The sequence below is a fragment of the Chenopodium album genome, chromosome 25 (genome assembly GCF_948465745.1).
Source record: "Chenopodium album chromosome 25, dcCheAlbu1.1, whole genome shotgun sequence".
NCBI classification, from domain to species: Eukaryota; Viridiplantae; Streptophyta; class Magnoliopsida; order Caryophyllales; family Amaranthaceae; genus Chenopodium; species Chenopodium album.
The window spans coordinates 21,010,536-21,082,624 of NC_137858.1; the positions used below are offsets into that span (position 1 = coordinate 21,010,536).

At 39.2% G+C, this 72,089-nt stretch overlaps 2 protein-coding genes and 1 non-coding gene across 3 annotated transcripts; 2 read left to right on the forward strand and 1 right to left on the reverse strand.

The window, feature by feature from the left end:
• Positions 1–20,579: 20,579 nt before the first annotated feature.
• Positions 20,580–21,045, reverse strand: LOC145613864 (uncharacterized). The gene is made up of 2 exons (XM_081668905.1): positions 20,689–21,045; positions 20,580–20,591 (listed from the first exon to the last, which is right to left on the reverse strand). The coding sequence occupies exons 1-2, from the start codon at positions 21,043–21,045 to the stop codon at positions 20,580–20,582; spliced, it is 369 nt and encodes a 122-aa protein (XP_081525031.1).
• Positions 21,046–32,552: 11,507 nt separating this feature from the next.
• Positions 32,553–43,651, forward strand: LOC145615106 (protein DCL, chloroplastic-like). The gene is made up of 3 exons (XM_081670181.1): positions 32,553–32,889; positions 38,647–38,761; positions 43,069–43,651. The coding sequence occupies exons 1-3, from the start codon at positions 32,585–32,587 to the stop codon at positions 43,282–43,284; spliced, it is 636 nt and encodes a 211-aa protein (XP_081526307.1). The 5' UTR covers positions 32,553–32,584; the 3' UTR covers positions 43,285–43,651.
• A 24,229-nt stretch (positions 43,652–67,880) lies between these two features.
• On the forward strand, positions 67,881–67,986 carry LOC145615787 (small nucleolar RNA R71). The gene has a single exon (XR_014107377.1). It is a non-coding gene; the product is annotated as a small nucleolar RNA R71 (small nucleolar RNA).
• The last annotated feature ends 4,103 nt before the right edge of the window (positions 67,987–72,089 follow it).

The window sequence follows — 72,089 nt, forward strand, 5'->3', positions numbered from 1 at the left end:
GAGGAATGTAGTGCATTGTTACAAAATAAATCTCCTCCTAAATTAAAGGATCCTAGTAGTTTCTCTATCCCTTGTCATATTGGTAATGTCTTCATAGATAAAGCATTGTGTGATTTGGGTGCTTCTGTTAGTGTCATGCCATCGTCTATCTGTTCTAAATTGAATATGGGTGAATTAAAAATTACTAATATTACTTTGCAAATGGCAGATCGTTCTGTTAAATATCCCTTAGGTATTTTAGAGGACGTCCCTGTTAGAGTTGGAAAAGACTACATTTACATGCCCTTATGGCACTTTTGCATATCGTAGAATGCCTTTTGGTTTATGTAATGCACCTGCTACTTTTCAACGTTGCATGATGAGCATATTTTCTGATTTCATAGAGTCTATTATGTAAGTCTTTATGGATGATTTTAGTGTCTATGGTTCTTCATTTGATGCATGTCTAATTAATTTGGCTAAAATCTTGAAAAGATGTGAAGAATGCAACTTGGTCTTAAATTGGGAGAAGTGTCACTTTATGGTGACAGAGGGAGTAGTCCTTGGTCATATTGTATCTGATAAGGGCATACAGGTAGACAAAGCTAAGATTTCAGTGATTGAGCAACTACCTCCCCCAGTTAATGTTAAGGGAGTTAGGAGTTTCTTAGGTCATGCGGGGTTTTATCGCCGTTTTATCAAAGATTTTTCTAAGATTGCTAAACCACTAACTCAGCTTTTGCTTAAGGATGCCCCTTTTGTTTTTACTGACGAGTGTCTTGAGGCTTTCAACAGGATTAAGCAGGCTTTGATATCGGCACCCATCATATGTGCACCCGATTGGAATCTTCCATTCGAAATTATGTGTGATGCAAGTGAGTTTGCTCTAGGAGCCGTGCTTGGACAGAGGAAGGACAAAGTTTTACATGCTATTTACTATGCAAGTAAAACTTTGGATGAGGCTCAAGTCAACTATGCAACCACGGAGAAGGAGTTTCTTGCTGTTATTTATGCTTTAGAAAAATTTAGATCATATCTAGTTGGTTCTAAGTTATTGTTTTACTGACCATGCAGCTCTAAAGTACTTGATAGCCAAAGCTGAATCAAAGCCTAGGCTACTCCGGTGGGTTCTCTTGCTCCAGGATTTCAACATTGAAATAAGGGACAAAAAGGGTGCAGAGAACTTAGTGGCAGATCACTTGTCACGAATCAGGTATGATGAGGGTAAGGATTTTCTTCCTATAGATGATTCATTCCCTGATGACAACCTGTATGCAGTTGTAGAGCAACACCCCTGGTATGCTGATTTTGCTAATTATTTAGTGGGTGGTACTCTACCTCTTGACTTGTCCTACCAACAAAAAAAGAAATTCCTTTCTGATGTTAAACATTATTTTTGGGATGATCCTTTTTTGTTTCGTGAGTGTGCAGATGGATTATTTCGCAGGTGTGTTCCCGAATGGGAGGTACATGGTATTCTCACTAGCTGTCACACTTCACTTTATGGTGGACATCATGGTCCCTCTAAAACGGTGGCCAAGATAAATGAGTCAGGATTCTATTGGCCCACCATGTTCAAGGATGCTAACATTTTTGTGCAGGCTTGTGACTCTTGCCAGAGGACTGGCAACATCTCGCGGCGGCATGAGATGCCTCAAACTGGGATTTTGGAAGTTGAAATTTTTTATGTTTGGGGTGTTGATTACATGGGACCGTTCCCTTCTTCTAGGGGGAACCGTTATATTCTAGTCGTCGTAGACTATGTATCCAAGTGGGTGGAAGCCATTGCCACTCCTACCAATGATGCCAAGGTGGTCCATAGGCTCTTTAAGAAAACCATCTTTCCTAGATTTGGAGTACCTAGAGCTATAATTAGTGACGGAGGATCCCACTTTCATGAGCGGAAGTTAGATACCCTCCTAAAGAAGTATGGTGTCTACCATAGGATAGGGTTAGCCTACCATCCCCAAACTAGTGGCCAAGTCGAAGTGTCTAATCGCGAGATCAAGGTCATCTTAGAGAAGGTGGTAGCAAAATCTAGGAAAGATTGGAGTGATAAGTTGGATGACACCCTTTGGGCATATAGAACCGCATTTAAGACCCCTATAGGTACCACTCCCTATAGACTTGTGTATGGTAAAGCATGTCATCTTCCGGTGGAGTTAGAGTACAAGGCATTTGGGCTATTAAGGAGCTCAATTTGGATGCTAAGCTAGCGGGAGAAAAGAGGCTTCTACAACTTAACTAGCTTGATGAGTTTAGGTTGATGGCCTATGATAGTGCGCGAGTTTACAAGAAGAAGACTAAGAGATGACACGACAAGATGATCCTTCCGAGAGAATTCAAAGAGGGTGATAAGGTGTTGTTGTTCAACTCTAGACTTAAACTTTTCCCAGGAAAGTTGAAGTCAAGGTGGTCGGGTCCTTTCACTGTAAAAAGGGCCAACAAGTTCGGTTCTGTAGAGTTATTCGATGAACATGGTAACGAGTTCAATGTAAATGGTCAGAGACTCAAGTTATATCATGAAGGGGCTACAATTGGTGCAGTTGAATTACTACACCTAACTAGTTCCAGTTCACCTTGAAAACACTATGGTAAGAAGGTCGTGCGGGACCTAGATAAACCAGCGCTTTGCGGGAGGCAACCCGTATTTTACTTGCTTTTATTTTTGTTTTTCTTCTTTTTCTTATGAGAGGAGAGATGAGGGAATTTAACGAATTTAGTGAGTTTTTGGTACAGATTAGAGGAAAAGAGTTAGCCAAAATTTGAAGAAAGACAGGTCGTCTAACTCTGCTCTCGGGCCCGACCGGGCGAAGTATCGCCCGACCGGGCGCGAGAGTTGGGGTTGGAAAAGCTTGAAATTGGCCCGACCGGGCGAAGGTACGCCCGACCGGGCGCGAGACTTGACGTGTACGGACATTTTTTTGGTCCGACCGGGAGAAGGAACGCCCGACCGGGCGCGAGAGCCAACTCAGATTTTGAAGAAAAATCGCCCGATCGGGCGCGAGAAGAGACTAGGGGAAGCGAAGATCGCCCGATCGGACGGAATTGGCGCCCGATCGGGCGCGAGAAAAAAATATCACGGAAGCTCAAGATCGCCCGACCGGGCGAACATCCGCCCGACCGGGCGCGACCAACATGATTTTTTCCGTTTTTTTCTTTCTTTCTTCTTCTTCTTTCCTTCATTTTCTTACCTTTCCTCCATTCTTTCTCTCTCTAAAAACCTTAAACTCTCTAACTTCTCTCTAAGATCTCTCCTCCATTTCTAACCCAAATCCAAAACTTTTTACATATTTCTAATCCTCTCTTCATCCTCTACAGTTCTACACCAATTTTTTACATTTTCCACAAAATTCATTTTTCGACCACTACTCTAATGGCGGCAAAAAGAGCCCGAAGCCTACTCGGAGGAAGCTCCAGTGGTTCTTCTCAGCAATATGACCCAGCACTCCAACTTCCCCAATGGCCGACGATAAGGATTGCGACGCCGGAGCAACGGGAGAAGCTTGAGGTGCTCTACGGACAAGAGGTAATTCCCTCACGGTGGTTACACCGTCCTACTCTAGAAGCTTTAGGAATTTATGGTTTTGTTAGAAGATTTTTGAATGATATTGGTATGAGAAAATTTGTTGATATGCATTACTCTACATACCGTGAATTAACATGTGACTTCTTGTCTTCTTTAATTGTACAAAATCATAAAAGTGGTCCGAAATTAATTTTTAGGCTTAATAATAGAAATATCACTCTTTCTTTTGTGGAATTTTGTAAATTATTTGAATTAGAACCTGATTTGGATCGACAGTGGAATGCCGAATTTAAAATGGAAGTTGTTTATTTTTCTTTGACTGGTATTTCTTTTGTAACTGCACAACATGCTAGTGCTAGGCCGATCCATCACCCCGTCCCCAAAATGTGGCAAAGATTTGCCGGTGTCTGTTTCCTAGGTAGGAACGAACCCCATAACTGTCAGACCAATGAATTAGCTGTAATTGGCCATTATATGTTTAGGTTCGGGAAATTGAACATAGCTAGATATATTATCCACCACCTAGGTAGACACACCACGGCCAGTAACACGGCCACTACCCCCATCCGTCTTGGTGGCATTATCACTAGGATAGCCATCAAGAAGGTCGGTTTTGCAGAGAGTGGACCCCACCGCATGACTAACATGGGACCCGACACCTACATTACCTCTAGGTACCTCGAAGAGCTGGGGTGGTTGAGGGTAGATGGGAGCCAGGTCACCCATTGGTGCATTAGGACAGGGACTGAGCAACCCTTTCCTATTTTTCCTTTGCCCAACCCGACCTGACCGCTTTTCCCCCAGGGCAAGAGTCCTACACTTATGCCCTGTTAGTTGCCCATGCTAGGGGCGAGGATCCACAGCAGGCCCAGCCACATCCAGTAGTTGAGCCTATTCCACAGACACCTTCACCACCCCGACAGTCCTATTCCGTCCCTCATGGTGACTCTGACCCAGTTTGGGATTTGCAGAGTATAGGTTAGGCCATAGGTCGCATAGAGCATAACCAGGCTGATATGAGATGGATGCTTGGGTCCGTCAACCATAGGCTAGGCTACCTAGAGAGGAACCAGGGTAGGGGGCTCTACTCCATGTATGATGATTATGCTCGTCGGGGCAACATTCCCGACGATGCTATTTACCCAGACTGGTTCCAGCCACCACCTCGGGGATACGATAGGGATCCCACTGCCCATGGTATTTACACAGACTATTCTTCGTTCCATGGGTACGGCCAGGACATGCCTTTTGGAGGACCCGGGGGGCGAGTTACCATGCTAACTATTTTGGTGGTAGCTCTATTGGTGCAGATGGTGCAGGTTCCAGCGGTGGAGCAGGTGGGTCCACACGGATGGACCAGGATGAGGATGAGTAGCCAGCTTAGGGACAAGCAAAGGTTTGGCTTGGGGGAGTTTGATGTGTTCATTTTATATATATATTTACCCCCATCCCTTGGTCGTAATTAGTAGTGTTTTTGGCTCCTTCGAGCCACTTTTATTACTAATTTGTGTTTTCCATTGTTTTTGTAGTTTTGCTTGAGTTTTGTAGGAATTTGCGTACTTGGAGCATTTTTCCGGGTTTTCGAGGAGCATCTACAAGTGTTGGAAGACCGCGACCACTTTCGATAGCCCAAGACCGATTGGAGGTAGCAAATCGGTGACTAAGGGCTCAGTTTTGGAGATACGAGGCAATTGGACCGAGTTAGGAGGCCCAAGGAATAAGCCTCGAGGCCCAAGATGATCCGCCCGGACCACCATGGGGCCGCCCGAAGGCGCGCCCGGCTGGGCGGGGCGAGCAGTAGCGAGAAGAAGCCCGCGCCCGGAGCACGCGCCCGGCCGGGCGCGAGAAAGCTTAAGAGGATAAAAAGGCGGGCCCGGTCGGGCGGCCCCTTGCCCGACCGGGCGCGTGTGTTTTAGGGGAGATTTATCTCCGATTAATTATGTTCAGTTTAGGACTCTTGCTTAGTATTAATGTAATTTTATTAGGCAAGATTACTTACTTCTTTTCACTTCTCTTTACTCTAGTTTTAATTCCTTCTCTCTCTACTTAGACTTTCTCTCTCTAGATTTATTTTCTCTTGTTCCTAAACTCCATTGTAATTCCGCCGTCTTGGTACGATTTCTCTCTTATTAATCTTAGTATTTTTATTCATTCAATTTCTTATGTCTTGCTTAATTGCTTTGTTTAGTTTATATTTAATTATGCGTGAGTAGTTCTCTTTCTAGGGTTTAGGGGGATCTAATAAATAATATGAAGGGGTAATTTTATGATTATTAATTGTTAATGCTTAATTGATTTCCTATTGATTGTTTAAATGCTATGCAATTAGATTTGGCCAGGTTTAATTGTATGAGTTTAGCAATATTGATTCGAGATTCGAGAGATGAGAATTGATGTTTAGGCTTAGTTTCAATAGGCAGATTAATTTATAAATGGTTAGGTCGAGATTCGAGAGATGAGATTTAATACTGGTAAATTAACTCTGTGATTGTAATACGTAGCGAAAGCCCTTTATGATCTGATTTATTAATGCATTGATGATTGATTATTATGTTTTACCCTGGAATATTGTTTATTAGTGAACCTATGCCCTAGGCTTTATTATTATTGATTTCTTCCTTATTTATTCTCCTTACTCATAATCTTCGTAGTATAGTTTATAATCACAACCAAATTAGTTACTTTAATCATTTAGATTATAATAATTAATTAGGAGTAGAAAGACTTGTTTCCCTGAGGATTCGACCCTACTTCCCTATCTGCATAAGCTAGTGGACTTAGGTAATTACTTTTGATTAGGCGATACGACTTTAGCTTGTCACCTTGCACTTATACGTACTTAGCGTTTTTGCTAATCTGTTTTCCTTTTTGTTTTACTTCGCCCTTTTTACCATTTTGATAAGCAGTCTTGATTTCAGGTGTGGAGTTGTTCATGCGCATACTAGAGTCGGGATTGGGAACACATAGTTAAGAATTAATTTTATTTATGTATGGAGTTTTTATTGGATTATTTTGAAACAGTTATTATGGATATTTATATTATTAATAAAAGTTAGTTATTTTTCCGCTGAAATTTGAGTAATAAATTAAGCCTTACGTTTTCACGTGGCAGTAATACGCCCAAGTCTATCTCTACGGTATTTGTACACGTATAAATATAGTATTTACGTAGAGGGAGATTTGGGGGTGTTACCTCTTGTGTTAATTAAAGGCTAGAATTGGAATAATTAATTAAGTCAAGGCGAATCTTGCTTATTTTTGTTCTTTTCACGAATTTGTTTAAAAAGAATAACGACTTTCGTTGCAATGTAATTTTTAAGTGATTAACGTGTGTAAATAAAATCAACTAACGTAGTTTTTTGGAACCACGTTGCATATATTGTTTGGTGATGAAATTGTGAAAAAGGAAGAGCTAGTAGAGGCCGCACTAGGGCTAGAATAGCGATTCCTCCCTAAAAGGAACGTTATTTTAATACCCTCGCTACCAAACTCATTTCTAGTATAAGTAGACCAATTTGGGCATGGGGTAACTTATGATTCATGCTAAATATCCCTTGAACCCTACTTGGGAGAAAGGCATGAACGAGATTTATGGGTTATCCTAAAACTCATTGGCGACTCCTTATTAGTTTCTTATAAAAAAACATAATGATAGGATCAACTATAATTTAAGTGTCTCCCAAACAGTCAGGATTTCAAATCCTAAAATACCCTAAATAGTGTAAAGTCCTAGGGCATAAAGGAGAAGGATCCCCTACGATGGGCACACCCTCCTCATAGTGGCAACTCCACTGGAGACTTAGAGGTTACAAGATTAGTTCCTATCTATGGTCCAAGGTTTCCAACACCAGGTTACCTATGGGTTGTAACAAGAGTTAACTTGGATAATCTCTAGTTAGAGAGCAAGACTTAAACGCATAAATCTTCCTTTTTCACAAGAGTAAAAGCCAAACAAGCAACATTACATCATGCCCCAAGGGAAGTGAAAGTGTTGGTGGTGTCTTAAAAGAACTCCACCAAAGCTCGAACCACGTGGTGGCTCGACTTAAAAGATTACATGGCCTGAGTGGCCTAGAACAGGGGAATCAGTCCACAAGACTCCCATAGCAGGCGCAACTCGTCGTGGTCGCGGAAGTAAGTGTCGTACAACGAGCCGATGGTCTCGTTGCCAAAGCCATGGCTACGAGTCCTCCCACTGCGAATCCCGCGACGAACACGCTCTAAGATGTGGAACTCGGGAGCGAAGTACAACATGCGTCCATCCCACTCCAAGAAGTCTCCTAGAGTAGTAGAGGGCCCCTCGTCTGCGTCAACAGGCTCATCCTCCCGGTGAGTCTCCCTAGACTGTGAGTCTGAGCCTCGTTGTCTAGCCATGCTATATTATGCAGAATAACAATAAATTAAGGTTTTATAGTATCTAAGGTTCGCCTAGCCGCATGATACTATGTTCGCAAAAATAAAGTACGTAGTACTAAAACAGAGCACAAATTCAATTCGAGCATCAATAGCATTTTCAAGCAATCAAACGATTTCTTGCAACACTATGACAAATATTGTGACAAATTGTACAAGAAGAGCTAGCAACAACATGAACAACAAGCCACATTGTTCTCAAGAGATTTAACAACGGCAAATTACTCGTTTCTTCACCAAATTGAGTCAAACAAGTATCAAAATACTCCCAAAGCAATATATAAGCATGATCAAGCAATTTCATGGCATAAAATTCAACAAACGAAGCGAATTGAGCAAAACAAGTTTCCGAAAAATTCGTGAACAAATATGCGCAAATTCAGCAAAAAACGAGGTGAGTTTGTAGAAAACTTACATAGATCGAGAAACTAGATGACGTAAGCTTCGCTTTGCAACAAGTTTGAGAGAATTTGGATGAGAAATGAGCAAGAACGAACAATTTGAAGTTCCAAAAAATTGCGAGCAAACAGCAGTAGCAAACGACGCGCGTGAAGAAGGAAACGAGTTTTATTCAAAAACCCGATCGCAGTGCCAGACCACAAAATTGTTGCCTGGCGACAAGCCTGTCGTCTGGTAACAAGGCAAATCTGCGGCGACAATGACTTCCAGCATGCGCTGGTGCAGCGACAAAATACATGGCTCCCATATATGGTTATGCGGACCTCATGCAGCAGTTTGGGTTCCTTGGTACGCCAGTTAGCCCCTATAAGCAATTTGACATGATTAAGTAGTCGGCACGATTCCGATGGATCCGCCTGCTATTGTATATACCGGATCCTCATCCGTCTCGGTACTAACAGTAGGCTGGGGAGTCTTCTTCTTGGACTGCCCCGGATTCGCTTTGAAAGTCACTTTGGACTTCACATAGGACTTTAGCTGTCCTTTGTCGGCCAGACGGTCAAACTCCCGCTTGAGACTAAAACAGTCGTTTGTGTCATGGCCGACATCCTCATGGAAGTGGCAATGTTTGTTTTTGTTCCGATTATCAGCGAAACCTTTCATAGGAGTCGACTTCTCAAGAGTTAGCCGATCCTTGATCTCCAAGAGGATGGAGCAGCAGTCCTTGTGGAACTCGTACCTTGGAACGTACGGTTTCCACTCTTTTTTCTTTTTCTAGGCCGGCTGATCGGAGTTATTTACGGTGCAGATCTGTTTTTTCTTTTTGCTCTCTTCTGGCTTTGGAGCCGGTTGAGCAGGCCGACTCTCCTTCTGTCGGTCGGACTTCTTTGAGTCCGACTGCTTGCTGGAGGAGCAGAGCTCGGTCGCCTGTATAAAGGCTTCCGCAGTGCCTCCTGCAGAGTGAAGATTTGCTTGCGGACGAGTTCATACTTGAAGGTAGAACCGTCCTTCAGACCCTTGAAGAAGTCTGTAAAGGCGACCTCATCAGAAAGCCCATGGATCTGGATTCTCACCAGATTGAACCGCCTGACGTAGGAACGCAACCCTTCTCTATCCCCCTGTTGTACATTGCCAAGATCAAGGCTTGTCTTTTTGGCAAGGATGTTCATAGAGAAGTTAGAAGCAAACAAGAACGCAAGCGTCTTGAAGCTATTGATGTAACCAGCCGGCATATTGCCAAACCACTGCTGGGCTATGCCCTTCATGGTGGCTGTAAAGCAACAGCACCATGCGGCATCATCCAACTCCTGTAAATACATGAGGTTGGTGTATGCTAGCAGGTGGTCTTCAAGGTTGGAGGTCCCATCATAGGTCTCAACCAACACATTTTTAACCTTGGCCGGCTGTTCGGCTTCGGTTATTTCCCTGGACAACGCAGAGGGTTGATCTCCAAGGTGTTGCAGTCTAAGCTGCCAATCCATGGGCTGATAGCCGCATGCCGCCTGTCCTCCAAAGAAGGCGGGCTGAATGTATGGTAAAGCAGGCGACTGGTACAATGGCGGAGCCATGTACTGAGCCGACTGTATCACATGAGGGCCAGGCTGAACCCGAGGGCTGCTTGCTGGGGTCTCATGTACAGATTGGGAATACCTCACAGAGGTATTCTAAAAGCTATCATGGTAGGTCGATGTAGAGGCCGACTCTAATAGTTGGGTTCTCTTCTGCTCGATGTAATGTCGAGCATCAGAGATGTTTTCTTGGTACCATTCGGCTGTAAATGCCGAATGGCTTTTCTTGTACCTGTTTCTGGGAAACGGAGTCTGGAGAGGTCAAATTGAGGCCGAGCCTTCTCCTTAGGGGTAGGATGAGGAGTCGGCTGACGGTCCCTGACCGACTTCTGTGTGCCAGACTGGGTTGGCTTCTTGGCCAACTGCTCCTTTCTAGTAGTAGACGACTTCTTGTTGGTTAGTTGCTTGATTTCACCCCTGAGACTACTCACGAGTTTCACGAGTTCATCTCAGGTGATTGGGTTGATCTTGCCGCCTGGGTAGAATCAACCGGATGCCCTGAGGACTTTCTTGGCTGTCCAGCAGTTTTGCTCGAACCCGCCTGGTCATGGGGACGCTCCCGCTTTTTCTTACCGCGGATGCGTCTAGAGATGAGGGACCCATCACGGCCCATGTAGGTTTCGACGTCTGCGTCGTCCCCTGAATCATGGTTCGTCTGGACCAATACATCCTCCGGAGGCCGATTGGTCTCAGGAGTCGGTACCGGTTCCTGTGAAGCCATCTTAGAGGTACTCTCCCCATAGACGGCGCCAAATGTTTCGGGGTTTTTATCCCTCGGGAAAGTTACAACACTAAGACTGGATTCAATAAGAGGCGCATGTACCTGAAAAAAATGGAGCACCGAATGGTCGGTGGTCCGCCTCCGAAGATTAAGTTAGTACGGATTCGGAGAGAAAACGTGCGGAAAGAAAAGGTTATCTGCTTGGATTCCAAGCTCAGGTGTACTGTTTCTTGAGATTGACACTTTAGACAATGATTGGTATTCAATCAAGGTTATGTCATAAAAGTTGTAAGAATCAGATTTCGTCCCCATAAATGAGGGGAATGTTCCCTATTGACAAGGTCCTAGGAATGTGTGCCCTTCCTAGGGTTTTGTGCCCTAGGGAAGGGCACGGCGTTTTTGCAGGGCCCTTGAGATTTGGTCCTTGAAAGCCGCCATTCCCAGGGGGCCTTTATCTGCTTGCCAAGTGTCATCATCGGGAAGGTCCAAGGTGGCGCCCCTTCTAGTGACACGTGGCGGGCTCTGATTGGGCCAGATGTTTAGGGTAAAAATACCCAAATTAAGACTCATAATTGAGTACAACCAAAACCAACATGCACACCCGATGTGCCTTACGTTCTCCGGAGAGGTAGTGATTCCTCACTTTGGCGTATCCCATCACTACCTTCGGTCGGTTGGTAAGTGGTGTTTTGGAAAGGCAAGTTTTACTCAATATTTTTGGGATCTAGGATTTCTATGTTGGTTGATTTAAGTGAACTTAATAAATCATCGCAACATAATGAAATCCTAAACATGCATCATACATATCATTCATATATATATGCACAAGCATAAATATATATAGAAAGCATAAGTAAATGATGCATTTAGCAACTAGCATGACCCCTTGAGTCTTCAAGTCTTCAAGGGTCTTCTCTTGCAACTTCATGGCTTCGTCTTCCAAGAACCTCTGTCTTCAAGACTTAACCAAAACTATGCAACCACTAGTATCTACGATTAGGACTAATTTAAATATTAAGGTACAAAAGTACTCAACAGTTTGTAGGCCGTATTTAGATTTACAAAAATACATCACGGAATGTAGTCCGTATTTTCTATCCAAATTAGGCCCCACTAGTTGCCATTTCATAAAACTTGTGAGAGAATACACATTCCATTCATCCATTCACTATTTGTTAATGGCCCATGCATTTTACAACGATAAACAAGTAACAATTCCTAGATTTTGGCTCGACATTTGAGATTCGGTTCCGAAGCTCTAAGCTCGGGATCCGACGTCTTTGTTCATAACACTCTGGTGACTCATTAATTCCTTTCGGATTAATTTGTTGTTTCGGATTGTTAGTTGTTTGGGTGTGACCCGAAGGGTTCAGTCAAGATTAAGCTGTAATATTAATTATACATTAATATTACTGATCGAAAGCGGCCTCTACCTAAGCATTTCGATCACTTGACCTCACTAAATAATTAGCTTTCTAATAGTTTCGAACCCTCTGTCGGAATATTACACTTGTTATAAGGACACCATCCTTTCAAAATTCACTAGTCTTGGGCAAAGTTCTAATAAAAATAAAGATTAAAAATAATCAAAAACGAGCTTCTAATCTTATTAGCAAGCATAACCAGAAACTAAAGCCATTTAAAACCTTGAAAATTATAGTTACGAAAATTAAATGAGCAAGGCTCCGATACCGCTGTTGGGTTTTGAGATGACTGACATCCCGCGGAGGTAAAACTCATCCCCAAGACCCGCTCATAATTAAGGTAACTAATACATGCATAATTAACCACACAAATAATAGAGAGATAAACCAATTATACCTTTGTTGCGTGCTTCGCTCACCCGAGCTCTTACTTGAACGAACACGGACTCAAGAACGGAAAAAGGCCCCAAACGTGACCCCTCCAACGAAGTCCACCCGCGCGCCCAAACTTGCTCAAAATTACCGGATAGGGTGATTCTAACACTACTAAGCAATAGGATCTCTTTATAAGGTTTTCTCAATATGAGATATCTTTTATAGAGTTCTTTCTCTTGCAACAACTCCCAAGTGATGCCTTCGGTAATTATAAGAGTGGCATCTCAATCCCCATTCATTTCTCATCAATGTGGGACTTTGAGAAATTATTGCATTTAATTTAATTCCAAAAATAAATTAAATAACTGATCAGAAGCAACCTTCAGCTAGGCATTCCGATCACTTGACCTCATTAAATAATTAGCTTTCTAATTATTCTGAATCCTCTATCGGAATAATACACTTGTTCGAAGGACACCATTCCTATCAATTGTGTTGTAATAAAATTCCTATCTATTTTGTAATATTAGAGGTTTGCATGTTGTCTAATTTGATTGGATTAGTTAACCATGATGCTAAACTTGATTGCATGATTGAATTAGTTGACATGACCACTTGATATCGATTTCATCATAATTGGTTGAGAATTTGATTATGTTTCTTCTTATGGTTTAACACTAAAGAAATCTAGGTTAGAGAACATGAGGATGATTAATTGAATGCTCCTAATTGCTCCTACTATTTGTCTTCACATTGCTTGGATTGCTTAGTTCCCAAATTTGCTTGATTATCATTATGAATGCATGTTGATCCCTATCCCCTAGTGTTTCATTTGTTTGGTTTTTGGTTTTGGTAGTTGATTAGTGTTACCTCTTCTCCTCTTGACTTCGACCTAACTTACGCAATTGATTAGAAATACTTGAACATAACCGTTCCTAGTGGTTTGACCCTTGACTTACCTCTATAGATGTTTTTCCAGGTGTGGATCCAAGGGTTCTGCTGGGTGAGCTAGGTCCCGTCAACTACGTACATAAGGCAGCACACGTAAACTGCCCTCGGGGGTGGCTCGAGGAACCCCCCTCCGAAGGTTAAGTTAGAGAGTGTTTAGAGAGAGAAAGTGTACTTAGAAAGATGTAGAGAGTGTAATAACTTTAGTGTCTAACCTCTTTTCCGTTGTACTTTACCCTCTATTTATAGGCGTACTATCTCCTTCGTGGAGAGTTTAGCCTGGTCAGCCCTGCGGGCTGACTCTGCCGGGCTGATGAGCCCTCCTTTAGTGGCTTATTCGGCGGTGAGTGCGCACCCTAGGGGCTGGGCGGTAGTTCAGCGGGAGCTATCCTATACAACTAACCCCTCAAGAGGTGGTATGAGGTCACTCATGCCGACTCTTTGCCTGTAAGAACGTTCTTCTCAACTGAGCCCAGCTGGAAGGAATAGCTCAGCAGGAGCTATCCCCTACAACTAGCCCCTCAAGAGATGGCGTGAGGTTCTTTCATGTCAGATGTTCTGAGCGTGTAGCCTTATCGGCCCTGACTCAACGGGTCGTTTGACTGAAATAACCTGCACACTCCTAGCCCCTCAAGTCTCTAGGGTGTTGAGGCGCCCTGGAGACTTGGGAGGTCAGGTATTGCTATTACTGAGTCCGTTGCCCTATTGCTTGTATGGTGACATTAGTTCCTGACTTAGGAAGTGACGAGCTCGCATAGAGGAATTTCGATCACTCCCGCTGAAGTCTGAGAAATGACGAGCTTGCAGAGAGGATTTTCGATCACTCCCGCTGAAGTCTGAGATGACAAGCTTGCAGAGAGGATTTTCGATCACTCCTGCTGAAGTCTGAGAAATGACGAGCTTGCAGAGAGGATTTTCGATCACTCCCGCTGAAGTCTGAGACATGACGAGCTTGCAGAGAGGATTTTCGATCACTCCCGCTGAAGTCTGAGAAATGACGAGCTTGCAGAGAGAATTTTCGATCACTCCCACTGAAGTGCTCTCTTCTCAAGAATTTTTTTTTTGACCGGGAATCACATTTGCATGAGTGGGACACGTGTTGGCAATCCGGGCTGTTAGTTTTATTTTACTGAAGAGACATGGCGGTTTGGCTTTGCCTTGTGTCTAACTGCCCATTTACTCCATATTAATTTCACTGTCCCCCTCTTTCACTTATTTCTTTTACGCCTCTAATTTTTTCATCTTCCCTCTTCGTTATTTTGGCATTTTGAAATTTTCGCTCTTTGCTCTTCCTCTGTCAAGCGTCTCCGATCCTCCATTGTTGTGGTAAGTTCTTGCTTCTTCGTCTTTATTTTTGTCCTAATTTTCGCTTTACTTGCGTTTTCTCCTTTAATTCTTGCTGTTTTGTTAACTTTTTCCTTCTTTGTTCTTCTTAATTGCAGATTCGAACTTTTGTCTTGCTTGGGCTTTTATCTCTGCCATTGTTGTTGTACTCTGTTGTCTCTACAACTTTTTTTCTTAAAGGTACTTACTTTGTACCTTTTGTTGTTTGTATTTTTCCAATTTTGCTTCTTTTTACTTTTTCTTCGCAAGATTGTGCCTTTTGATTCTTCCCGATTGTCGCTATTCCCATTTCTTCTCTTTTGTTGTTGTATTTGCGTTCTTGGCTTTTTTCTACTTATTCTTTCATTATTTCTAAACTGATTCTTTGATTTTCTCGTGCCCCATTGCTTTTTCCTTCCTTTGCGGGCCTGTATTCCCTTGTAGATTTCATAATGTCTGACGCCTCTGATAGTCAGAATATGAGTGAGCCTCAAATGGCCACAGGATCGGATTCCTCTTCTTCCCGATCTTCTCATTCAGGTGAGCGCCCTGCGCACACTTCTTCTATGTCTCCTACTCCTTTACAAATTGTTATGCCTCCTGACCTTCCCCCCACTGCGAGCGGGATGAGTACTGATGTGACTCTTGCTGCTGCGTCTGGGTCGGGCAGTAGTCGTCTCGCTGAGGGTAGTGCATTTCGCCCATTCCAGCGTAGACCCCGTCCTGATTTCTTTGATCCTTACTGTGAGCGAGTGCTTACGCTGGATGGGATTCCCTATTCCCATCTTACTCGCCTGAGGTTGCGCGCAATGCACCATAAAATGTTGGCTGATGCTGTTAAGGCCAATCCCCCTGATGTGTCTCTTGTAAGCCCCATTCCCCATGTTCAGCCTTTAAACAGTTTTGCTTGGCTTGATGACATGGCTGACATGCATCGGTTTGATTATTATGTAGTGCGCGGTGGGAATACTAGGACTCCATCACCTTCTCCTTCCCCAGCAGTTCAATCAAGTAGAATGGCTGAGTCTCCTGATGACCGCTCATACTTCGACTTTCAGCCCACTTATGTTGTTGAGCCCGTAGAGGAGGGCAAGACTGAATTCTTCCTTGGTGACAAGTGTTATGGGCCTAAGAACTTTGTTCTAGATTGCAGTTGGCGTAAGGACACTGAGAGACTGGACCTGACTGCTGTTGGGCAGAAGTTTTACGGTTTTGGGGAGGGCTACGAGCTGGTTCTACCTGCTAACGGTGCAAAGTTATCAGCCCTTCCTGCAGGTCATATTGCTATGTTTGCCTCGCAGCTAGACTTGGGCTTGAGGTTCCCCTTGGACCCTACCTTAGAGAAGCTGCTATGTGCTTTTAACATCTGCATATCTCTGGTGCACTCTGCCTCCCTTCACACCCTGATTTGTCTACTGTGGTTTCTGAGGTTTCGAAGGTACCCTGAGTCCCTGCATTTGTTCAAGTCTCTTATGAGCCTGAAAAGGATCAGCTTCTGGGACTGAGCCAGGGTGGTACTATGTTGCTCCCAAAGAGAGTAGAGTCTTGTCCTACCCAAAACTTGGGCGTTTCAGGAACTGGACTGTAGGGCTGAGCAAAACTATCCGAAAATCCGAAAATCCGAAAATCCGATCCGCATCCGATCCGAAAATTTAGGATAACCGATCCGAAAAGATTTTCGGATCGGATATCCGATCCGAATATTTCGGATATCGGATCGGATATCGGATATCGAAAATTTCGATTTCGGATATCCGAATATCCGAAAAAAATCAAAACCTACTAATATCCATCAGGTTTTAGAAATTCCCCATTTCCCCAAAGGCCCAAGTACCAAACCCTAATAATCTAATTATTTCTCTCTCCTCTTTCATTCAGCCGTTTCCTCCTTCTCCCCCCCCCCCCTCTCTCTCTCTCTCTCCTCCTTACTCTCCCAAAATTCAGATGTCCTCTTTCCTCTTCATGAGTTCATGGCTGCTTCACTATACTAGTTCACTCTCTCCTTAAACATTATTTCCTCAAAATCCCTCAACAATTCAGACCTCTCGCCTTTCAATTTCAACCTCTTAGATCTACAAACCATCGTGTCTTCGTCGTTGGTCGTCCTCACAAGTCACAACTAGAAGCTTGCCTTTCACAAGTCTCAACTCTCGTCGTCTTCGTCATCATCACTCAAGATCTACATTTTTTTTCATTTAATTTGGTTTTTTTATTTGTCTTGTATAATAGACATAATTACAAAGGTTTTTTTTTAATTTTTATTCCATTTTAACAGAGAATTAATTTTGCTTTTTTGTTATTTGGGTTTCTGTTTTTTCTGCTTTCTATTGGTATGTGTTATTGTTAATCTTTGATTTTAGATTTTGAAATTTGTGGATTGTTATATTTTAAAATTTGTAGAATTATTAAACTCAAATTATATGAAGAATTATAGCTTGTAATTATGAGTTTGAGTTTGCAGTCATGAATTGCCTTTAAAAACAAATTAATTTTGACAATAAATTATTATTTTAAGATAATTATTCGTGTAAAAAAACCAAATCATTAAAAGGTTCGGATATAGGATATCCGAACTATCCGATCCGAAGTTTTCGGATATCCGGATCTTCGGATATCCGATGATTTCGGATCGGATACGGATATCAAATATTTGCATTTTCGGATACGGATATCCGATCCGAAATCCAACTTCAGATCGGATATCCGATCCGTGCTCACCCCTAATGGACTGGCAAGTTCTTCTGGGTGAGGGTGCCTTCCAATTTTGCTGCTCCGCGCAACTTCAGAGAGATTCGCACCAACATGGCTGGGGTAGTAGTTTCTCCCTCTTAACCTGCTCGTGAGACAAAAGCTTTTGAGGCTATGTAGGGAGCGGGGACAGGTGACTCCAAGTTTCCTAAGGTCTGGCTGCCCAACTCAATTTACATCGTGGGTAATGAGCAGCTTTCTGCCATGCGTTTGTGTCGTACACATGAGTCTGGTAAGCTCTTTCTGCTTTCTGCCTTTTTTCTATTTTTTGTCTTTTCTTCTTTTTTTTTTAATTTTTTTTTATTTTGCTCTTGCCTCCCTGCCTTATTTGACTTTTTGTCATTTTGTGTTTTAAGGCTATGACAAGTTGGACAAACGCATGCTCGGGCTAATCGATAATTGGAAGGACCCTTTGACTGCCACTCCTGAGAACCCTCCTTAGCTCTTTGATACGTTGGAGCTGTTTGCGGGTTCCCTGAAGGGCGAGGTGCGTTTGGCTCCTGCTGAGCTACGGGCTGTTGTTGGCACCGTGGCTACTGGTGAGCGTGCTGGGTCCAGCCGCGCTGAGCCTGAGCCTTCGTCTTCTACTGTTGGGAGTAGGCGTGATACTCGCCCTGCACCTCGAAAGATGGCTTCAGATTCTGAGGCGTTAGTGGCGCCTACTGCTTCCCTTGAGAAGCAGTCTGTCGCGGCTTCCGGCCGGGTGGCACCTCAAATTTCTGCTGCCAAAAGGCAACATGAACAAGCTTCTGAAGAACTAAAGGCTACTGCCGATGATTTTGCTGACAGTGTTCTCCAGTTTCCCTCTAAGGGGATTGAGACCACTGCTGCGGGTGAAAAACATATTTCCTCTGCTGAGCATGTTCTGCTCTTTCCTACTTCTACTGATGATACTACTGCTGCGAAGGACACTACAGTTCCTTCTGTTGCAGCTACTGATTTTCAGCTCCCTGATGAATCTGCCATGGAGCTTCCAAGGATCCCACCGCGTCCCTACGGGCTGAGGGGGCGACTCCGAAGCGCCACTCGGGGTGGGCTCTCTCGGGCTGCGGGCTCTCTCCAGCAGGATCGTCGAGTGATTGACCTGGAGGACGATCCTATGTCTTTTGCCCTTGCTGGGGATGAGCCAGAGGCGAAAAAGGCTCGCACTTCTCCTGGCCCAGACCCTCTTGCTTCCACGTCTGCCAACACTGGGCTTCCAGGTGGGAACGTTGGTGGGGGAGACACTCAGAACTCCAGTGAACTTAACCACTGCATTCACCAGTTCTTGGGTGATGCCTTTGAGAATCCTCTTTCTGCGTCCTCACTCTCTGCTGGAGGGACTTTTCGCCCTACTGGGGCCATTGAGTTTGCTGAGGTCCCTATTGACATTCATCTTCGCCCAATACTCTGTCCTTCTAGAGCTGAGAACGCTCCCTTTCGGCCTTTGATGAATGTGAGGGCTGATGAGTCTTTATTTGTAGACAACCCTCAAAAGGGTGGTACTCTAGGATACCGCTTGACTCAGGGGGTTCGTCTCCCTGCGGATTCTACGCGCAGCTCAGTCAGCCTTCCAACAGCTACTGCTTGCCATGATTTGTAGAAGGTTAGTCTCTACTTTTGGCTTTTCTTTTTCCCGTTTCGCCTTTTCTCTGCTTGTTTTGTTGCTACTGTCTTGCTTTACTTATTATTATATTTTATTTTTTTTTATTGTTAACTTCTTTTGTTAACTCCCACTTTGGCTGACTATTTTTTTCTGCTTTTCTTGCAGCTTGTTATGTCTTTGGGGGATTTGTCCAATGCCTTGCTGTCAGTGGAGAAGGAATATCCCCGACCAGGCCGTGCTGAACTTGGAGGTGCCTCTCTGCCCTGACGTTGCTGCAGCTATTGGAGTGGAGTCTCTGACTAATGATCAATAAAGGTTATGGCAGCTGTCACCCTCCTACTTTAGTGGTTCCTCTGAGTTTCCCTCACCCAGATCTGTTGTAACTAGGTAGTTTTTGTTACTATCTTTGGGGTGTATAGCTGCCAAAGATTATGTTTCTCTGTGTATTTTCAGAATACTTTTTCTTTTGTTGTTGGGTCTGTCCAGCTTAACTTGAATTTGTGATCCTCTAGCTTTACCCGTTGAGTGTTTCCTTGTCCTGGTGGATGAGGGCTCAGCTTTATTTGTTCTGTGACTGACCTGCTGAATGTTTACTCTGCCTTGGTGGGAAGGGGTTCAGTCTTATAATGTATGTTCTTTATGATCTCCTCTTGCTGCTTTTCTTGCTGTCTATTTCATTGTTTGCATGCTTGCTCTTTATTACGTTTGGTGGGGCCTCGTAGGTTGGGCCTTCCTGTTTTTTTAATTTAGCTGCCTAGCGCTTTTCTGCTTCTTTTGCGCTCTGCTGTGCTTTAGTAGGGACTTTGTTATATTTTGTCCTTCCTACTTTATCTGTTTCAAGTGTTTGTGCGTTGTGCACTTCACTTGGCTTTGATCAAAGGCTTCGTCTGCGTGCTGGTTGATATATTTGATTGAGCGTTGTTTGACTTATCCTTGCTGGGGCTTGTTTGTGTCGATCAGCTTTTTGCTTATTTTGTCTGTGTCATCAGCTTGCTTTGCTGTGACTTATTTGTGCCGTTCAGCTTATTTATGCTGCGACTTATTTATGTCATTCAGCTTGTTTATGCTGCGACTTATTTATGTCATTCAGCTTGTTTATTGCCTGCTTACTTCTTTTTGTAAGGGCTTACTGCTTGACTGTCTTCTCCTTTCCTCTCCCCCTCAAAGAGATGGGCTGAATGGGACTAAGAGAGCCTTAGTGTTGCCCATGTAGCTCATCTTCTTCTTTTCCTCTCTTCTCCCCTGCTCAAGCTGAACGTGTCAGGCTCCCCCCTCAGGCGTCCCCGAGGTGGTGCCCTGTTTTGCTTTTTGCAGGTGAGGTGAGGATTAAAGGAGGGATGCTTTTACTTTGCCATTTTGCGCTAAAGTGCTTCTTGCCTCTAACACTTTGTTATTATTCTTGTTTGATTTATGCATGTTAGTATATAATGCTTGGGCATACCATATTAAACAAATTTATGCAATATACTCCTCATGCAGAGGCTTGTATTTCATTTGAATAAAAATGGCTCAAATGCCGTAGTTAACATAACATGGACTGAATAAAGGTTTATCGAACTTGAAACAGCTATATTTCAGGCTATTTAAACAAAATATTTCTTTAACACATCAGCATTGAAACTGTTTCTTAAGACCTGACCTTCTTGATCTACAAGGAGGAACGCTCCTGGTCCAACCTGCTCGTGAATGATGAAAGGGCCTTCCCAGTTTGCTGACAGCTTCCCGTGCTGATTTCCTCTTCCAACTGCTGCTGTCCTCCTGAGGACTAAGTCTCCTGGCAGGAGCTCCCTGTGCTTAACCCTTTTGTTGAAAGCTTTTGAGATCCTGCTCTTTTGGGCTGCCAGCTTAAGGGCTTCTTTTAGCCTTATTTCTGGCAGGAAGTCTAGCTCTTCCAGCATGCGCTTTTCATTTCCTTGCTGCTCATAGTGTTGTATCCTCAGGCTGGGGATTTGCACTTCCACAGGGACAACTGTATCAGCCCCGTAGGCCAGGGTGAAAGGGCTTTTACTGGTTGACTCCTTCTCAGTGGTCATGTTTGCCCACAAGACCTCTGGGATTAAGTCTGCCCACAGGCCCTTGTACTCCTCTAGCTTCTTCTGTAGGGCTGTCAAGATCAGCTTGTTTGCTGCTTCTACATGGCCATTGCTCTGCGGGTTGCATACTTGGTGCCCATATCCCCCAGGTAGTCCTTTATGGTGTCACAGTCAAATTGACACCCATGATCAAAGACTATGCACTGTGGCACCCCGAATCTAGTGATGATACTATTCCATATAAATGTTCTGACCTGGGTTGCCTTTATGTACTTGGTGGGCTCAGCTTCTATCCACTTTGTAAAGTAATCTATTGCAACAATGAGATACTTCCTGCCCGCTGACCCAGCGGTGAAAGATCCCAATATGTCCATTCCCCACTGAGCGAACGGGATCAAGCTGAGGATTGGAGTCAGATCGTTTGCTGGCTGATTTATGACTAGTGAATATTTTTGACACTGGTCGCATTTTTTAACATATGCTAGTGCGTCTTGCGTGAGAGTTGGCCAATATATGCCCCTTTTCTAACTCTCAATGCTTTCCCGCCAATATGGTTGGCACATATTCCGGAGTGGGCTTCTTCCATAATGCCCTCCTGCTCCCATTCTAGAATACACCTCAGCAGTGGCTTTGAGAATCCTTTCTTGTTGAGCTCTCCATTCATCACTACATACCAATTTGCGTCTTTCTTCACCTTTTTAGCTTGTACTTCATCATCGGGCAGCGAGCCATGAAGTTTGTACGCCAAGATGTCTGAGAACCAGGCTCTCTGACTCCCAACGCAGTTTACCTGCTCCTTTTCAGCAATGCTGCTTTCCTCTAACACTTCGACCATCACTGTTCTTGTGAGGCTTTGTAAGGTGGAGCTGGCCAACTTAGATAAGACGTCAGCCTGAGAGTTTCCTGCTCTGGGGACCAAGTCTATCTGGAAATGGACTAGCTAGGCTGTCAGTTTTTTCACATTGGTTACATATTTCATCATAGTGGCTTCCCTTATCTCATAGGCCCCCTGTAGTTGGCTGGCAACGAGCTGAATATCAGTCTGCAGGTGTACTTTGCGGGCTCCGACTGCGAGGCTCATACGTAGGCCTGCCAGCGTCGCCTCGTACTCTGCTTTATTATTAGACGCTTTGAACTGGAGATGGCATACTCAAATACGTTTCCTTCTGGAGACGTCATTATGACTCCTGCCCCACTCCCCGTTTGGGCTGAGGATCCATCCACTTCCACCTTCCAGACCCCAATGTCATCTTCTTTCTCCTCATAGGAGGCTTCCACTATGAAGTCTGCTAAAGCTTGTGCCTTGATGGCTGCTCTAGGCTTGACCTCGAATTCATACTCAGAAAGCTCGATTACCCACTTTAAGAGTCTACCCGATGCATCCATCTTTTGTAATGCTTTCTCCAGCGGGTGGTTTGTAAGGACCTCTATTATATGCGCGTCAAAATATGGTTTTAGCTTTCTTGTTGTTGTGACCACTGCGAAGGCTAGCTTCTCTACCAGGGGGTACCTTTGCTCTACCTCGGTCAGCACGTGGCTCACGAAATATATCGGCCTTTGTTGCTTCTGTCTTTCTACCAGCAGAACGGCTGCGATTGTCTGTATTGACGCTGAGATGTACAACTGCAGTTTTTCCCTCAGCTCCGGGCCTGATCATTGTTGGGAGCTTAGTCAGATGTTCCTTAATACCCTCAAAGGCTTCTTTCTCCTTAGTCCCCCACTTGAATTCTCTGTTTCCTTTCAATAGCTGATAGAATGGCAAGGCTTTGTCTACTGACTTGCTGATGAATCTGGTCAGTGCGGCCATTCTGCTTGTCAACCGCATGATATCTTTGATGCTCTTAGGCTCGGGCAGACTGAGGACTACTTCGACCTTTTCTAGGTTGGCATCTATCCCTCTCTCGCTGATCAGAAAACCCAAGAACTTTCCCGAGCTCACTCTAAAGACACATTTCTTCGGGTTGAGCTTGATTTTATACTTGTTCAGGGTGGCAAATGTTTCCTCCAGATCCATGATATGTCCAGCCTGCGTGACGCTCTTAACAATTGAGTTGTCAACGTATACTTCCACATTTCTTCCCTTCTAGTGAAGGAACACTCTATCCACTGCCTTCTGAAAAGTTACTCCAGCGTTCTTCAGCCCGAAGGGGATAGCTATGTAATTATACACTCCCCCTTCAGTAATGAATGCAGTTTTTTGCCTGTCTGGCTCGCGCAGGCTGATCTGATGGTACCTTGAGAAGGTGTCCATGAAGCTTAGCAGGGCGTGCCCACTGGTTGAGTCTACCAGTTAATCTATCCGTGGTAGTGGGTAACAGTCCTTCGGGCAGGCCTTATTAAGATCCGTGAAATCAACACACATTCTCCATTGGCCATTTGCCTTCTTCACCATGACCACGTTGGCTAACCATTCTGGATAGTCACAGGGTTCAATAAATCCTGCTTCCAAGAGTTTTTCCACCTCTTCCTGGATTGCCTGGTTTTTCTCCGTGGAGAAGCTTCGCTTTTTCTGCCTGACTAGACTAATATCCTCCTTCACATTCAGCCTATGCACCATGATTGCTAAGTCAATTCCGGGCATCTCATCTGCGGAAAATGCAAAAATGTCTTTATTCTTTCTCAACAGCTCTATGAGGTGCACCCCTACTCCTGGATCGATGTCTTTCCCAATTTTCACCGTCCTCGAGGGATCACCTTCTGTGAGCTCGACTGTGACATGCTCCTCGCTGGGAAGTGGTCTGGCCATTTCTTCTTTTGCAGGCTCGAAGATTTTCATTGCCAACTTCTGTTTATCTTTTTCCCTGTGATACTCTTCACGCTTCCTTTTCCTCGACTTCCTCTCAGGTTGCTCAAGGAGCCTTCTCTCGGAATCGGGCTGCTGTCTGGTTTTGGCAGGCTGCTTTAAGGCAGTTATGTAACATTGTTGGGTTGTCTTCTAGCTTCCCCTGAGCTTTGCTGACCTTCACTCATTAGTTATGTAAGCCATGGCCAGGTGGTAGGTGGATACCACCCCTCCTATCTTGTGGATGAGCAGTCTTCCCATGATTACATTGTAGGGTGAAGGGGAGTTTATCACGAGAAATTCTGCTCGGACATCACGCCTTCTTAACCTCTCTCCTACCCGGACTAAGAGTTCGATTATGCCTTCTGGGGTAAGCCCAAGCCATTAAACCCGGTGACCTCGTAGATTACTCTCTTCAGGTCTTTTCTGTCCAACTTCAGCTCATTGAACGCACTGATGTATAGGATGTTGGCTGAGCTGCCTCCGTCTATCAGTATTCTATCCACCTCCCAGTTTGCAATTCCCATTGTCACCACTAGCGGGTCATCATAAGGGTAAATTATGCCTTCTGGTCATACTCATCAAACGTAGCTCGTGGCTGAGGGGGAAGAGGTGGCCATCTACGCTTATCATTGTCGTTTATTTGATGTATCATTGCCTGCAGGTCAACCTACGCTCTATTAATTGTGCCTCCATGTACTGGACCCCCGCTGATCACGTACACCCTGCCCTCTAACTTGCCATCTCTATCCTTGTTTCCGGCTGGGCCCCTATGACCTCCTCTGCCGTCAGCTCGACCCGCTCTATCCTCCTCCCTTCTTCTGGAAGGGTCATCACGCTGCTTAAATTGACTCCAGTATCCTCTCCTGACTAAGTCCTTTATGTTGTCCTTCAAGTGCGTGCATTCTTCAGTGGTGTGGCCATAGTCCCTATGAAAGTCACACCACTTACTAGTATCACGACTCCTGTTTACCATCCTTGGAGGCCTCTGCCACTTATCATCAGCCTTATTCACGCTGAATATGTGAGATCTGGAATGGGTTAGTGCCCTTAGTGGGGTATACTGATCAAACTTCCCAAGCATTGGCCCTCTCCTTGGATCGGGCCTTCTCAGTCCCACCAAGGGACATCAGCTCGGTTGTCATCTTGGTTCTGTCCACCAAGGTTATGAAATGCTCCATGAACATCCTCTTCAGCTGGTTGTACGAGTATACAGAACATTTGGGGATGGCGCCGTACCATTCCGCTGCCAGCCCCTCCAGAGTTGGTGGGAAAGCCTTACACCAGACTGAGTCTGTCATGGTGTAGAGTACCATATTATTCTCGAAAGCTGATATGTGGCTTTTGGGTGTTGTGGTTCCATTGTACTTACAGCTTGGCATCTTCACCTTCTCCATGGGTTCCTCCAGAATCTCCCGGCAAAATGGGGAATCATCTGGAACAACCTCGATTTGCGCTCGTTTGTCTCTCTCCGGGCTGGGTCCTCACTCTGCGGCCGGTGACCTACTGCGAGGGACCCGCTTCTCTGGGCTGATTCAAGTGGGGGTTATTTCCTCCACGCTCCATTCTCGATTCAGGTTGCGAGCTTCCAGCTCCAATACCTTTTTCCTCAACTGAATGAGCTCTTTCTGCTCGGGGGTGAGAGTTGAGACTTCCGGCTTTTTCGCTACGGGCTCCGCAGCTGCTGTTGTCGGTGATGGGCTTGCCCCCTTACCCATATTAGTAAGGACCGCTGTCATTGCAGCCAGCTGCTCCTTGCTGCACTTAGAGAGGTTCTGGAGAATGGCTGGCATATTTACGGGCTGCGGGTTCTGGGTTACAGGTGCTGAAACAATAAGCTCATTGTTCGCGCCTGTTAACGGCATTCCGTACTTGAAAATAGAGCTGGATCCTAGCGGATCTACTGGTTTCGCCGTTGTTTTAGCAGTAGCTGATGTCGATCCAATGGGGTTGGATTTCTGTGAGATGGTCGATTTGGGGTTTCTGGTGGATCCTTTTGGATCGCTGGTTACTGGGGGTGTTTTTTGTGGTGTTTGGTTGGTCTCATTAGTTTTGGACGTGGGTGTTTGTACAGTTTCTTCTCCGGCCATGGTGGTTAGTTAACTAGTCCCTAGCTCAGTTGGTGAACCTCAGGTTAGATGATCCTATCCCCTCCTTCTAGCGCCAATTGTTCCAGGTGTGGATCCAAGGGTTCTGCTGGGTGAGCTGGGTCCCGTCAACTACCTACACAAGGCAGCACACGTAAACTGCCCTCGGGGGTGGCTCGAGGAACCCCCCTCCGAAGCTTAAGTTAGAGAGTGTTTAGAGAGAGAAAGTGTACTTAGAAAGATGTAGAGAGTGTAATAACTCTAGTGTCTAACCTCTTTTCCGTTGTACTTTACCTTCTATTTATAGGCGTACTATAACCTTCGTGGAGAGTTTAGCCTGGTCAACCCTGCGGGCTGACTCTGCCGGGCTGATGAGCCCTCCTTTAGTTGCTTATTCTGCGGTGAGTGCGCACCCTGGGGGCTGGGCGATAGTTCAGCGGGAGCTATCCTATACAGATGTATTTAAGTTTGTTAAGTGATAATAAATTTGTTTGGCTCTAGGGAGGATAAGTCAAGACAACGACCTAGTTTTCCCCATGTCACGTAATTATTATGCATGCGATCTGATTTTGGGCTTTGTTTCCGTGCAGTATTGGACATCGCAAAACCCAATAGGGTCTGGCGGGATGGTATGGTGAGGGTTAGGATTGGGATCGAGGGTCAGAGTAGGGAGATGGGATTTTGCGAACTCGCGAAGGTTGGGGGATTAGAGATGAGGAGGTGGCGGTTTAGTGCGCGAGGAAAGGGGGCTAGGAGGGCCCGGTGGCGCTGGGAGGTGGCTAGATAGGGGGCTGCTGGTGGTGCTTCCATGCTGAAAGGAGGTTAAATGGAGAAGGGGGGATCTGGGGTGGCCGACGAAAGATACCGAGCAGGTGGGGGTGCTGAACGCCTGAACGGGGAAGGGGGTTGGAGGGGGGTGGGGAGTTTTTACTTTTTTATTATAAATTAATATCATTTTCTTAAAAGAAGTATGTTAAAATAAAAATTAAACAATTCTAACCAATTATAATGTGACACTTGACCTTTACCCTATGAAATTGGTTATCAGATTTTTTATCCTATTTATGAAAGATTAGTGTCAAAGGTTGTTTTATTAGGAAATAATCAAAAGGTCGTTTTATTTTTGGAACACTAGACAAGGGTCATATTATTAGTGACATTTTTTCCTATATTATAAGAAAAACGCATAAAAGACAAGTTTATACTACCTCCCTTTCAAATTAGCTGCAACTTTAAGCTCGATCAGATTTTAAGACAAAATTTCATAATGGCCGATTAATAAATTAAAGAATAGTAAATTAAGAGTAGGAGAAAGAATGTGAAGGTAATTAATAACTAAGGCACCACCACCAACAATACTTACCCCACCAATGCCGCCCAACATACAACAGCCACCCAAAACCACTCACGTCACATCCTGAAACCACCCAGTCTCAACTTGAACCACGACCCTGAAACCACCCAGAGAGTAAGATTTAGGAAGGAGAGTGAAAGTGCTCTAAGAAGAACAAGACCCTGATGAACAATGTTAATTTGGTGGGTATCATTAATTTAAGGTTATTTTAGATTTTAACACCACACAAAAACTTGAAAATGGATTTTAACACCCCCATAAAAAAAATTGATTTTAACACCAGATAAAATAACAAAAAATGGGTATTACCATCACTTGATTCCTAAACGGAATCAGTTAAGTGGGGCCATAATGCCACGTGTCCCTTTATTATTGGCCAAAAAAATAAAAAATAAAATTAAAAAAAAAAAAAAAACCTAAAACTACCCAGCCACCTTAGCCCCACTACCGCGCCACCACTACCCAACCACCGACCCACCCCTGCCCTTCCCGAAACCACCACCGCCGACGCCTTCGCACACCCAACCCAGCTGAACCCTCCCCCTCCCTTTCCCGCAAAGAACTGCCGCACCCCCCAAAACCACCAAACCCAAAACCTCGTTCCCCAATACGGTCGCGATTCCGACCACAAATGGCCGAAATCGGCCGGTTTTGGGGATGAGTTGCCTTAACCGGCCGATTTCGGCCATTTTTGGCCGGAATCGTGGTTATTTTGAGGGATTCGTGGTCGTTGAGGGTTGTGGTTTGGTTGTTTATGGGGCCGATTGCGGTTAGGGGAAAGGGAAGGGGGAGTTCAGGTGGGTTGAGGGAGGGAGGGGGGAAGATGCGTCGCCGATGGTGGTTTTAGGGAGGGCAAGGGTGGGTCGGTGGATGGGCGGTGGTGGGGCTAGGGTGACTGAGGTAGTTTTAGGTATTTTAATTTTGTTTTCTTTTTTTTTTTTAATTTTAATTTTATTTTTTTTAAAACAAATAAAAAGGTGACACGTGTCACTGTTGACCCCGCTTAACGGAATTTTTGGTTGGAATCCGTTAAGTGGTGGTAATACCCATTTTTTGTTATTTTGTCTGGTGTTAAAATCAGGTTTTTTTTTTTTTTTTTTTTATTTATGGGGGTGTTAAAAACTATTTTCAGGTTTTTGTGTGGTGTTAAAATCTAAAATATCCTTAATTTAATGATATCAATACTATATACTAAAAGACACACCAGCAATGACACGTGTCATCTTCTGGTGTGCCTTTAGTTATTATTTTTTCATTTTTTTAAAAAAAATATTTTAATTAAGGAAACAAATCATTTACAAAAATCACATTATATTTTTTTGTACATATTCCCTATTGACATGTAATAATTATTGAATTTAAAATAAAAGATTTATTCACAAATCTTTTTTAAAAAAAATTGGGCAATATATACCAAAAATAAATATTTTTAAATAATTAGTGACCTATTTTACAATAAAAAAAATTGTTTGGATTTTTTGCCTACTTTTTTTTAGTTGTGTATTGGAAGCTACAATAAAAATTGCAAATATCAAATTAACATATCACATACTTTTATTGTTTCTTGACTAATTTATAATTATAATAGTTCTCAATCAATAATATACGACTATATGTAAAGATCATCGTGCATGGCACGGGATCTAACCTAGTTAGATTAATGTTTTAAGGTGGTAAGATTATGTTATGTAATTTAGGTTATAATTTTTAAGTAAGGGTAAAGTCCTAATTTTATTTGAATAAATTACCATAAAAAGAAAGAAATAGAAAGTTGCAACTAATGTGTAGCAACCCTAAATGACAAAATTTGCAACTAACCTATAACGAAGGTAGTTTGATAAACTCCCTTCGTGTTTTGATAAGTGTTACACTAAGTATTATATTTCTTTTTTTTTGGCAAAAAACTACATATTATTATTATTATTATTATTAATATTATTATTAATATTATATCTTTTGTCTTTCATAAACCCCGCCCAAACCCACTACTACTTTATTTATTTATTTATTTTATTATTTCTTTCCTCTTACATTCATTACTTTTTAAAAAATTATAACCCCACTAATTTTCTTTTACTTTAGTTTAATACTCCAACTACTTCACTTACCTCTTATATAATTTAAGTCAATTAAATTATCTAAAATAATGTGCCATTCAGAATGTAATACTTATTAAAACACGGAGGAAGTAATTTCTACTCCCTCCGTGTTTTAATAAGTATTCTGCTTACATAAGTGTTACATTTCCTTTTTTTTTTTTGGCAAAAAACTACATTAATATATTATATCTCTCTCCTCTCATGGTCCCCACCCAAACTAACTAGTACTTTTTTTTTTTAATTATATCTTTTATCTCACATTCATTAATTTTTACTTCCTCCGTCCCCTTTTGATAGTCCCTTATGGGCATTTTTCACGGGAATTAATAAACATAGTTAAAGTACATTGAAAAAGTAAATTGACATTGGGTATCCAAAAAAGTAGAGAGAGAAAGTAATAAAAGTACATGGGAAAACATAATTTACATGGGAAACTTAAATTTGCACAAATATTGTTGCAAATTGGAGGGAATTTAGGTAAATAATTAATATTAATGGTTGTTGGAAAAAGCTAATGGGGTGAACATTTTGGGACTAAAATTTGCCCATAAGGGACTATCAAAAGGGGACGGAGGGAGTAATAAACTATTAATCACACTATGTTTCTTTTGAGTTAAGAGTACAATTAGGTACTCAATTCTTGCTTTTTACACCTTTTAGGTACTCAATTTTTTTACTTTGCTTTTGGGTACTCAAAGTGTTTTTCAGGTGAACTAACTCACCTTTAACTCATCACTAACCATACCTAATTAAAAAATTAATATTTTTAAATTAAAAAAAATAATAATAAATGCATTAAATTGACAAAGAAACTAGCCGTTATTTTCTGTATTTATAAGGCCATGAACCTGGCAGAATCACCATTGTTGCTCAACAAAATTCATCCAAAACCATTTGTCCCTGATTCAATTTCAAAAAAAAAAAAAAACCAAAAACAGGATGTAATAATCTGTAGCAGTATACCCAGCAACAAAATTCATCAAGTCTGGTACTTCGCAACAAAATTCATCAACAAAATTATCTGCAATGTTTTCCCAGATTTTGAAGAAAAATTAAAAAAAAAAAAATCACGGAAACAGAAGCTGCTGCCGCTGCTTCCCCTGCTGCTGCTTCCCTTGCTGGTGGTACTTCGAGTCTGCCCCAGCTGCTGCTTCTTCAGTCCATCCACAATACTCCTCCTCCTGTAAATACACAACAAAAACACACACAACACAATCAATCACACATACACAAGTTCACCAAAACCTCCCCTGTTTTAGTGCGAAAAACATAAAAACTAATCCAACCCTTGTGCAATGTAAACAAGATAAAATCAACAACAACACAAGCTTAATCCAACAACAAACAACAACAAAGCAACAAATTTAACATCAAAAACACAACCATTCGCCATCGTCAATCAGTTCAAAAAAAACCCCAAAATTTCGAAAACCCTAAGTCGAAACAAACATCAACAATTGGGCAAAAAATCCAAAATTTATATCAAAATAACAATTAAAACTAAGAGAAATTGAGCTTACCTCAAAAAAATGGCGGCTAAAGGTGTAGTTTTCCTAAGAATCGAGCCCAAAGTGCGCGTCCTTCTTCGACAGTGACGCAACTTCGTTTTCCCGATTTGGAAAGAATAAAGGGGGAATAACAGGGGGAATAAAGGAAAAAGAAAGGGAAAGAAATGGGTGTAACCCGCGTTTTTTTATTCGGGTGGGGCCCACATGCTCTTAACCAAAGGTACTCAATTATTTAACCCAAGGTACTGAATTCTTTGGATGATTTAATTTTTTTGGCCGGAATTATTAACTCAGTACCCAAAAGCAAAGTAAAAATAATTGAGTACCTAAACGGTGAAAAAAGGAAGAATTGAGTACCTACTTTTATGCTTAACTCATGTTTCTTTTACAGTTTTACAATATTCCAACTACCCCACTTCTAATTTTATTCAAATCAATTAAAACTATGTGCCGATCAAACTCTAACACTTTAAAAAACACGAGCAGGCCCCAGTTAATCTCCGAGATAAACTGGGCTTGTTTATCTAGGGGTGTTCTTGTCTTTTCGTGCACAAAAGAAAGGGTAAATGCGTAAAGAGCTCGTGATGCACAAACTTGCAAAATAACTCCAATAGAACGACGTTAAGGAGGAAGCCCTTAACCATAGTTAGTGGAAGTTAGTGGTCCTACCCGTCATTGTCTTCGAAATCAGTGAAAGCCATTGAATTCAAATGTTGTTCACCATCTTCATCGTCGTCGCTGTAGCTTGACTTGTTGGGCTCGTCGTCGTTGTTGATTATCGGCAGCGGCGCAGTATTGTAATTCGGAGTACTTCGTAGTGGAGTATAGTCAATGCTGATAGGTTTCAGTTACCACCACTTTGCTTTACAAACCCACTTTTATGAGTTTTTGATTAATTTAATCCACCATCTTCATCTTCTCCTCCTTACACTAACACCAACACCAACATTAACGGCGGCTCCGCCGTCAAACGAAAACCCTATGAAAAATACAGAAATTTAGGGTAGGATTAACCCCAAAGGGTAATTGATATTTCCCTCCCCATTGAAGATGAGCTTTCGATCTAGCCATTGACGTTTACCAGAATGCATTCTCAGATGTTTATATAATTTCCAAATTTTACTCTACACTTCAATTCTGATGTTTTTTTTTTTTTTATTTTTTTTTACCTTTTTTTATTTGAAACCTTAACTCACCATGAGTTAAATCCAAACGGCAACAAAGATAACGTCGTCAATTTCACTTTTGCTTGCCAAATAAACAAATGTCGGAAACCTGGGTTGAATAACATTTTTTTACTGTCTTGTCCCGAACTCCAATGCACTTTTATTACAATAATGCCATGGGATAAACCATTCACGTTTATCTTGGAGATTAACTTGAATTTTCTCAAAAAATACGGGTAAATTCAGGTTGATCTCTGAGATAAATGATGTGAATAAATCTCCTCTCACAATTTATTCATTTTCTTTTATTTTTTAAATGATAAAAGTAAAATAATAAAGTGACACAGATTTCAACACTTAAAGTTGTGAGAGGAGATAAATTAGATTGTTGATCTCTGAGATCAACTGGGGCTCCCTCGAAAAATGCGGAATATTTTGACAAAAGTGTTTTTTTTTTCCCCTTATAACCCGTTTACTTGAAAGCTTGACTTGAACCACTCTAGTGGGGAAATGCACCGCCCATAATACCACTCCTAAATTCCCATGGCTGTACCTCCAATTCTCAGAGGCTTGTCTCTCCTCCGTCTTCACCTCCGCCACAGACTCGCCACCAGGATACTGACTCCTCTTCCTCGCCCGTTCTTCTCAAGAACCTTTTCTGGTGCAACACCGTCCCCGTCAGACACATCGTCGTCGACTAGTGAACTATCAAAAGTACAAAACCCTCTTAGTTCCTCTAACAGGATCAATGACCCTGATAATGTTGAATGGAAAGATATGGAAACAGAGATTCTAAGGGATATTGAACCTGTTGTTCTTCTCCTCAAAGATATTCTCCATTCTGATAGGTAATTAGGTATCTCTCTCGATCTATTTACTGTTTTTTTTTTCTTTTTATTTCAGGCTTTTCTTTCCAATTTACAGTAATCGAATTCTCTGTTTGGATTTCTGTATATTATATATATATATATATATATATATGTGTGTGTGTGTGTGTGTGTGTGTGTGTGTGTGTGTGTGTGTGTGTGTGTGTGTGTGTGTGTGTGTGTGTGTGTGTGTGTGTGTGTGTGTGTGTGTGTGTGTGTGTGTGTGTGTGTGTGTGTGTGTGTGTGTGTGTGTGTGTGTGTGTGTGTGTGTGTGTGTGTGTGTGTGTGTGTGTGTGTGTGTGTGTGTGTGTGTGTGTGTGTGTGTGTGTGTGTGTGTGTGTGTGTGTGTGTGTGTGTGTGTGTGTGTGTGTGTGTGTGTGTGTGTGTGTGTGTGTGTGTGTGTGTGTGTGTGTGTGTGTGTGTGTGTGTGTGTGTGTGTGTGTGTGTGTGTGTGTGTGTGTGTGTGTGTGTGTGTGTGTGTGTGTGTGTGTGTGTGTGTGTGTGTGTGTGTGTGTGTGTGTGTGTGTGTGTGTGTGTGTGTGTGTGTGTGTGTGTGTGTGTGTGTGTGTGTGTGTGTGTGTGTGTGTGTGTGTGTGTGTGTGTGTGAATTACGTAATTTTGTGTGTGTGTGTGTGTAAATTACGTAATTTTTTCACTAGGGTACTCCTAATTAAATATCCCATTGTGTAATTGTTGTTGAAGAGAATTAGAAAATTTGGGGTGGGGCTGGAGCGTGGCGAGTCAGGGCGGGGTGGGGATTCATAGTACTGAGGTTGGATGCCTTTGAATTGGAAGATGGGGATGAGGGAATTGATTAAATGGTTATTTAAAAATTAACTAAGGGAATCAAGGTTTTTAGGGCTTAGACTGAAATATCATTAGAAGCAAAATCATAGATACAGGGTGGGATTACGCTTCTTCACATTCGTTTGGCAACATCCCAAGGTTGGAAATTGGCTATCTCGTGTGCTACTTTATTCCCACTGCACTTTACAAACGACCAGGACTCACTAGCAAAGCAAGAAACTAACTCTAAAATATCACCAAGGATTTGATGAAAGGAGCTAGCACCCTTCAACATTTCACGCAAGGCCTCCACGACTTGCAAGCAATCACTCAACAACTTTGTTGGTCCTACCTTCCGCTTGCGCCACCTTCAAAGTTCAAACCCCAACTACCTTTGCCTCCACCACTTTGGTCTCCCACACCTCAGAAAATTAAATGACAGCACAGCAGGACACCTTCCCTCACTCGTTAGTCGTCACTACACACCTCACCATATGGTTCAAGGGTGTTATTTAATTTTCTTTCCCTACTATGGTTCATGTGAACCTGAAACAGCCTAGGAAATGATCTATGACTTACGGATTTTGCTACGAATATGATCTCAGTTGTTATTATGTGAGTTGAACTAATTTTCTGTACATAAATGAGTTATGGGTATGAAAGTTTCAAAGCTGAATACATGGACCACAAATCTTTTTGCGAGAAGATTGATTTTGCTGTCCTTATTGATTAAGTTTGTGGAGATCCAAAGTGGTTTTGGTTTAAACCCTTGTTTTTTTCCAGAATCTTTATGAAATAAGTCATGCCTAGAAGTAATTGTACAAATTAAAATAGCAGTATATATAATGTTCAAAAGGTTAGAAAAAAGCAGAAAGAAATGATTTGATATCTAAAGTGAAATTGTTTTCAATTTTAAGATATGTCGTAAGTGTCATAATATCTTTGTCGTGCTAAATGGCCTGATGCATTGATTTTAAATTAAGTAATGTTCTAGTGGAAGTATATGGACAAGAAGAAAGGTTGATAAATGAAGATAATAATAAAAAAAAAAAAATGCTGGCATTAGGTCATGAGCTTATATGTCAAAAACTCAAAAAGTAATTACAAATTGGTAGCTAATTAATAAACTATTTTGTTTTTAGAAGCTAATATTGATAACAAAGAAAATTTCTCACTATGATACAAATGTTTCATATAAGGTTTGATGATCAACCTCTCTAAGTAGTTGTTTGGTTGACATAAAAATACATAGAAAAATGAATTTTCTAAAAGTTGGAGGCATTTGGTTTGGGTTAAGGGCAAGAGTAAACTTGAATCCCTATGGTGTCGTTTTTTAGCTATGTTAGGTCAAATTTATCATTCTTTTACTATCTTTTCTTTTTCACTTCCCCTCAAAGTCCTCTACACCCCTTAGGTATCTCCACTTCTTTTCTTCATTTCATTATCCCTGTCTTCCCTGAAGTATAGAACTCCTTGAGCCATAGAATCCATAGAAGCCATTGGTCCTCACCACCGCTGGCCATCTTTGGTCATTGGAGAGTGTCTTTAACTACCTGCAATTGTCACTAGTGACCATCTTTGAGTGGCGTTTTAATGGCCTTCTTTGTCCTTCTCTATATTTTTTTCTTCTCCCCTGTTTTTTTTTTAACAGATCTATATGCACTTCTCATTCTTTATAGTTAACCAGCAACCTTTTCTTTTATTTTGTTTGGAAATTAATCTGTTTCCTCTCTTATTCACCCATTTCTATAAATCTTTGTTTGTTCGTTTATTATTTTTCATTCTAGAAATCCCTGTGTTCAGGTTATTAAATTTACAGTGTGTATTTTAATTTTATGGCCCTTTATTCCCAGAAAATTTGTATTCTAATTCTTTTTCTGTTTTTTTGCTCGACTTTATCAGAAAATGAGTTTATTTGTTTTTGTTATTCTTGTTAACTACTCCCTTCATTTTTAAATATTTGCTCTTTCCTTTTCCGGCCGTTTTTAAATACTTGCGGCACTTCCTTATTTGGAACACTTTTACAATATTTAATTCATTTCTCTCACCTATTGGTCCCCACATAAATCATATTTTATTAATTTCATATTCTTTGTTTTCCAATTTCTCAACTACTTTTGCTTTTTACAATTTTTTATTTTCCCACTAACCCCACCACCTCCATATTTTATTACTTTCTCCTAAAACTCTGCTCATGGAGAAATGGAGCAAGTATATATAGACTTAATATATAGTCATATTAATTTATTTAAGCTTGTATATATAGACTTAATTTTATTTTTCGTACCTTCTATAATTCTATTATCTTGCCATTCTTGCATTTTTGCCCAATAGATCGTTGTAATTTATTGAGAAGGATAACAGTTGGGACTACAAAGTTATAGTTTGATTCTCTAACTAGAACCAAATAGTTACAAAGCAAATTTAATAGGTATTCATTCTATTTCTAGAGGAAAAACATATAGGTAGGGTGATTCGTTGTGATTCCTTTCCTTTCCGTCTTGGTTTTGCACTAAAATAGGAAGTTTTACGTCCCACAAATTGGAGGCGGTCTTTTAGTCAGCATCACCTAGGTAAGGAAAAGTAAACAACTATAGTATGTGTACTTATTTCAATAACTTAACTATTTCATATTTTTTTGGTTATTTTTCTGGCCTTTGTTTTAAGTTATGTAGATGTGCTATATATAGTACTTGGATGAATTTTGCTATCCTTGTTACTATAAAAGTGTTACATAAAATAATTGCCATTATATTTTTTATTTTTTAAAATTCATGTTGATCTTATGAACAAAAATGAATGAATTATAGACGAAGACTAACAAGTTTGTGAGCCAAATTGAGTCAAACACACGTTCACTTAGAATTTTGTTATAGCTTTGCTTATCTACTTATCTCGCAAACAAGGTTTGACTAAGTTGTTAACGAGTGTATGTGTATCATCTAATTCAAATCCCTATGATAAGGCTTCTCTCCTACCCTTCGTCGTGCCTATGAGGCATTTGACATGATGAGGCATATAACTCATTTTTTTTTTAGGCTTTAACGTGACAACTAATGACTGTAGTTGATAAAACATTTTTTTTTATTATTATTTTTTTAAGGATTTTTTGACTTTTACCACCAAAAAAAATCAAAAAAATGTTTTTTACCACCAAAACTTCTAAAACTTTTATTTTACCACCAAATAAAAAATTAAAAGTTGTTTTTTACCACCTGTCGTCAAAAACCTAACGGAATTTTTTAAATTCTTCGATTTTCGTGTCAAACACATGCTCTTTAGGGGTTTTGGGGGGCACTTTGGTTCTTCGGGTCCAATTTGAGGTCAGAATTGACAAAAAATGATCGGAAATGCCTCATTTTGCGTGTTTAAAAAAACCTCGATTTGCGTGAACACGCAAAACGAGGTATTTCCGATCATTTTTTGTAAATTTTGACCTCAAATTGGATCCGTAGAACCAAAGTGCCCCCCTAAACCCATGAAAAACATATTTTGCGCACGAAATTCGAAGGAAATTTTTTTAAGCCGTTAGATTTAACGGTTTTCTTGCCGTTTGGTGGTAAAAAACAATTTTTAGAAATTTTTTTGGTGGTAAAATAAAAGTTTTAGAAGTTTTGGTGGTAAAAAACAATTTTTTAATTTTTTTTGGTGGTAAAAGTCAAAATTTCCTTTTTTTAATAGTAGTATTTTATTGTATTTAGTGTTTTTATTTATTTATTTTTTATTTTTTTTATTTTTTTATAATCTTTTGTATATATTCTTAAATTTTTTTTTTTTTTTTTTTTTTTTTTTTTTTTTTTTTTTTAAATAAAATTTTATTCTACTTATTTTATCTTACCTTATTTCATTAGTCATCTTTTATTAAATATTGTAACAATATATGATGCTGTACTACTCCAATATCAATTTACCTAAGAATAAAGTTACTTTAGCTGTTGAATTGGAAATTATTTACCATGTAAAAATAAAAATAAAAATTACTACTTTCTTCATTCCTTTAATATTGCAACAATTTCAATATTAGTATGTTTTACAAATATTGCAACTTATTCTATTTTGCACATGCTTTCATTTGATTTATCTGTTCGTTATATGAGTCCATGTCTTTATTTTTCTCTATCTCTCTCCTCAGCTAAAATCCATGTCTATCTCCCTTATTTCAATCTTTGGGGAATAGAGGAGTATATAGTTTGTACTTGGGTTATGCAAGAGTTATGGATGTTATTTATGAGTTATTAGTGATTTTGTTTTGATTTCTAATGATTATCTTGGGGCCTGGGCAATACTCCATGTTGTGTGAACAATTGTAAATCAATCCTAACTCTAATACATGGGCCCACTTAAATCATTTAATAATACTCATATCTGTAAACAATTCTAACTAATTAATTTTAGATTATATTGAGATATTGTCCCTTCATTTCGACCTGAAAGTTTGGCTTTCTTACTATAGACTCTTGTCTCTATGAATAGATTGAAAAGTGAGTGGGTGTAACAAAAACGTAATTTTGAAAAAGAGAGACGAGGTAAATAGGTGGGTGGGTGTAAAGAAATGTGGATAAAGTAGAAGAGAGTGAAAAAAAGTGTGAATAGAGTGGGATAAGTGGGGGTAATACTGAAAAATGAGTTTTCCAAATAAGAAATAAATTAGAAGTGAGTTAAAATTTTGAGTCGACTCAAAATGAAAAGTGAGTGAAACTTTCTTGAATGGAGGGAGTATGAATGGTAATTGTAAGCTTTTTTTCTCCATTTTGATGAATTTCGATTGAATTATTTTTAGTAGTTTTTTTTATTACAACCAAATATGTAGGCTGAGGGATGGGGTTTTAGAATCTTCTTTTCTAATTACTTTACTGTGCTCTAATTATATAGATTAATTTTGCCTTCTGAAAAAAGCCTTTTCTCATTTGTTGCCAGAGTATAATAACCCTAGTTGAGGCTTTGCATTGGCAGGTACATGGATGGGGAACGTCTTACTCCTGATGATGAAAGTGTTATTAGAGAGAGGCTGCTTGCCTATCATCCTTCTCTTGAAGAAAAAATTGGATGTGGACTTGATTCAATTATGGTAAGACTCAATCTCCTAACCATTTTTTTTATAAATAAGAATTTTCCGCTTGGTTCCTAAAATTATATTTTGACCATAATTTACTGGTTTCTAGATATGGTATTAAATATTATGGCCACAACAACAAAATCCAATCATTTTGCCCTTGTAAGTAGGATAATTAAGGATTTGTTGAGTAAAGCCTTGTAATTGTTCGTTCATAGTTTGAGCAATTATTGGAAACACTAACTATTCTATCGTTGTATGTGCTATATTCGATTCATTTCTCCTGACTTAATTTCTTCCACATGTAGGTTTGATTCCCACCCCTTCTTTTCCTTTTTAAATTTTTTGTTTCTCCAGTAAAAAAAAAATAAAAAGGAATTTTTGCAACAAATGAATATTTTATGTTTCACAAATAATACCTCTTTGTTGCAAATAATATGATACGATTGTAATATTATAAACACAATTATATTATATACCTATAAACAACCCATGCGTTTTTAAATATTTAATAGAACCCTAATTCATCTATCTATTTGTTATTTAATCATCTTCTCTGCTTACACTCACCTATCATATGTCTTAAAAAATGACCCTAACTTTTATAAACCAAAGATTATTAAATTGAGGATGACTAGTAGAATATCATTTGAATTGTGTTGTTTCTTTCGTTGCTGGGAATAATCCCACCTTTGGGGCGTCACTTGTGACCATTTTGAGCGGATTGAGTATAAAGGTCGGATTAGGTTGGATTATTTTTCACGGACGCCCCAATGGCGGGATTATTTTTCACGGACACCTCAATGGCGGGATTATTCCCAGCATTTTTTCCTTTTTTTTTTTTATTTTTATTTTTATGGTACAATATTAAGAATCATTGACCTCCTATAGAGGTTTATCAATCATTTGACAAGTGAGAATAATGATCTAAATCGGAGATATATAAACTAAAACAAGCCCATGGGAGTTTTCCGTATGAAAGTTATCACTTTAAGAAATTGGAAGAGAATTAAAACCATTGAGGCAAAATTAAACCGTCTCCCTTTCAAATTTGCAATAAAATGGCTAACTAACTTACAATTGTCAACCACTGATGCCAAATTTCTAAGGATAGATCATGATGAAGAAAAGGAAAAGTAAGTAGAGAAGAGGGATACAAAAGAAGAAAGAGATGAAATACTGTGGAAAGAGGGGAGAGAGAGAAAAAGAACTAGGCTTCTTTTAGATATTTTACTTTTTCTTTTTCTTTTTTTTTTTGAAATTTTTTTTTAATTTTATTTTTATAAATAAATAAAAAATCAATCCATTAATATACTAATTTGATGATTCAATCATTTGTAAATGCTGAAAATGATTTCAATATAGTAAAAATTAACTTTCTGGAATGTGAGCTGTGAGCCCACTCCAATATCATCAATGTTAATTTCATAATTACTTAAATAAGTTGGTGACAATCTAACGAATGGTACAAGTTAGTGTCAATAAATGCAAAAATACCCTAAGTGGGTGTCAACGAGTATGATTTTGCCCTATTGAAATGAGTTAAAGGTGAGAAAATGCAATAGAATCTTGTAAATTACCCTAATAACCCAAGTGGGTAAGCAACTAAAGAGTTTCCTGTTAAGGGGTATATTAGGTATCTGCATTGTGAAAAGTGATAACACTGCAATATTTGTGTATGTTCCTTAGGCAATAAGGAAATGGAAAATTTGCCAAGCATAATCCCTACTATACTCAGGCCGCCAAAATAATCTCTACTTTTGATTATTTTTTAATAATCTCAAATTTCTATTTCATCTGCCCAAAACACCGTAAACAAGTAATTCTTTTTTTAGGTTTGATGTGCACGTGTCACCACGTGATTGGTAAAACATTGAATACTTATTAATATTATTAGGAAAAATCGCCAAGTATAATCCTAACTTTATTTGGACCGCCCAAAATAATCCTTACTTTTGATTATTTTCTAATAATCCCAACTTTCTATTTCATCCGCCCAAAACAGTCTAAGTGACCATTAACTTGAAAGAGGTAAATATTGTTTTTTTTAGGTTTAATGTACACGTGTCACCACGTGATTGGTCAAAAATTTAATAATTATTAATATTAGTATTTTTATTATTTTTATCATCTAATTATTTAAAAATTTTAAAAAACCACCACCATCCCCAGCATCGCCCCAGGCCCTCCCCTCAAAACCCCCCCTTTTCTCCCCCACGAATTAACCTTAAAAAACCGATACCTTATGGTTAATCACCAATTCACCTTAGCATTATCGATTGAATAATTGGTGGGATCAAGATTGCTTTGATGATGTTCTTGATGATTATCATGTTGATGATTTTGATCTCTTTGATTTCTATGACACCTTTGAACTTCATCCTCCAAAACGTAAGGCAATTTTTCCTAATAAAATAGAGGAAGTATATCAATTTGTGCAACGACATCATCAAATTGGGCAATTATGTGTTGAATTAAAAGTTCGCATTTTAAGTAGCATAAAGAGATAAAAAGAAAATAACCATGGGGGCGGGGTTGGGGAAAGAAGGTAGTTGGAGTGTATGGGGAAGAGGTATTTTTGTTTAGTTTATTTTTGTTATTACCTTTTTACTATTTATGTGATATCTAAGACTACTTTTGCAAACGCTAGCTTTGTTTGCTGTTTCATGGAGAGAAAGAGGATTTTGAATGGATTTAAACACAAAGAATGTAGATCTTTTAGATGTGTTTGGTCATACTTGTTTTACATATATTTGTCAAGGACCGGTTTCTCACAGCAAGTTAAAGCTAACTAATGTCAAAGATATAAAGCTTGAGTACTTTATTGGTTAATTGAACTAAACGATTACAAGGGATAGTCAATGGCTTGAGGCCATTAATCTCATACTCTCAAGGTTATTCTTACTCAGTTTCTGGATGCTGCTACTCTTTTACAAACTACCTTATATACTCAAGCTCCTGTCACAATTACAAGCCCTAATATTAATTAAGATTGTCATCTAGTAGAAAGCAAAATAGACATAACATAAAGTGTCCTCTTACCATGGCTAGTGCTCCTTGTCTTCTTTCCCGTTTTGGCTTGCTACCCAAATGCTCTGTTCTTCATGTCTGCTTCCCCTTTCATCTTTGTATTTGACTTTGGTTGTTCCCTGAGTTGATGTGAAGTACATTGAGCTTGGGCCTTCTTTGGTAGACCCGAATTGGTGTTTGGGCCTCCCTAGCTGGCAGGTTGCGTAGGTGGATCCATCACAATATTACATTGAATGGATTCAAACCCAAAGAGGGTATATCTTTGTAGAATGGAGGTATTGTGTGTTAATGTGTTTGGTCATGCTTGTTTTAGATATATTACCGTTTTTCATTAAGTAGTTGTCTCTAGGAGTACACATATTAGGGGTGCATGGCAAACAATTACAATTTAAGAAATTTAACTGAAATTTTAAATGTAGCTTGGGGTGGATTTCCCACCGCTTTTTCTTCTTTGTTAATGGTCGTATTTCCTTAAAGCATTTAAAAGGAGTGTCAAACAATTAAGTACAATTTAAGAAGTTTAAATGAAATTTTAAATATAGCTTGGGGTGGATTTTCCATTGTTTTTTCTTCTTTGAGATTGTTAAAAATGTAATAGGCGTTTTTTTTTATTTTTTTTATTTTTTCCCTTTTAAAATCTAGTTATTTGATTGTTTTCCTCTTTAAAACCTCTCCTTGCAATTGGGGACTTGATGGATTGCTTAAATTTTGATATTTAGAAAAATTGGAAATGGTAAAAGGTAAACCAAAACGGCATAAATGAAAAAAAAACATAACCAAAAAAAAAAAAAGGAAAAGAAAATGCTTGATGTTAAGGAGATTCGAACAAAGACCTTTGACTCCTTAAGAGAATCAAAACTTAAGACAAACCACTAGGCCAGATCATTTATATCTCAAGTATGCTTTGCTTTTAATCTTTTTTTCTTAATGGGTATTCCCCCGTCTTTTGTTCTAAGCTTGCTCGCCAGTGGTGCATTCTGCACCATATAAGAGTTGCTCTAGAATATTTGCGTTACAGAACATGTGCCTATAGGAGACTTCTAGACCTGCTATTTACTATCTTTATTTCTATCTTATTTTAAAAAATACTTTTAAATTGCTATTAGCAATGGGACAAAAAGGCTTAATTTGACCATTTTAATATGAGATCATGTCCTTTAAGTGATCATCTTTTCAGTTTAGGGTGATACTAATTTTCCTATATAAGTAGTGATGTTAAATTCAATTTGAAATCATTAGTGGAAAATGCTTAGTTTCTTTATCTTGAGCTATTGTTCATTTTACTTGTGAAGGTTGATCGGCACCCCCAATTTGAAAGATCAAGGAGTTTATTTGTTGTTAGAACGGATGGTGGATGGATTGACTTCTCTTACCAAAAATGTCTACGGGAGTATGTTCGACAGAAATTCCCCTGTTATTCTAAATATTTTGAACAGCAGAAGCTAGCAGTTCTTTATAAGAAACAGCCACGACGGCTCTATCTTTGGTCTAGAGGAGGTATCATGTAGTAAAGGTTTTTGTCCGTTTCTGGCATCGGCGTTGGTGAGTTAGGCTTTGATCAGTTTAAGTTCCTTTGGTTGAGATTTGAGGCCGTTATCCTACTAGGTTTATCAGACAGAAATCATCCTATGTCAAGAAACTCTGCTCTGAATTGAATGTGCATTGAATGTGCATTTTAGTATCTGAGTGGTTAGTATCTTACTAGGTTTATCAGACAGAAATCATTCTCTGTCAAGAAACTGTCTCTGAATTGAATGTGCATTTTGGTATCTGAGTTTTTGTGTGCACTTTACCCTTTTTTTTGATGGCCTGCAGTGTGAATATGGCTAACCACTTAATATATATGTTTATTGATAGACAAACAATTCAGTTGTTTCGATGTCTCTAATGTGAGCCCTACTGTAGAGGAAGTAGTAATGCAGTAATGTTATGTATATGTTGGTATATAACATGGCAATTTCATAGATATTTTATGAATTAACATTGTACTATTAAGATGTAAAACGCACCACAAATTGTGGAATAGTAGTATCAATGGTTATAGTGGTACTAAAGATTGTTACAATGGTATACCTTTGGAAGCTAATATATATACCACTAGGTCGTCAAATTGTGCTATTGATAGTGTAATGGTATACAAGTAATAGTTAAATGTAATGGTACCAAAATGACTACAATTGTACAACTAAAACCCGACAATTAAAGGGAAATATGTGGTCCCATCACTTTTGTTTTTATACTAACCGCCTTCGCTATGTACCAACAAATACATAACAATACTCCTTTTAAAACCCCCTTTAGCTGTGTACTCTATCTGTTTTTAAATACTTGCTCCATTTCTCTTGGGCACGTATGCCGATGCTAATCTTTGATCAATTATATCTTTAATTATCATTAAGTATAAATTTGAACAATAAAAAATTAATAATCTATTCATTGATACGATTCCAACAAGTACCCACAAGATTATATTTTTTCTTATGTATAAATCACAAACATTAGTCAAAGTAGGACAAATAAATAGTGTAAAAAATAGAAATGGAGCAAGTATTTAAAAACGGAGGGAGTATAACAAAGACGAAAGGTTATCTTGGCCTAAAATTGTGTTTTAGGTGCAAGCGAAGATTATTTTGCATAAATAACATCTATATTCTTATGCATGAAAGTCACTATTTTATTTATTTTTTAGTACTATTTATTTATTTTAAACGCAAAGAGGAGATATATGATTATTTAATTAAGGCAATTACCCATTATCAGCATAATTATAACAAGAGCGGTTAAAAACTGACCCGACTAGAGAACTCGACCATAATCGACAATCATCTGTACTTGACTTATACCCGAACAATGGGGGAAACTAGTGATCGGTAACCCGACCTGAACCCAACTTGATGTTAACCGACAACCAATTTGATCCGATGATCTGTGACATGGACCCGAACTTGCAGTGACCTGATAGTAACCGTCAATCGGTTTAATTAAACCTGACAACAATCCGAACCTGAACTAGTACCCGACCCAATTAGAACCTGAAACGATTATAACCCAACACAACCTGTTATTAACCTGAGTCATGGAAGGTTTAATAAAATTCTATATACCTTTTGTTCAACTAATATATTAACCCGCCCAAACCCGACTCAACACAAACCAAACCTAAAAAATAACCCGATCTGAATTTGACTCGAATCGAACACGACCTACGGCTACACCCGGAAGGGTGAAAGACTAGGAATAACTTATCGAAATTGACCCGGCCTGAACTTGAACTTCATCTGAGGCTAGATTGACCCTATATAACCTGATCCTGATTCAACCCGAAAGATAATTTGACTCGACCCAAACCCGATTTGAATACCCGATGTGGCAGCTATTTACAACAAGATGAATTTCACAATCAAACATCTTGTAATTTCATTTATATGAGAATTTTTTATATCATGAAAAAAATAGTAGCATATAATAGGCGAAGATTCTACGATTATCAGCCTTAACAGTAAACAAAAGTAGTGAAGAACAACTTGAGAAGGAATGTGCTCTAGAAAATATTCCAGCAAAAACATAAAAAATGGTAGACATTAACATTTTGTTCATTATTCAAAAGCATTTTGTACACTTATTTACTGGGTATGTATCATATATTTTAGCAAATTGAAAACATTCATTTGAAAATATTGAACAAATCAAGATGTTTTATTTTTACAGATGTTCTTTTCATTTGAAAAAAAACTATAGTTCCATAAGCTATATTTTGTAAAAATGTTAATTCTACAAGAGTTGGATTTTCATATTCATTAACGTTATAATTGCTCTCAATATTAACTATACATATTTAAATTCTAAAACTATATTTTTAATATATTCTTTTCATTTAAAAAGCACTATAGTTACGTAAGCTATATTTTGTAAAATGTTTATTCTATAAGAGTTGGATTTTCATATTCATCAACGTTATAGTTGTTCTCAATATTAACAATACATGTTTAAATTCCACAATTTTTTTTTTAATATTTACTTTTTAATTTTTTTATTACTAGGTAAGGTTAACCGGGCCCTACCCGAAAGCTCCTATCACATGATACTTAGCTCGCAATGCCCTAGAGGGGTAGTGGGTAAGATTTATCGCTAATTAGGATCGAACCTTGCATCTCGAGGATGCGAGGCAACCTCTTGTGCTAGTGGCACAAAAGGTCTTACTCAACTATATTTTTAATATACTTACTAGTTACTACACATACATATGTAATGTCTATGCAATAAATAACAAATGTTATTTTGTTCATTATACATATGTAATGTCTATGCAATAAATAACAAATGTTATTTTGTTCATTTTGTATATATATATATATATATATATATATATATATATATATATATATATATATATATATATATATATATATATATATATATATATATATATATATACACACAACAACATTCATTTAATATTAGTTGTATGTGCTATGTATTAAATAACAAACTAAGCTACGTATCTCTCCTAAACCCTAGCCTCCATAGTTTTTTGACGGGGCTTCCATCGGTAAACTGGTGGAAAACCCCAATCTTTGTTTCTTTAGAAGTTTTTTTTAAAAGGTTTATAATAATGCTTCCTCCTTTCGGGAGGAACTTTTCTCCCTCGAAAGAAAGAGTTTTTGAACTCCTTTGAAAGACAAGGAGTTTTCGACCTCTTTCAAAAGACAAGGTTTATCTCCTCTTTTTAGGGAGAAATTTATTAGGGTTAAATCCATGATATTAGATCTAATGAATTGTCTTGAAATTATTTCGTTGGTGAAAAATTATGCGAGATCACAAGGGTTATTAAGCTTTCGAAAATAGTCAGATGAATCAAAAGGAAAACATACTCACCGCTACAAAGGATCGGTAGATTGTCTTTCCCACAAAACTGTATTTTCTTGTGATATGAGCGGGAGATGTTCTACTGTGCAAGATCTACTCAATGATCGTAGTTTTTATGAGGAAATTTTTATTTGATTCAATAAGCTTATGTATATATTAAAAATATCTTTTGTAGATGTCTTATTACTTAATATTAATAAAAATTTTTACTATTAAAAAAAATATATTGTATGCGTTATGTTTATCGTTTATGCAATAAAAAGTACAATTGTTATTTATTCATTCATTTTTGTGTAAGTTTAAAAGTGAATGTTCATTCAATAATTGTATGCATAATGTTTGATGTTAATAGGTTCAATGACAAAACTTTGATCATCTTAAAGAAGTTCAAAAATATGAGTAGAATTTGAGAGATATTTTCATATTTTTTTTAGAACATAGATGATGTGAAAAAATCCTTAATGGAAATATATATTTATATTAGAGATTGGGAAAGGTAATAAATCAATGAATCAAACGACGAATGTGATTAAATTGAATTGAAAAATGGAGCGAGGGAGAAGTGGAGAAGGTTAAGAAAATTCAATTTGTTGAGTTTAAGTGGAGGTTATAGAATATAAAGGGGGAGTTAGAGAAGTTCCATGTAAAATATACGGTAAGAGAATGACTACAAAGAAAAGTAAAATGAGAGGAGGATATGTGGCAACTTTGATTCGTGTTTTCAAATACGTATTATATATTACAAACCCAATGATGAGTACCTTTCACGTCTTTGATTAATGAGTTCGGTAAAAAGTTGAGGCTTGTGAAGTTTCCTTAAGCCTAGACCATATTTCTAATGTCACCTAAAATGTTTTAAACCCAAAATCATTCATTTTTTGTCCTTAAAATCATTCATTTCGTGTCCAAATTATAAAAACGTTCAAACCAGATTATTTTGGTCCATATCCCGATCCAATTACTATTTAGTTGGATGGGGTTAAAAAGAGCTTTCCAACGATATATTATAATCCCAAATCCGACTTAAAACGAATAAATTATGACCAAAATACTAAACCAAGCCCAAACCGAGCCTAGGTCCACCTTACCTACGACCCAATGATCATGTGAGGGTCAAAATACGTTATTCAAAATCCTAAATCAATTCAGATTCTTTGGGAACTTCTAGAAGTCTCTAGAAGATTCTAATCTATCCATTCCGAAAAGTTGAAGATCAAAAAGTTTGAGATTGAATAAACCTTCTCTATTAATAATCCTAAACTAACATTGTCCCACTATTTCGATCATATCTTAAATTCTACAAAAAATATATCAATTTAATTGTAATTGGTTTAGAAAGTAGACTTCCAAAGCTTTACAACGATATATTATTTATCTTATTTCGATTTCAAGATCAAAAGTTATGATAAATACAAAATTGCAAAAACTGTTGTCGTCCAACTTGAATACTTCTAGCCATCCTTGACGTTGCCTTTGACCTAGACGTGAAAGGTTGTAATTATGAGGGTTTGGTCCCAAATTTATATTTTAATTCATATTGGATTTAATTACTTTATTGATTTAACATTCTTGAAGTTTACTAACACGTGTATTGTTATAATAGCAAGAAGGTTGAGGCATCCAAGTGAGTAATTCAATCACCCTTATTATTATTCTTTGATTTTGGAGAAGAATGTTTACAATATTATTTTAATTCCTAGTATCATGCTTAGGATGTTTTTATGATTTCTAGTATCATGTTTAGGATGTTGATTATGATTTCTAGTATCATGTTTAGGATAATTCTTTGATTTTATTATTAGTGACATGCTAGGATTTGTTATTAATCCGTTTATTAGTATCATGTCTAGGATCTTACTATAAACGTTATTGTGATGATGATTGTTGTATTAATCATATGCATATGTTGCTTGATTATTCATGATTTATAATTATTGATTGGTCATACCCTCTTCTTGCAAGTTGAAAGGGAATTTGTACTTGAAATCACGCCAAATAAGATCATTAATAATTGAATTTAGGCTTATATTGCTTTAATTCAAGTGATCATCAATAATAAATTTGATTGTGCATTAATAATCAACCAAGGTAGATTAAACAGGTGATTAATTTGATGTATGTATGTTTATTGAAAAGCGCACATGTTTATCATAAGAATCCAGTAGAGGCCTATTTAGGGCGGGTTTGACTTCCCTTTGGTCAAATTTATACCACCACCTGCAAACATCCAGTCGTGATTCCGGACCAATATGGAGTTAGCGATCTTTGTGATCATGAATGGCGTATAACCTTTACACCCATGATCGGTTTATAGGTTCCTAAAACTTGTTGGAGACTCTTTTACTGCTAGCTTCTTTTCCTTAGAACGCTGCTATGCTTAAAAGCATGATCCACAGTAGGGTTCAAAGTTGAGTTAAAAAAATTCCCTATAATTTTTTGCAACTCCACTGGGGAGTATTTTTAGATTGATTCCTAATATTTATTTTGGTAATTGATTTAGAATGATTGGATGAGACTTGAATAAAGATTGTAGAAATTCATGTGCAAAATTTTGATTAACATTGTGGCATAAGCATAAAAAGGTTTGCATTAGAAAGACAATCCATAATGCGTCAAAACATAGGACATACACGTATGAAAGGCCGAAAATATTTTTCACGACTATAATTAACTAGACGCTGCGAAAAATCGAAAAAAATCATCAAAAATTGAAATTGCTGCAGAGCGTATTACCCATCACGAGATAGTTCCTACCGTCTAGCGATACAATTTGGCGGTTTTGCCCAATTCTAGTACTGTCTCGACAATTTTACTTCCTAATTGAGTTTTTTCTCGATCTTTCTAAACCCACATGTGCTCTACATATGGTTTTATCACTTGGGAATGTACGCTCCGTCCACCATAATAAACGCTATGTGCAATAATGGGTGCATATGAGTTTGTGAATTCACAAAATCATGAAGTTAAGTTAACGCTTGACTCGCGGGGTCCTGTCCATAGTGTCAACCCTTCAATTCTAAGATAAGGCTTCCACGCGATGCATCTGGTCTCATAACCATAGACCCTCTTGGACACCATAATCCCCGACCTTAGAGAACTAGATCTATGTTTAGGTGGCCAACTCATTGCATCATATTGTAAGTACTTGACATGTGCATCTCTTACTTGTGCATATCTTATTTCTGATTAAAATAAAACACTTTATGTTTACTTGTTTCTTGTAAATAAAGTCTAAATGAACTAACCAAGGACTAAAAAGGACTTTGCTTAATTAAATTGGATAATTAACATGAACCCATAAAGTCTAATATACTCGACCTAGCAAACTATAGGCTAAAACTTTAAAAAGAATTACTGAAAATAGGATGGAATGACGATCCAGTACTGGTGCGTCATTTTGGTCTATGACGCAGCAAACTGGTATCCATCACACCGCAATAGTGTTGTCGCGCCCCGATGGTTCTTGCGCCCTACGATTGTTCGGCTGCTTCTTTTTGAGTCTTCGCGTCGAGTCTTACTATCACGATTAACCAGTTTAAAGTCAATATATGGTCTATCCCTGGTCTTGTTTGAGTCAAACCACATGTGTATTTTCCATGGTCATCACACAAGTCTTTAAACCTATCACTTTTGTTTTGGTGGTTTTCTGGTCCCTCGGGAGAATTACAACACCAAGACTGGTCCCATGCGGTCTGTACCTGCAAAACACAGAGACTCCGGTTGGTAGGATCTCTGCCTCCGATGATCAAGTTAGTGCCGGTCAAAAAATATGAAAAGGTGCGAAAGGTAAAAGTGAGATCTTCTCGGATTCCGAGATCAGGTGTTTTCTCTGATGTGAGAGAATGTAGGTAGGTTGTAATAAATAAACGTGCCCCAGAAATGGGAGAAATCTCCCTATTTATATGGTCATTGGAAAATGCGCCCTCTCTTAGGTCACAATGACCTAGATTTGGTGGGCTGCGCCATTTCACAGCTTTCTCGGGAGTTGGGCATGGAAGGTCGCAATTCTCTTTGTCATCTAAGAATGACACGTGTTAGCTGGTGAGTGGTCTACGTTGGACTTATCTAGGGATGACATGTGTAGACTGTTGGGTTTCAGTGAGTCCGACTCACCGCGGAAACAAACCCGACCCAAAGATCCACTCGCAATAAATAAAATCACAAAAGCATAACAAATAAACACGAAGGGGAATATAGGAAATATACCTTTGGAGCGTGCTTCGTCCGACCCGGATGATCTCTTACTTGAAAGCTTTAGCTCCGAAAGTACTAGAGCCTCCAACGGAAATCCACCCGCAAAAGCGAACTCTGACTTTTAGGTCCGTTACCTCGGGGTTAGCGAGGTCCGACCAAAACCCGAGTATTATATGAGTTTAATAGTTTTTGCTAGTGCAATGCTTTATTGAACTCCTACTCAAGCACTCTTCCCAAAAACCCAAGGTGGGTATTTATAGGGAAGAGTGAGAGTGGGAATTTCTGTCCCATCACTGTGAGATCATGAAATTCCATAATTTATTTTAAAGTTTAAATAAAATAAATAAGCAAACTAATAATAAATCTACAAGTGTCATTAATACATGTAAAGGGAAGTGAGGACCACTTGGAGAGTAGGGGACCATACTTGCTCTCCACTCCTTTCTCTCCTTGTGCCATATGTCCCTCACCCCACATGCTTCCCCATGCTCGGCCCTAGCTACCCGCGCCTAAGCCCAGCCACGGCCCAGCCCCGCACTTGTAGATGAGGGTTGCTGCTGCGGCTAGTAAGCCACGCACTCCAAGTGTGGCTGCTGCTAGCATGCCACGCACACCAAGTGAGCATTCACTCTTCCTTTCAATCTCCCACTTGTCCTTCCAGACAAGTGAGCATTCAATGTATAGCTGCTTTCCTATGCCTCTTCATGAACTACAGGGTAAGATTATTTGTCATCCTTATTTTTTCCAGAAGTGTTTCTCGAAATCGGACTTAGACTGTCAATAAACAGATGATTTCTAAAATCCATCTAAGCACGGCCATGCATTTTCACAGTCTCGCTCTTTGAGAGGCCTTGTAAACAACAAAACATGTACCCTATTGTTAGTAGGGGTCATTTCCAGTCTTGTAATGTAGCCTCTCTTACTAAGAAGAACTAGCCGCCTGATAGCCGTCGTTATGGTCCCCAATTACGGCAGACGTTTGAGCGACATAAAAAACGGACTAGTACTCAAACAAGAGACCTCACATTACTCATGGTCGAGGAAAAGAGTTCCGATAGGTAAAATGAGAAATTTACTTATGACGATTTTGAATCTCTTAAAGTATTCTCATAGGTCGATCTAGTATGGTTCTAAACCAATACCTGTGCAAATGATTTATGTCCTCATAGCACAAGAAACAGTGCTATAAATCATACTACACACTAATCTCTAATGATCATTAATTGTCCACAAAATAAATGACCTTGATTAGGAATAATTTTTGATTAAAAAATTCATTGTTCACTTAATAGGTGTTTCTTTATCCAAGACATTGTCTTGATACCCTATTTTGAATATTCTTTAAAATCGAATGGACTCATTATTAAATTCTAAACCACAATTAAATAGAGACGGAGTGATGTAAATTGCATGAAAATTTAATTACTCCAAATACTGAATGGTTCATCATAGTGTTTTACATTAACATTGTCCAAAATTTAATTAAAACACTAAAATAGGAAATCAAAGCCAGTTTCCAACGTGCTTGATTCCCATTGCCTCAACGTGTTTGTTGTGCTTCACTTGAGGCAAATGTTTAATGAGTGGATCGGCTATATTGTCATCCGTTCTAACCTTGCAAAATCTGATTTCACCTTCCAATTTCCATTCTCCAATCATGTGAAATCGCCTCTTGACATGTTTGACCTTCTGATGTTCTTGTGGCTCTCTAGCCTGAGCAATAACCCCATTGTTTTCAAAATAGAGGTCTATTGGACCCTTGATGGAGGGTACAACATCAAGTTCCCCAATGAACATGCGAATCCAAACTGCCTCCTTAGCTGCCTTAGATGCTGCCAAGTATTCGGCTTCAGTTGTAGAATCAGCAGTTGTGCTTTGCTTACCACTCTTCTAACTAAACGCTCCTCCATTGAGACAGAATATGTACCCAGATTGCGACTTGGAGTCATCTCTATCTGTTTGGAAGCTTGCGTCGGTGTAACCCTCAACAACTAATTCATCTATACCACCATAGATCAGGAATTTATCCTTGTTCCTTTTTAGGTACTTTAGGATATTCTTGGCCGCAGACCAATGCGCTTCTTCTGGGTCCGATTGGTATCGGCTCGTAGCGCTCAAGCATATGATACATATGGCCTAGTACATATCATGGCATACAAGATCGATCCAATAAGCGAACCATATGGAATCTGATTCATCCTTTCCCTATCATCAGGTGTCTTTGGACACTGCTTCTTGGTTACGGTTATGCCATGTGACATGGGTAGGTGCCTTCTCTTGGCTCCTTCCATGTTGAATCAATATAAGTACTTTGAATCAATCCTATCATCCTCTTTGATCTATCCCTATAGATGTTGATGCCTAGTATGTACTAAGCCTCTCCCAAGTCTTTCATTGAAAAACATTTTCCGAGCAAAGTCTTTATAGACTCTAACATCGGAATGTTATTTCCAATGAGCAAAATGTCGTCGACATATAAGACTAGGAAGGCGATGTCACTCCCATTGACCTTCTTGTAAACATAAGACTCATCTGGATTCTTGATAAAACCAAACTTATTAATGGCTTCATCAAATCGCAGATTCCAACTTCTGCTTGCTTGCTTTAATCCATAAATGTACACAATTTCTTCGAAAATTCCATTGAGGAAGGCGGTTTTGACGTCCATCTGCCATATTTCGTAATTGTTATGTGCAGAAATCGCTAGAAGAATCCGAACGGACTTAAGCATTGCAACTGGAGAAAAGGTTTCATCATAATCAACTTCGTGAATTTGGCTGTAACCTTTTGCTACCAGTCTCGCTTTGTAAATGAATACATTTCCATCTTTGTCGGTTTTCAACTTGAAAATCCATTTACATCCGATAGGTGTGTAACCTTCGGGTAAATCAACCATGTCCCATACTTGATTTTCAAACATGGATTCCATTTCGGATTTCATGGCCTCTTGCCATTTTGCAGAATCGGGGCTCGTCATAGCTTGCTTGTAGGTTGCCGGCTCATCTCCATCCATTACTAGGATGTCCTGATCTTCTGTTAATACAACACCGAGATATCTGTCAGGTTGAGATCTTGGCCGAATTAACCTACGTAGGGTAATGGACTGAGCATTTGCATTGTCGGTTTGACTTTGCATATTTTGACTTTGACCAATGTCAACAGATGCTTCATGAGCACTTTGATTGTCAATTTGTCTTTGTTGCTCGTCCTCTCGAACTTCATTGAGTTTGATTTTCCTCCCACTTGTCATTTTGGAAAGATGCTCCTTCTCCAAAAAGACACCATCACGAGCAACAAACACTTTGTTCTTGGATTCGTTGTAGAAGTAGTACCCCTTGGGTTCTTTTGGATACCCCACAAAGAAACACTTGTCAGATTTTGGATGAAGTTTGTCAGATATCAGTTTCTTGACATATGCTTCTGTAGACACCTGAAAATGTCTCCCCAAAACCAAACCCGATGATGAACAACCTTTCACCGCCATTATTAGTCGGGTTGAGTATGTAATCTTTGGAGTGCTTAAATCCATGTTCAATCTCAATACATTTCATAAACCAACCCAATTCTTAGCCCATTTCCAAAAACCATAACTTATTTTCCTCATTTCGTGCCTTTAAACCCAAAAGAATTTATTTCGTGTCCATTAAAATCATTCATTTCGTGTCCTTTTTATAAAAACGTTTATACCAGTTTATTTTGGTCCATAATCTAGGTCCAATTGTTAAATATTTGGATGGGTCTTTAAAAGAGCTTTCCAACGATATATTATAAGCCCAAATCCGAGTTATAACGAATAAGTTATGGCTAAAATACTAAACTGAGTCTAAATCGAACGTAAGCCCACCTTACCTACGACCCAATGATCATGTGGAGGGTCCAAATGCTTAAATCCCACTCCTAATATAATTAGGATTAATTGGAAGCTTCTATAAGTTTCTAAAATATCTTAATTCTTCTTTTTGAAATGATAAGATTAAAGAGTTTGAAATTGAATAAAACTTTTCTTTTTGAAAGTCCTAATTCTATTCGAATTCAAAGACGTTCAAAGATTGTCAGATATTATTTTCGTCCCTCATTTTTTTATCTAATTCTTATATTGTTGGATAGCTCTTGAAATTATCTTTCCAATGATATATTATAGTATTAATTCTGGGCTATAACGAAAAAGATATGAGCGAAATACGAAACTCTATCCAAAACTGACACCGTCCCACTATTTCGGCCATATCTTTATTCTACAAAATATTTTAACCTGATTCTAATTAGGTTAGAAAGTAGACTTCAAGAGCTTTCCAACGATATCTTATTCATCTTATTCTGATTTCTCTATCAAAAGATATGATAAAAACAAAAACCGCAAAAACTGCTGTCTATCGCAATAGTTTTATCCGATTCGAATTCTTATCTTTTCTTGATTCGACCCCTCTTTTTTCCTTATAAATAGAGGTCATATCACCCCTTTTTCAATCATCAACAAGCTTGATCACCAAATTATTCTCTCTTCCTCTCTTCTACACCAAAAATCATTCTCTTCTCTCTCTCATACTCTAAACCTTAAACTTATATTCTTCTCTACATTATTCATCAAACTTATATTCTTCTCTATATTATTCATCCCTTAAGCACTCCAAGGAGTCCATATAATACCCGAAGTTCTATACTTAAACCAAGGCGTGAAAGGTATAGTATAATTAACTGAGGGTTTGGACCAAATCATTTCTAAATTTATTTAATTTAATTTCCATTTGATTTATTTTTATTGAAGTTACTAACAGTTTATTCATGATGTAGCAATTTAAAGGAACGCGCGGAATGTGAGTAATTAATTTAATTACTTATATTATTTTATATTGCGAATATCATGATTAGGGTTATTTTTATTTGATTTGTACTAACGTTATTATTGTTAAATTGCTTCCAATATTAATGATTATTCTATTGTTATTATGATCACCATATTGCATGTTTAAAGGGAATATGTAATTGAAAATCACGCCTAATAAGATAATTTGAACGACCGGTTTAGGTTCCTTTTTAATCTTATTGTTTAATCAAGGGATCACAATATATTAGAATTATATGTTGCATTAATATTCAACCAATATAGCTTAATAATAGTTTGAAGCAAATTGAATTTTGTTTGTATGCCTTTGAGATCGCAGGAATACTTTTCACTATAAGAATCGAGTAGAGGCCAATACGGGCGAATGTGACTCCATGACTCACTTCTTACCATCATCCCCGATCCTCCTTTTGTGGTTCCGAACCATATGGAGTTAGTAATCTCATGGATTATGAATGGGGTGTAACCTTCACGGGTCAATCGTTGTTGCCTTCGTTGTCCCTTAATCGTGGTTGCCTTAAATGATCCGTGAACGGTTTACAAGTTCCTTAAAAGCTTGTTGGCGGCTCCCTACTTTCCTGGTCCCTAATCGTTGTCCCTAGTGATAATGTCAATTCCCACTTCCTAAGAGTGCCAAGCATATTCACACCATGCTTTTACGTAGGCGCGCTTCAAACGACGCCTACAGCTTCGCATCCCCAAATCTTGAGAAAAGACAACCTTGGAGGTCTATTTGTCCATAATTCATATGGAGTCTTTTCCACAGCTTTTGCCGGAGCACGATTCAGTGTAAGTGCCGCATTTAAAAGTGCACGTCCCCAGAAAGAGATAGGAAATCCACTAAGACCCATAGTCGATCATACCATGTCTAACAAGGTTCGATTTCTCCTTTCGGATACTCCGTTCCATTGAGGAGTTCTGGGAGGTGTAAGTTCTGAAAGTATGCCACGATCCTTCAGATGGTCATCGAATTCTTGGCTCAAATATTCACCACCTCGATACGATCGAAGCGCTTTGATTTTCTTGCCAAGTTGATTTTCAACATCACTTTGAAATTCTTTGAATTTATCAAATGATTCAGATTTGTGCGATATTAGATAGACATACCCATATCTACTATAGTCGTCGCTGAAGGTTATGAAATACCGATAACCATTCCTTGCGGGTGTACTCATTGGCCCACACACATCGGTGCGTATTAGGCACAATAAGTCATTTCAACTATGTTTTAGCTTTGGTATCAATATTAAACATTTTGTCCAAAACACGTGAAAGTGTCATTCCATATATACAAGACATGAAAGCAAAAGTCTTGGTTCGATGATGAAAATGACTTCCAACGTCGGAAATCAAAACATGGTGAATAAAACTAAAAAAGTTCTATTTCTTAGACAAAACATGAGATTACAAGTTTTCTTGGACAGATTATCTTCATCTTCCACTTGTGTACTCATATCCACATGAAAAGCACCGCTCACTTAGTTTCTGAAAAGAAGTGTATAGTGAGTCAATTTTCCGGTGTCTAATACCCTTTAAAATTTCTTATATTCAAGTGTGTAAGATGATACATGAGGTTGAGGTTACTTTTCCTTTTGCCTCATCATCCCGATATGAAAGAACAAATTACTCTTCTTATGTCTCCACATTGTGCAAATAATGTGCACACTACAACTCCCTCACCTCACTAACTAAAAGCTCCCCCAAGCCAAGCTTGGGATTAATAACCAATAGGGCTAAATAGGCTTGTTATGTGGATAAATAAACAATAAAAGGGAACAAGCGACAACATGGGTAGCAAGAAGGGAACAAATGTATCTAATATCGTCTGAAGGCCACCTAAAAGAACAAATGCCTTCGTCCTCCACATGTGCATAATAGTGAGCCATGAAACACTACTCATAGTTGCAAACCAATACTCAAATTCATTAACATATTAGGAACTAACACACATGCTAACCAAATCAACTAGTCAAGCACTATATTCACAAGCAGTTGGACAAAATTGACGCAAGGTAAGGCATCCGAGCAATCAAACTTCAAATCATGATCAACAAATCCACAATGCTCATCATCATATACCAAGAATCAAAACAATATTTTTTCAAGTATGGGGCACAGGGAAGCATGATTTACAATTCATTGGAACATATTTTTGGATTTTTTTTTTATTTTTCAATTTTTTTTTTTGTGTTTTTCATATAGTAAAGCAATAAAACTACACTAGAAAGCAATAAATGAAAGAAAACATACCTCAATCCCAAAACTCCCCAAGCCAGAATTGATGGGAGGAGGAACGGTAGGTCGTTGGGCTACCACCCCACCCAATCAAACAATATTTATAACTCAACAAACCCCTATGGAAGTGTAGTGGTAAGTCGAGGTCGAACCCAAAGGAATGGAAGTTGAATGTACATTGCCTAAGTCAAGCTACTCCAAAGTCAAATGCGGGGTTTATGGTAGAAACTAGAGCTAGAACTAATTGATGCAATTGAACTTGTATAAAATCAATATAAAAGACACTAGGGGAATGGATCCACATGTAATTGTAATGGAGAATGGTAATTTGGGAGGTCAAACCAACTAAGTCAAGTGATATGAAGGAAGATCAAACATGTATCCAAAAGAGCATATCAAGATAATTCTCCTAGAGGTCTAACTAGCGCCAACTACGCTAAACACTACCTAGGAAACGTCCCAAGATACCTCAATTGAGAAATTGCAAGTTACTAATCAATGGTCCGTATCATAGCTAGCTTACAATGCAATCTAGTGCAACAATTAAAGATGGCCAAGCTTCAATCAATTACACACATGCACATGAATTATCAACCAAGTTTAATCATATCATCAACTCCATTAATTATCCCCAAATTACTCTAATCCATCACTCAAACATGCTTCACCATTTCCCTAGCTAGAAAACTACTCACTAGCCATGGAAATTAAGATCAAAACTACACTAATCATCAATTTCATCATCAACATATTTGAAATTAAAGATCAAATCAACAATCAATCAAACTTCTATCAAACATCAAACAAACTTCAATCAATCAACAATAATATGGAAAACAAATGAAATCAACTAAAATCAAACTTATATTGAAATCAAAGATGAAGATCCTTACAAACTTTGATCAAAAGATCAATTACAATGAAGAATTCTTGAACAATCAACAAAAAACCATGAGTTTCTCTCTCTAAAACTCTAATAAAAAAACTAAGATCTAATTTGCTTAATGAATTCTTAATGAAAAACTTCTCCAAAAATAGAAGGAAATAACTATATATACAAAGAGGAGGTCGGTATTGACGCCCAAAAATAGACCCACGCCGGTGCGGTCGCACATAGGAGAGAGAGTAGCGCACACGGGAAACACACCCAGAAAGGTGCGCCCGCACGCACCAGGTGTGCGGCCGCACTCGACATATGTGCGGCCGCACACTCCCCGAGTGCGCCCTTACCAAATTGGGTATAGCTCCTCTCTTCTCTTCGTCCTAGCTCATGTGGTGCACACATCCTAGATGATGGTGATGGAGGACAAGGTAGGCAATAACTTCCTTGGAATTCTTGAAGAATATAAGCCATGTAAAGAGCATAGACAAGGTCTTGAAGCATGCTCCTTGGATCCCCCTTTGACTTGAAACTCTTTGCACAAGAATTAGGCATGAAAAGCAATGAAAAACCATGGAGAGGAAGCTCGGGAATTCTTGGACAATCAATCACAACCTACAAACAAAGGAGAAAAAGCAAATAAAAGGGAAAAACAACAAGTAAACTAGAAAATGCACAAAATAGAGAAACTAACTACAAAAAGCATAAAATGAAGAAAATAAGAATAAAACTAAGGAAAACTAAAGAAAAGAGTAATAAAATGAAATGAAATTCATCCAAAAAGAGATCAAATGAGTGCCATAAATGTCACTCATCAAATTCCCCCAAGCTAAACTTTTGCTCGTCCTCGAGCAAAACAAAGCAAGAAAGATCAAGGATGAAAAATTTATTGAAAATGAAAAAGAAAGACTCAAGATAAGAATATACACTAAGACTCACTGTCGTAGGAATCACGGTTGCTTTTAGCTACAACAAGCCCTTTAAACCCCAAAGTCGCCTATGAGGACGAGTGAGGTCTCGTAAGGGTATCCTAAGAGTTTGACTCATAACTCTACACCAAACATCAATGAGGCAAACTGTGAAAACAAAAGAAAAGAAAATGAAAGCAAACCTTTGCGAAATGAACTCACATAAAGACTATAATGCAAATGAATGAAAATCTTTCTCAAGTAGTAAAGGTATGCACTTTTCAAGATATCTAAGGTTGATTGAAACATAGGGTATGCTAGGCATAGGAACTAGACATCACAATCCACGTTCATCCCAAACAATCTTACCGCGTTCTCCCCACTAGTCTCAAATCTCCCCTTAGTGAGTATCCCAATGATTCCTCGAAGGAACCGGAAAAAGAATTATATTTAGGCTACTCGACAATCTCGACTATGCATCCCCTTTCCTTAGGCAATGACCCATGATGCCCTCCCCCGAATAGTGACTCAACTATCTAGGTCGAAAGGTCTTTCCCCAAGGTTGTAACGTAAGGCATAAAGGGTGAAGGTAGGCTAAAATTTAAAATTTGGTGATTTTCCTAAAAAGTGAAGCAAAAGGGTGATCAATCCTTAACACCACAATCAAGAAATTACCAAACAAAAACAACACCCCCAAGCTTACTTGAAACTATACTCACAAAGAAATATATACAAAAAGCGTACACGCTTCTCCCCCAAGCTAAAATGAAGCATTGTCCTCAATGCTTAGAAGGAGAAAAGAATACATCAAAATATTTTTGAATTCTCACTTTAAATTTTTTTTTATTTGAATTTGCAATGTCCTTGCCTTTTACTTAATTCGGACGGCTTTTTCTATTATGCAATTTATTAGTCCATGCCTTTTATGAAGTAGGACGGCTTTTTCTCAAACATTTGCCATTATTCACAAAGAAAATGATATCACAAACTTGCATTCATAAAAACCAAAACTCCAACTCATCTACCACAAACTCCATCTCAAATGATCATTTTGCTTCACAAAAACCAAGAAAAGAAAGAAAATGAAACAAAAGGTCAAAGAACTAAAAATGTGACTTGAAAAGAAGGGATAAGGCTTAAATGGTTGCAAGAAGGCAAATGTAAACCCAAAAATAAAGAAAATAACAAAATATAACAAAAATGAAAAATACCACCCCGAAAAATGTGCTTTTGTCCTTCCTAGATAGTTCGGTCTCGGTTTTAAGAATCATACATCAAGCTTTATTAGATTAGGTTTGCATAGTCAAGGATCCACGCCGCTCATACAAAGAATGTTGAAGGCTAGAAAAACAAGTAACCTCACAAGGATGTAGCAAAAACTCACTAATGGTGTCAAATTGACTATAGGGAGCAACTACCAAGCATGCTACAAACAAGTAGAATCCGGCTTCATGATCCTCCTAGTTCAAACCAACTACCCTAGCATACACCTATCCTAGAGTCAACCAAACATAGTCTCAAACCGTGCATACCTTTACAACCTAGGAAGAAAATCATGCAAAAGACAAATCCAATGTACAAAGTTCATTTCAAAAGAAAAATGAAAAATAAGGCCTCAAAATCACACCACAAATAAAAAGAAAACTGAAAGAAAACAAAAGAAAAGGAAAATAAAAGAAAATAAAAGAAAAGAAATGGAGACATAGAAAAGGAAAATAGGAGAGATAATATGAAATGGACTAGAAAGCAAGTTAAGCACATAAGAATCCCAATCGACAAACAAGTGATCGATCGACATCATCGTCATCGATCCCAAACACATTACGTGTTAACAAGCATCCATCCTCGAACCATTCAACTTCCCCTAAACTAATCCTATTCTATGCAACCAAGGAAAAATAAAGAGAAAAATAAGAAAGATCTCACCGGGCTCCAAGCTTAGCAAAAATAAACGAAGCAAGTAGAAACCACCTCGTTGCATTCCATATCCAAAAGCTTCTTCAAGAAACCAAGTGAGAAAAGGAAAATAAAAGAAACTATACACAAAGAAAATAGTTAGTAACTTCAAAACAAAGAAAAGAAAACAACAAATAAAAGGAAACTAAACTAAGCAAAAAGTATATACAACTAAGGGAAATAAAAGCTAAACTAATCAAAGAATAAAAAGAATAAAAGAAAGGAAACTAAGAAAGCAAGAAAGACTAAACTAACTAAAGAACTAAACTAAACTACAAGATTTGGATTCAAGGGATTTGGATCAAAGGGTTTTGGATTAAAGGGATTTGGATATTAGGGATCAACCACAACAACAACATCTCAAGCAAAGCATCATCACAAACAACAAGTATCCAAACAAATCGGGCAAGCATACTAGCTACAAGGAAAGTAGCCTAGAGATCAAGAAAAAGAGGAAATCAAACAAGAGGAACAAAAATAAGCATGTAAACAACTAAGGTATGTACACAACAACAAATATTGGTCACCGAGCAAAGCATTAGTTCCCCCAAGCTAGATAAAAAATACATCTCAACATCCCAAGCAATACAAAACAAGCATAAAAAATATAAGGGATGGAGGCAAAAAGTACAAAAAGCACAAGGGAACTAATGACTACTACCATCACCACCACCACTACCACTACCACTTTGCCCGGCCCCATTGGGGTCAATGTTGCGCTCGGGGTCATCGAAGGGATGAGGGTAAGGCTCCCATCCTCCGGTATACCCCTCGGGCCACCCATAATGCCCCTTGAAAAGATCTTGTTGCCAAGGAGCAAGAGGGGTGAAGTTATCGGGCAAGGTAAGTTCGTAGGGGTGGTTGTCATGGACATGGGGGTAATTAGGATCACCCCTATAGTCAATACCACTCGGAGCCTTGTAATCATAGTTACCATGCTCATCCGGGTAGTAGCGACGCTCGGTATCGGGGTCGGAAGGACTCGACCAATATGGATGCCCATACGAATGTAGAGGACCTTGTTGGGGCGGGAAGTACGGATAGTTAACCGGGGGAACAATGTTCCCGCGGTCTATTTCCGCATCATAGATTTGTTGTTATTGAGCAAACATACCTTATTGTATTTCTTGAATACCTCTCAATTGTTCATAGATAGCCCCAAAATCTTGATCATACATGCCGTCCAAATGGATTTTCAATCCACTCATTTGCTCATTAAGAGCCCTCAAATCGGCATTTTCATAAGCATGTTGCCCTTCTTGTTGTTGTTCTTGAGGAACTTGTTGTTGTTATTGTTGTTGTTGTTGTTGTTGTTGTTGTTGTTGCTCTTCATCATCCTCATCGGAGTCGAAGTTGGGACGCCGAAAAGACCTAGGGACATGCCACACATTGTCGGCGATCCGGGCCAATGAAGTCAAGCCGGGGTTAGGCAAAAAGCACCAATGCTCATTGCTCCTTAACCACTCATATCTCCCATCCCTATAGCTCTTGGAGATGAATTGAATTTGACCCAATTGCTGCAAGTCAAGGTATAGGGAGGTGCTATCTCCAATCTCCTTGCAAAAGGGAAGATATGCATCAAGGTGAAGGCGAGTCAAGAGCCTAGTCACCATGCCCCCGCATGGGATCTCTCCCGTACTCCGGCCACGAAGATCAACACAATATTTGGCAAAAATGTACCCCAAGTTCAACCGGCCCACATACTCCGGGCGAGTAGACAACCACAAGACTTTGAGCTCAAGGTTGCTCATCTTCCCCAACTCTTGCTTGGGGAACACCACATAGCCCAAAAGGCGGTGCACAACCCTAAGGCAAGGTTGGTACACCGAGGAGATCTTAGCCTTGTTGGTGATGAATTCATTACCACCCGAGATGTCTTCCCACTAAGAGTTATGGTCGTACTCCGGGAAGATATAGTGTTCAACGTTCAAGATATCCCCATGGGGATCAAAGTCCAAAGCCGCGTTGAACTCTTCCAAGGAATGATCGAAGTAATGGTTGAATATTTGGAATCACACCCGATATTGCCTTCCCAAGGGCACAAGCTCCAAGGTAGCCAAAAACTCCAACGTTGGCTCCTTGTAGGTGCGATAGGCATTGTTGATGAAAGATCCCATTCGAAGGTTCAAGAGCAAAGACCGCACATCATCATCTATCCCCAATTTTACCATGTCACGCTGGAGATAATGGCGGGTTTGTTTGAGGGTTCTCTCTTCCTTCAATTGTTAGTAGAAGGTCTTTTGCTCGTTTGTGAAATTTTTCTTTTTGGGAAGAGAGGTGGGTGGTCGTGTTTGAGGGGAAGAGGGGTTTGAAGTACTTGGCCTAGAGGAAGTGCTAGGCCTTGAAGAAGTACTTGGGCGAGGTTCATCGATGATAACATCGGTTTTTCTCTTTTTGGTGAGTTTCTTTAGGTATTTAGACATGTTTGAGGCTTTGAGAAGGGTTACCAACAATAATCAAAGAGCAAAACCAAAGAACCAAGAACACCACACCCAAAATCACCACTTACTACCAAATTCACCAATTCTCAATTTCACACTTCCTTCCACCAAAATCAATTCCAAACCAATCAAAAACACCAAATATCCAAGAAAAACTCCTTTCAAACAATCCAAGATCAACCAAAAGACCAATACCAACAATCACAACATACTACCCAATTTCCAAAAATCCAACTCACAAATTATCAACCAAAGATGATGAAAATCGCTACAAAACCAACAAACAACACAATGTTATGCAAAATCAATCAACAAACATCACAAAATCACATCCAATATCAAGATCAAGCATCAAAAATCACAAAACCCATACTACACTATTCATGCTCATACAAATTTCAATCTTTGCAAAATTATGATATAATTGACAAAATTAAAGCAAGGATAAGTTATTATACCATACAAGATACAAGATTAACCAAATTTGAGCCTCCAATTTCAATCCCATACAAAAGCCCCAATTTTCGGTCACCAAATGTAGGAGAGAGAATGAGTGAAATTTGGGTCAAATTGTGAGGAATTTTGAGTGTAGGAAGGTTTGTGAGTGAAATTTGATGAAAATGGAGTGATTTTTGTGAGGAATTGAAGGATTTTTGAGGGTGAATGGGGAGTGAGGGGTGCGCACAAGTGAGGGCTTTGAGAGGGGATGAGCGTGAAGAACAATGAGGGGAATGAGGAAATGAAGAAGAAGAAGGAGGAGAAAGAAGATAAAGAGCACGGCGCAGGACGTGCGGCCGCACCTGCTGTTAGTGCGCCCGCACACGCAAGGTGTGCGCCCGCACAGTGTGCGTGTGCGGCCGCACCTTGCTGTGCTTCCTCATTCTTTCTATTTTTTTTTATTCTTTGATACTTACTGCCTATTTGGGTGCGCACATGAATCATGATGGAGATGAGGAACACCATAGGCAGTAGCTAAAATCATTTTTAAAGATCTCAAAGTTGAAAATTGATGTGCTCACCACAAAAATTCACTAAGTATTGATTTCCTCCAACTTTCAAAACATGAATTTCCTATCTTACCTCTCTAAAATTCTTACCCCTTTTACCTCAAATTTCGATTAGAATCGATCAAAATATGATATGTGCCACGAACACCTTCCATTCACCATGAATTCTTGAAGAAATCCAATCCCGCAAAATTCATCCTAAAAATCCAAACAAGTAGAAAAGTGAAAGAAAAGAAAAAGGTAATAAAAGAAACAAAAACAAGAAAACTCAAAAATCAAAAAGAAAAGTTAGAATCTCCGGGTTGCCTCCCGGGAAGCGCTTGCTTAAGGTCCTAAGCTCGACCCTTCCTCCAAATCATGGAGGGTCAAAGAACACCACCTTCTTCAAGGTAGTTGAAAGAGCAAAATCTTCTTCAATCTTGAGCAACTTCTCACTGTTGCTTGATGAAACCTCCACAAAATTCTTCTCAAATTCATTTTTCTCTTTTCTCAACTTCTTTCTTTTTCTCAATTTCTTTGAATCACGAGCCTTTTTCTTCGGCTTTTTGTTCAATGTAGATGGAACTTCAACATCCACAACCATAGAAGCTTTCTCTTCATCTTGAGAATTAAGCTCAAACCAATTTGGAATCTCAACTTCCTTCTCATCCTTTAGCTTGGGAATCACAATTTCTTCTTCACTAACCTCCATGCTATCAAAACTTGCAAAAACATCATCAAAATTATCAAGAGCATTGTTAGTAGAAGAATCAACCATGCATACATCATCAATAGAACGAGAAAGACTAGCACATGCTATATATTGCACACAAGATAGAGACTCATGCGTTGATTTCAACTTAAAACTCTCTTCTAGCTTACCACATCTCAAAGTAATGCGGCCTCCTTTCACATCTATCAAAGCTCCCGATGTAGCTAAGAAAGGTCTCCCTAGAATGATTGGAATATGTTCATCTTCCTCAATCTCCAAAACCACAAAATCTACGGGAAAAACAAACTCTCCAATCTTAAGAGGGACATCATCAACTCTCCCCTTAGGAAACTTAATAGAGCGATCGGCCAATTGAAGAGTTATATTGGATTGTTGAAGCTCACCTAGATCAAGTCTTTTGAAAACCGAATAGGGCATGATACTCACACTAGCCCCTAGATCACATAAAGCATTCTCAAACATCATTTTCTTAATCTTGCAAGGAATTAAAAAGTTTCCTGGATCCTCCATTTTCTCCGGAAGCTCACCATGGACAAGAGCACTAAAACATTTCCCTCCTTCCACTGAATTGCCCTCATTACAATCTTCCTTCTCCTCTAGTATCTCCCTAAGAAACTTGGAGTACTTAGGCATTTCAGGAATTGGCTCGGTAGAGGGTGTGGAAACATGAACTTCCTTAAGAACTTCAAGGAACTTCCCAAATTGCTCATCCATTTTGAATCTCAAGAATTTTTGGGGGTATGGTAGATCGGGAAATCTCTCTTCCTCACACATCTTTTCAACAAGACTTTCTTCTTTTTCCTCATCCTCACAATAGACTTCCTTGGACTCAACCCTCTCAACTTCATTCTCCAAAGCACTACTCTCATCTTCTCTCTCAATTGAACAAGAAACTCCCTCACTAAGGTCACTCCCACCACTAGTGGTGATAGAATACACGGGTTTCTTTGGTTCAACACCTTGGGAAGGTAAAGAAGAAGGACTAGTATAATCCTTAAGAGTGTTTGCTAGTTGGGTTATTTGAGTCTCAAGCATCTTATTGTGAGTCATCATTTCATTGAACTTCTTATCACTAACCGCCATGTAGGTGTTAATGATCTTGGTTTGATTATCAATCAATTCTTCCAAATTAGTCCTAGGAGAAGAAGGTTGTGAATAGGAATTTTCACCTTGAGTCTTTGGAACAAATCCGGGTGGGGGACCTCTTTGAGCATTGTTTTGAAAATTGCCCCTTCCTTGATTGTTCCAAGTACCCCTATTTTGATTTTGACCATAACCTTGATTATGGTTACCACCACCTTGATTATGGTTACCATTACCTTGGTTATGATTTCCATAACCTTGGTTTTGATTACCATAATTTTGGTTTTGATTACCATAATTTTGGCTTTGATTTTGGCCACTATAACTTTGGTTATTATGGTTACCACGAGAACCTTGATTCCCTTGGTTCCTATAACCACCACCATGATTATAGTTGTCAAAATTGCCTTGGTTTTGGTAATTCCTATTCCATTGGCCTCTTTGATTATCAAACCTTTGAACATTGTTGTTTGACACAAAATTCACATGCTCACACTCATTGTTATCAAACTCATCAACACATTCATTATTGCAATTGCTAGAGTCATGATCATATGATCCACATGCATCACAAAACAAACATCCCATAGGCATATTATGTGAAGTGGGAGGGGTTTGAGAGTTAGAAGAAGTACCTCTCCCCTTAAATTGGGAGGGAAGATTTGAAGCTTGAGAAGAGGAAGAAACACTCTCCAACTTGGCTTTGATTGCGGTCACCTCCTTTCCCAAGTTTGTCATTTGAGAGGAAAGATTGTTGATGGCATTGAGATGGTCCACCGAATACAATGAAGATTGCTTGCTTGAAGAATCTCTTTCCCCATCTTGCCAATCTCTATAGTAAGTCACCACATCCTCTATAATGTCCACAACTTCTTCTTCGGTCTTGTTCATGATAGGACCACCGGCCCCTCCATCAAGGCATGACTTGCCTTGAGGACTCAAACCACCATAGAAGATTTAGATCACTTGGTATGTTGGAATTCCGTGGTGAGGACATTCTCTTTGATACTCCTTGAATCTTTCCCATGCTTCATAGAGACTCTCATTTGGCTTTTGCTTGAACCCTTGAATTAAAGCCCTTGCCTCCGCCGTTTTCTTTTGAGGATAGAAACGGGACAAAAAAGCTTTAGTTACATCATCCCACGTTCTCAATGAATTGGGCTTCACCTCTTTGTCTAGCCATTCTAAAGATCTTCCTATGAGAGAGAAAAGGGAACAACTTAAGGCGGATAAACTCTTGAGACACTCCATTGACCTTGATTTTTTTGCAATATTTTTCAAACTCCTTAAGATGGTTCAATGGGCTCTCATTCTTAGCCTCACTATATTGTCTCCTCTCAATTAGGGTGATCATTACCGGCCGAATTTCAAAATCGTTTGCCGGTGTTGTAGGTGGAGTTATGCCGCTCTCAAACCTATATGCACCGGGCACTCCCAATTCCTTCAAGGCCACTCTCGGATGTTCTCCCATGACTTGCTCTTGTTCAATCTCTTCTTCTCTTGAAGAACTATAATCCAATGTCTTGTTTGCTACTCTCCTCGTTGAGAGAGTTCTTTCAATCTCCGGATCAAAGGGAACAATTGAACGATCTCGGGACCTATGCATACAAAACTCAAAGAAAATATTAGCAGTACGGCTACAAGTGTAGCCTAAAGTGTAAAATCTTTTTGTATTTTGCAAATAAAGTGGAATAGACTCAACAACAATATGCACTCAAAGCACCGTTCCCCGGCAACGGCGCCATTTTGATGGGAGGAGGAACGGTAGGTCGTTGGGCTACCACCCCACCCAATCAAACAATATTTATAACTCAACAAACCCCTATGGAAGTGTAGTGGTAAGTCGAGGTCGAACCCAAAGGAATGGAAGTTGAATGTATATTGCCTAAGTCAAGCTACTCCGAAGTCAAATGCGGGGTTTATGGTAGAAACTAGAGCTAGAACTAATTGATGCAATTGAACTTGTATAAAATCAATATAAAAGACACTAGGGGAATGGATCCACATGTAATTGTAATGGAGAATGGTAATTTGGGAGGTCAAACCAACTAAGTCAAGTGATATGAAGGAAGATCAAACATGTATCCAAAAGAGCATATCAAGATAATTCTCCTAGAGGTCTAACTAGCGCCAACTACGCTAAACACTACCTAGGAAACGTCACAAGATACCTCAATCGAGAAATTGCAAGTTACTAATCAATGGTCCGTATCATAGCAAGCTTACAATGCAATCTAGTGCAACAATTAAAGATGGCCAAGCTTCAATCAATTACACACATGCACATGAATTATCAACCAAGTTTAATCATATCATCAACTCCATTAATTATCCCCAAATTACTCTAATCCATCACTCAAACATGCTTCACCATTTCCCTAGCTAGAAAACTACTCACTAGCCATGGAAATTAAGATCAAAACTACACTAATCATCAATTTCATCATCAACATATTTGAAATCAAAGATCAAATCAACAATCAATCAACAATCAATCAAACTTCTATCAAACATCAAACAAACTTCAATCAATCAACAATAATATGGAAAACAAATGAAATCAACTAAAATCAAACTTATATTGAAATCAAAGATGAAGATCCTTACAAACTTTGATCAAAAGATCAATTACAATGAAGAATTCTTGAACAATCAACCAAAAACCATGAGTTTCTCTCTCTTCAATCCTTGAGTTTCTCTCTCTAAAACTCTAATAAAAAAACTAAGATCTAATTTGCTTAATGAATTCTTAATGAAAAACTTCTCCAAAAATAGAAGGAAATAACTATATATACAAAGAGGAGGTCGGTATTGACGCCCAAAAATAGACCCATGCTGGTGCGGTCGCACATAGGAGAGAGAGTGGCGCGCACGGGAAACACACCAAGAAAGGTGCGCCCGCACGCACCAGGTGTGCGGCCGCACACTCCCTGAGTGCGCCCGCACCAAACTGGGTATAGCTCCTCTCTTCTCTTCGTCCTAGCTCATGTGGTGCACACATCCTAGATGATGGTGATGGAGGACAAGGTAGGCAACAACTTCCTTGGAATTCTTGAAGAATATAAGCCATGAAAGGAGCATGGACAAGGTCTTGAAGCATGCTCCTTGGATCCCCCTTTGACTTGAAACTCTTTGCACAAGCATTAGGCATGAAAAGCAATGAAAAACCATGGAGAGGAAGCTCAGGAATTCTTGGACAATCAATCATAACCTACAAACAAAGGAGAAAAAGCAAATAAAAGGGAAAAACAACAAGTAAACTAGAAAATGCACAAAATAGAGAAACTAACTACAAAAGGCATAAAATGAAGAAAATAAGAATAAAACTAAGGAAAACTAAAGAAAAGAGTAATAAAATGAAATGAAATTCATCCAAAAAGAGATCAAATGAATGCCATAAATGTCACTCATCAAGAATCAGACAATGTCTTCATTGGCTCAGGAATTAGCCTAGCATGGCTACACGTCATCTGGTTTCAAGAAAGAGACAAGGCAAAAAGGGAAAAGATAAAAAAGAAAAAATAACGAAAAAGAAAAAGAAAAAGAAAAAATAAAGCGGTAAAGGGGGGTATATGGCGTGCCCGATCGGGCGGCCGGTCGCCTAATTGGGCAATAATAAGCACATAAATCGCTTTTGTGTCCTTGATAAAGTTCCTTCACGCGCCCGGTCGGGCTCCATCTCGCCCAGCAGGGAAAAATTTGTCGTATACGGACCTCTTCTCCCGCCCGATCGGGCGAATTTAAGGCCGCAATCTTTCTTCTTCTCGCGCCCGATCAGGTGCGGCTTTGCCCGGTCGGGCGGATCCTCCGTAACTTGTTCTGGGGGCTATTTATCATTAGTTGCAAGGGGCACCTCCTTAGGCTTAGATTGCCTTTTTTCCCCATCCGACTGAGTTATTACCACTCGATCATGTGGTACTCTTATGTAGGGCTCAATTATCGCAACCTGTTCACCTTGCTCCTCATCCTCATCATCAAAACCAAGCCTTTCACAATACAAAGCTCGTTCTATTGCATCTACTTCTTCCTTACATGTCTTCTTTCTACCTGTAGAAGATGAAACACAAGATACCGCCACCAAGGGATCTTTAACAAGAGCTTGGGGCTCATTAGAACAATTAATTTTAACTACATAAATGATAAAACACTTCTCCTTTGTCATGGGGCTTTTGGGGGCGTTATTCAAGTTAAAAACAATATTGTCATCCCCTACTAAAATTGTCAATTTACCACCTTGTACATCTATAATTGTTCTTGCAGTATTAACGAATGGTCTACCCAAAATAATATAAGTTTGCAAATCCTCATCCATGTCAAGAACAACAAAGTCAACAAGTATATAAAATTTACCTACTCTAAAAGGCACATCCTCTAAGACACCTAAAGGGTATATAAATGAATGATCGGCCATTTGCAGAGTAATATTAGTAGATTTTAATTTACCCGTATTAAGCTTGGAATACACAGAAAAAGGCATGACACTAACACTAGCATCCAGATCACATAATGCACTATCAATCTTAAGAGTGCCAATATGACAAGGGATAGAAAAACTACACGGATCTTTTAGTTTAGGTGGAAAATTATTTTGTAGTATGGCACTACATTCTGCAGTAAGAGCGACAGTCTCTACCTCACTAATCTTTCATAAATTTTGCATAAGCAGGATTCTGTGTAATTAACTTTGTAAAGGGAACAGTTACCTGCAAATCTTTCACCATCTCTAGAAACTTACCAAACTGCTTATCCACTTTAGTCATCAAATGTCGATTAGGGAATGGTAGTTTAATAGTTGGTTGTTGAACATTATTACTCTTTTCTTGAGTTACAACCTTCCCTGGAGATTTACCCTGCAATGTAACATATGAAATATTAGTACTACCATGTAGCCCTGCAGGGCTAGGATTCATATCATTTGGTATAATGGAACCAGGATTAGCAATTTCTGTTAAAATTGGTTCATCATCTTTGGGCTTAGGAGGCCCATCGTAGAGTGAACCACTCCGGAGGGTAATTGTAAAAGCCTGATCTGTTGCCTGTACTAGTTGCGATGGCAGGGTTCCCTGCTGGCGGGTTTGCAGAGTAGAAGAAATTTGCGCAATTTTACTATCTATGATTTTATTATGGGCTAGGATCTAATCAATTTGCGCATCTCTACTCTCCATGTGCTTTTGCATACTACCTAAAA

What these genes read in the sequence shown, in the direction of transcription:
- LOC145613864 (XM_081668905.1), bottom strand. Translation starts at nt 21,045, where the DNA reads ATGACCACTGAGAAGGAGTCAACCAGTAAAAGCCCTTTCACCCTGGCC.
- LOC145615106 (XM_081670181.1), top strand. Translation starts at nt 32,585, where the DNA reads ATGGCTGTACCTCCAATTCTCAGAGGCTTGTCTCTCCTCCGTCTTCAC. An exon ending in GATATTCTCCATTCTGATAG is followed by an intron (nt 32,890 to 38,646) that starts GTAATTAGGTAT and finishes TTGCATTGGCAG; the next exon opens with GTACATGGATGGGGAACGTC. An exon ending in GTGGACTTGATTCAATTATG is followed by an intron (nt 38,762 to 43,068) that starts GTAAGACTCAAT and finishes TTACTTGTGAAG; the next exon opens with GTTGATCGGCACCCCCAATT.